The sequence below is a fragment of the Pelecanus crispus genome, chromosome 9 (assembly GCF_030463565.1).
Source record: "Pelecanus crispus isolate bPelCri1 chromosome 9, bPelCri1.pri, whole genome shotgun sequence".
Lineage (NCBI taxonomy): Eukaryota > Metazoa > Chordata > Aves > Pelecaniformes > Pelecanidae > Pelecanus > Pelecanus crispus.
In genome coordinates, this window is record NC_134651.1 from 40,721,049 (window position 1) to 40,791,484 (window position 70,436).

A 70,436-nucleotide genomic window follows, 5' to 3' on the forward strand; every position below is an offset into this window, starting at 1 on the left:
TTTCCCCCGCCTTAGTTGATGTCACATCCTGTTCCACAGCCATCCCCTTGCTAGTAGCCAGCCCTACCAATTCCTTTTTTTTTTTTTTTCCCAATCCCTGTCGTCTCCCCATCACACACACCCCTCCCCCCCCCTTTTCAAGGCAAACTTTTGGCAATAGCAGAGATAATCATTTCGTGCTCCGTTGAATTTCTCCTCGCAAATGTCTTTCGATCAAGGGAGCCATTAAAAAAAAAAAAAAAATTGCCAGAGAGCCAGCACCGAGAGCACAGGAGAGAAACTGGGATCCCAATAAATATGCAAAGTGAAGGCTCTGCTAAGCAGATTTCTTGCATTGCTTCCTGGGGGTGCTGAGAGCCGCTCGGAGAATCATTCTGATTTTTTTTTTTTTAAATTGCATTTTGTTGTCTCTTATCTTTTTTTTTTTTTAAATTAAAATAATAATAACAATAAAGGACTGAGGAGGCAGCGAGGCGCTCGGGGATCGGCACAGGGACTCGCCGGGGAGGTGATCTGCATGCAAGGTGCCTAGAACTGGGTGCGAGACATGCAACCGGCAAGCAAGCTCCTGACCCTCTGCTTCCTCATCCTGATGGGCACAGAACTCACTCAAGTAGGTTCCTCTCTTGCTTTTCCCACCGCCCCCCCCTCCTCTCCCTTTTCTCCCCAACGCCATTTTCTATTAAACCTCGAGAGCACAAAAAACTGGAGTAGGAGGCTGCACCTTCGTGCCCCCCCCCGCCCCTGGGCACCCTCCTTTTGCTCAGCCCGCGGTGCAGGTGGACCCTCCCGGGGGGGGGGGGGGAGCAGGTTGGGGGGGCTCAGGAGCCCGGCCCCCAGAGCTGGGGAGAGAAGGGGGCTGCCCTGGCATGCCCCCCCGCCGGGGGGGGGTGTTTTGGGGGGCTCCCCCCACCGGCGGGGAAAGTTGCCGTGTGGGGCGGGGGGGGCAGCGGGCCCCCCGCCGCCGGGTCGGGCTCGGCGAAGTTCGGGGCTGTGCCCGTCCCGGGTCCCCGCAGGGACGCGACTGAGTGCTCGGTGGCGGTCCCTCCTCGTCACCCCCCCAGCTCCTCATGTGGGGGTAGCTTTGCTGATTTTAGGTGACATTTAAATGTCCCTTGATGTTTCCATCTGTGCCAGGCTTGTGGGAGAGAGGAGCATCTTATTTATCTCCCTCTTCCCCCTCCACTTTTTTTTTTTTTTTTTTACTGTATTTTAATCCTTGCCTTTACCGTCCTGGCCCCTGGACTGAGTGAGTAGTGGGGCTGGGGGGAGGAAAGGAGGCACGCAAAAGCCATCTCTTGCAAGTGGAAATAAAACTCCATTTGACTTCTTAAAGATAATTGGGGAGAGGCAGGCAGGGAGGTTGTCTTTCGTTTTTGGTTTGTTTTTTTTTTTTCCCCAGTCACTGAGGAAAGGAAGAAAAGTAATTGCAAGAGGATGCTCTAGATTGTGGGGTTAATTGTGATGCTGCCTGGAAGCAAAAAAGAAAGAAAAAAAAGAAGCTATAAATAGGAAGGGAATGGAGGCTTCTTAGTGTAGGAGCAATTAGCAGCTGGGCTCTCATCCTGGGTGCTTTATGTAGATTACTTTTTTCCTTTCTCCTGCTGACAATGCTCTCTCCTCTCACTGCCCTATTGCTGAAGTTTCAGTAGCTGAAGCCTTTTGGCTTTGCACCCTCAGAGTATTTCTGCTGCCCGCAGGAAGAAATGGCTAAAGTAAGAGCTGCCTTAATTGCGCGGAGCCCTCCAGAGAAGGGAGGAGAAGGTAGTCATTTGAGGGGGAAGCAAAAAAAGCCAAGAGCTGGGTGGATGAGGAGGGGTGGGAAGGAACCAGAGCGGGAAGTGAGTGCCCAGGAGAAGCCCATTGTGTGCGAGAGGATGCACGGGGAGCACGCATGCGCCGCGCTGGACAAAGCAGCCAGCGACCGCCAGCATTGCTCGGGAATCAGCAAAAAGGGGCTCCTCGCTTCGCACCTGGCCCGGCCAAGGGCACGGCCAGCCCGGGGGCACGGCGGCAGCGTGGCGAAGCAGCGTAGTGGGGTTGCCCCTTGCCCCGCTGCCCCTCCGGGCTCCCCTCCTGCCCAGCCCCGGGGAGCGCATCGCGGCCTGGGCACCTGGGTGGTACCCCCTCGGCGGGGGCTGTCACCGTCCCTTATCGGCCTTGTCAGCCCCCATCCCTCTGCATTGGTGGTTTGTGGTTTTTTTTTTTCTCAAGGACACGGAGTTATCACCTCTTGTGCCAAGGATGCCGCTGCGCTTGGCTACTTTTTCCTTTTCTTGTTTTCTGTTGTGAATGCAGCACTCCAACTTTTTGCCCAACTTTAAATCGGGGTGGGGATGGGGAATGGAAGCGGCTCTGAACTGTGAGGCTGAGCGGTGCTGGCTGATTTTGGCAGAGTTACCTCCCGGCCCGGCCCTGCCCGCTGGCGGGAGGCTGGAAGCCCCTGCGAAAGCCCCGGCTTTGCTGAGCTGCCTTCACCTGGGGCTGGTTGCCGGTTTGCAGCGTCTACCTGGGCTTTGCTGCCTGCAGGTAGCCGAGTCCTGGCAGGCCCCGCGCGCCGGCCATGCAGAGCTCTCCCGCCAGCGTGCCTGCTGACTCGCTTGGCACTGCAGAGCCCTTTCAGAGTTTTAGCATCTCCTTTCTGTAGCACAGCTGCCAGATGCAATCCCCAAATATGCCTTTCAGCCCAGGCACCGCCCAGCTCAGTCTCTTCCACGTTTCAGTGCCGGATTCACATCTCCATCACGTGTGGAGTCTCTCCCATCCCCTACAGAGATCCTGTGCCGAGGGAGGAGGGATCGAGGTTCAGGGGAGAGAGGTTGCTGATTTAGGCAGCTTTCCGTGAGAATGCAGAAGCTACTGCTGTCCCCTCCTCTCCCTCCCTGCAGTGACATTGTCAGGCCAGCACACAAGAAGGGAAGAAATGGGGCGAGGGACGGCTGTTAAACGGGGCTGGAGGGGGTGAGCACATGGCTGTCCTTCCAGCTGGGCGCTAGGAAAGCTCTGCTCGTGGAGGGGAGGGAGTTGTCTTCAAGGTATTGGTACTGCAGCATCCTCTGATGGTCCCCCCGGGTGGGAGGAAGGGTGCCCGTGCCCGGCTGGGAGCACACGGGTGATGCACACGCTGCGGGCTGCACCCCCAGGTTTGGTAGGGGCTTTGAGACCTGCCTGAGGTGGATGGTAGCTTTACCTGTGTGAAACAAGGGGAGAGCTGCCCCTACGTGCCCCCCAACATCCCAGTCCTTTGCAGGAGCCCCTGCCTGCCCCTCGATCCCTCACATGTGCCCGGGGGGGGCTGTGGGAGCGCCGGCCCCAGAGCGAGACCCGCACGAGGCTCTGGGATTTCTTCTAGGTGCCGAAGGTCTCCTAATTTGTTTTGCACCTTGTCTTGGCTCTCCACAGGTCAGCAATCAAAACCTGAAATGACAAATGTTTCGGCTGAGTCGAATGGGCTGGCTTCAGGGCGCAGTGGCTGGGTACGGGTGCTGGGCAGCGGGGGCAGAGCTGCTGCTCTGGGCACCCTGGGGTGCAGCACCCTCGCTCTGGCTGGGCGTGCAGCTCTGGGCAGAGGGCTTCCCAGACAGAGCACATGGCTTTTTCTCCTTGTCTTCTTCTCGGTGAGACCCAGGGCGGCTGTCCTGGGGGCCATGAAGGAGCAGAGCCAGCTTACGCTCTCTAAGGATCTGCTTGTCACGTGCAGAAAGATGGTGCTGCCAAAAGGGCAGAGGATCTGGGCTGCTGTAGTAAAGCCAGGAGTATCGGCAGAGGGGGTTCAGGATGCCATCTGCTTGTCTGTCTGTCTGTCTGACCCGTCACTTTGTCACGCCTCATGCTTGCTGGTGAGCTGCTGGGATATTACCAGTGAAAACCTCTTTGCATTCCTCAAAGTTTCGCAGGTGCAGAGCAGGGCAGCCGGCGCTCTGACATCCACTTACCCGGTAATCAGTGAAACCACACAGGAAGAAATACCTTCCTGGAGCAGGCAGTTATTAAACATTTAGGGCTTCTGCAAGAAAAAAACTAAACAGAAGACCCCAATGATTTTTGCCATTGATTTTCCTAAAAACACATCAGTTTGGGGGCTGTGTTCGGCGGGGGGGGGGGGGGGGGGGAGCTGCCAGGGTTGCACGCTACCCTCCCCAAAGCTGCCTGTGCCCCAGCAGCACCCAGTCCGGCCGTGCTGGCTCCCCTCCATCCATGGGGATCTTCCCAGTGCCCCCAGTTTGGTGGCTGGGCTCTTCCCTCCCGTCAGGGAGACACATGGAAACCAGGAGGATTAAGCTGCAAATCTGCAGCCTGTAACAGGAGGCAGCTGCCTCATCTCATAAACCAATTTGTGTCTCATTTCACTAACTTCAGCTTTAACCAATAAAAAAGAAAGGTAATTTTCAGCCCTGGGTCCTATTTATTACTCAAGTTATCGTTCCTTGTAATCAGTATTAGCATCACCGCGTAAAGTAATACAAAACTAATTACTATCTGAGTGAATTAGATAGATGAAGGCTGTAGACTGCGTTGACGGTGGAAGAAGCTAATTCTCAGGTTATGAGTGATAAGCGTTGGCTTTGCTCTGCTGCGATGAAGCTGTGAACAAAAGGGAACAAGGCAGGGACAGGGACACCCAAGGAGCGTCCTTCTGGGGCTTGGTGCCGGTGGGTGCCTTGGCCAGGCTCTTTGGGAGACCCGGGCAGGCAGGGGCATACCTGAGAGGTTGAGTCAGTCAAGAAGTTCCCCAAAAAGGGGAAGATGCACTTGGGGAAACTGAGGCGTGGAGCCTGAGACGTGTCTTAGCACCAGCAAGTCCTGCTTGTGGGGGAAGAGCACCTCAAAAATCCTGATTTTTTTTCCTTCTTTTGTAGACTGTAGCCATTGCTTGCCACTGCCCTCCCAGAGCTGAGCCCAGGAGCCCTGGTCGCAGCCTCCGGGCCAGCTTTGTCCTGGGTTTTGGCCCTCGGAAGCTTTCTCCCTGTTCAGGACCCAGGTCCTGGCTCCCAGCCTCCCTCCCCACCCCAGCTGGGAGGCAGCATTCAAAACCAGCCCAAATGCGAAAGATCTCCTGGAAAGGTAGCAGCGGGGTGATAGCAGGAGTCAGCCCTTGGTCCAGGAGCACGCAGCAGCGAGCAACCCTGGAGCAGTGCCGCGTTTTCTAGCAAGCGATGCGCAGAACAAGTTTTCCGTGTAAAGGCGCTTTCTGACTGGAGGCGTGCAACTGACCCAGGGAAATATGCCCAAAAAAATCATCATCCCTAAGCAAAACATCCGAGTAACGGGAACCCACTGACGCGCCCGCAAAACCGGCGCTGACTTTAATGGGCTCTGATCTCGCCCCGAGGCTCTGACATGTGTTGGCACTCGCTGTTAGAGCATGAGTTTAATGTCAAGAGCAGCTTTAGCTAAACACAGATTTAGCAAAGTGAAGACCTGCAAAGGGGATTATTCTGTTCCAGCGTAACATAAGGAGCGTGTTCTTTCTGCTGCAGCGTTTCTACTCGCCGGCCGCGCGGATATCAAAAGGAAAGGTTGCAGAGCGTTTGGTGCGCGGAAGGAGTGGTCCCGGTGTCCATAGCTGGGGGTTAACTTTCCAGAGCACGTTGGGCTGCCTCATCCCGAAATGTGGCCGCTCCTGGAGCCAAGCTCAGCCCCAGGCACAGGCACTTTCATACAAAGTCCCACCGGGAGCTGGCAGCGATCTGCAGTGTTGTGGTCACTGTTTCCAAAGCACTTTGGGGTCTTTAATTGCCATTTTCTTTCCTTCCTTCGCTTTCCCTGTCTGTCCATCCATACCTTCCCCGGGAGGGGAGGAGATTGCTCTGCATTGGTACAGTGCCAAGGTGACAGGGTCCGCTTCCAGGACTGAGGCTTGTGTGAGTGATGGGTAGTGACAAAAAACAGGGAAAAAAAGCAAGGGCATTTGGAAGTCAGACCCAAAAAATCAGGGAAACCTGATTTATTGCTGTGGCAGTCGCGACCTGCCGAGGGACAGAGGCCCCACGGCAAATGCAACAGAAGATTGCCCCATGCTCCAAAGGTGATGGGGGTACAAAATGTTTGTTCCTTAATGAGGAGGAACTTGCCCACGTTGCCTCCCAGGGCAGGTGGGCTGCCTCTCCTGTCTGGCACTGTTCACAGCCCTCCCGCTGCCCGCAGGCTGCTGCGGAGGGATTTCGGATACCTCCTGCCACAAGCTCAGGCCATGGGGAGTGTGAGGGAAGAGGGTGAACGTTTAGTGAGTTGAGAGAGGGATGCGAAACGTCATCATCGTCGTTCACTCAGGAGCAGAGGCCAGGGCTCTGCCCCCCGTAACCCCGTGGTGGCAGGCGGGAAGCAGAGGGGCACAGTGACCGCCCAGCGCAGTGCTGGGGTGGGCTGGGAGCCCTGGCCTGAGCCTGCCGAGCAGGTAGGGCTGGGCTGTACCCGCAGCTCCTTACCCTCAGCCTTGAGCCCCGCTGCAGGGACCCCCACGCAGAGCTGCTCGGCGTCCCCACGGCCTTCGGCCGCCCCACGTGCTGCGCAGTGCCAGGGAGCACGGCACCTCGCGCTGGTTCTCGGGGTGCTGTCCCATCCGTGCGTGACGGATGTGGTCCTTTCCACCCTCGCCTGCCTCCCTGCAGTCCACGCTCCTTTGCAAGTGCAGCAGCACGTGGCAGTGTGGCAGCAATAGGGACTCTGGCAGCCCGGCATCCGTCAGGGCTCCAGGAGGGATGCAAAGAGTCAGCGGAGGCAGAGAGTCCTCCAAGGGGCTGGTTCAGAGCCCCTCCATCAGCTACAGGAGGGAGCTTTGGAGAACCATCATTTAGTCCAAGTATCTAAAGGGGATCCCTGAAGTTACATAGCAAGGTCCTTCTGGAAAGGACAAGACCTTTCCTGCAGCCCCTGGCCAGAGGGCACGGCACATCTCGTGGGTCTCCGGCGCAGAGAGGAGGAGTCGGAAAGAGCTGGAGTATGGGCTGTCCCACGCAGCACAGAGCAATCCCAGGGCAGGCCTGAGTGCCCTGCCAAATTACCGAGCCCTGTGCTCCCAGGACAGGAGCTGGCAGCCCTGGGAAGGTGCCGGGGGCACTGCCCTCCATTGAGCAACCAGCTCAGCTGGACATATCCTCCTCGCTGGAGACTTCAGGTGTTCGCTGAGATGCCTCCTGCATTTACTGAGCCAGCTGGGAGCACCAGCAAGATTTGAGGCTGGTAAAATACAGGGGTGTGGATTTTAAAGCAGATCCCACTGTCTCACTGTGCATTAAATAGGAGTTCTCTGACTGTGCTCTACAGACACCAACTTCACGTACGCTTGGGAGCAAGAGAAACTTCAGCACCTCTTCTCTGAACCAGCCAGGAGAGGGAGACAATGACCGCCGTGTCCTGCACACACACACACACACACACACACTGGCCTGTTTGCAAACCTTGACCCTTGTAGGGCTCGTTTAGGCAGACAGTCACATTTTGCATTATCACTTCCCAGCAGCGGAATTTTCCACGAAGTAGCTCTTTTGGAAGACCCTGTTCTTTGCTTTTATCATTCCTGCTCTTTCTCTGCTCAGAATATATGCATGCAAATATGATCTTTTGTTCCCTACCCGTTCATCTTTTCCTGCTGTCTACTCTCTGCTTGCAGCAGGAGAGGCACCAAGAGGGCAGCTCTGCACCCCCTGCTCGTGTGGGGAGGGCGGCTGTGGTGAGCACATCAGGACAAGAAAAAGTCAGTGATACCATGGTTGGGTTTTTTTTTTTTTCCCCCAAGGCAATGCCCCGTGCAAAAAAAACCCCAAAGTGATCAGGAGAAACGTGAACTCAACCAGTTCAGCAAAACTGGTGCTGAACGGATTTCTGCAGACGTTGCAATGGAAAAGTCGCTCTTTTAAGGACAGATTCCACTTTGCTCGGGAAAGGCCCATCAGTGAATGCTATCAGCTCAAAAAGTCATCTGACTCTCCTCCTTCTCGATTTCACTAGCGTTTCTTCTGGTTTGCTGTAGCGTAAGTAACAGCAATGTCAGGTCTCTCACATCAAGTTCATGTCCCTACTGGTTTTTTGCTGTCTGTGTTTCATTTTGTTGCCATGCTGGGCTTCTAAAAGCAGGGAAATCATTAGGGTAGGGAAGAGGTTTCCATGTTTGCACATCACCTCCTTCAGAGATGACAGAGGACATTTTCCTGCTTGATGCCCACGACCAAGCACAGCACGAGGTGACCGGCAGCATCTCATTGCACAGCAGCAACCACCGCCTCTTCCCTCTGAATAACCTTCATCCCGAAAAAAGGGGAAACAGCAGCATTTCTGGGAGCCTCTTTCTTGTCAGGTCTCCGCTTTGGACCCGCCGACGTGGGCTCAGGTTGCGTGGCCGTGCCGCGGGCAGCCTGACGGTGTTGGGGAAGGGCTGTGGCTCTCTGCCAGCGCGGGTTATACCCTACGGGCTCAGGGCCATCCTGCTCCCAGCACAGGTCATTAATGCATTAAATCACTGAACTTCCTGAAAAGGTGTGGAAGAACAGCCGATCTCTTGATGTCCCTACCTTAACTCCCTTTATCTTACCAGCAAAGAAAAAACTCCCCCCCCAAAAACACTGCTTTTGGCTATTTCATAAACACTGGAAGCAAGAGAAAGAAAGAAAACCAGCTGGCTTTCTCTCTCCCCCGTTATTACACGCACAGCCCCTCTTTCAGCTGATGTAAAGGGTTTTGCTCCGGGGAAGTGGGGCAGCGCTGCTGACTGCCGCTGCCGGAGCACGGCCCAGCCCGCCTGCATGCCCCCTCTGTGCCGGCTGCTGGGAAAAGATTCCCGGTAATGGGCCCCCTCCTTAGCAGGGACTTGTGGCTGCTGCTCCTCTCTCTGTGCCTCGCTGTCCCCGGCTGCAGAAGCTTTAATCATTGCAAAGCACTTGAAGGGCATACGAATGAAATCACCTGTGTGCCGTGGTAGAAAATGAGTCTTTCTTTAGTTCAGGTGGAATCCAGAGCAAGGCAAAGGAGTGCTTGTTACCCTGCTGAATGCCATTTTAAATAATAAAGTATCCGTAGGCCTAATTCCCTTTGTATGTGTTTGGAGTAGACAAATATAAGGGATAAACTTTACTTACAAACTCAGTTTCAAAATGAACGTGAGGATGATTTAAGTGTAGCACTCAAGTCTTTTATATGGTATGAAATCAGATAAGCAATCAGGGTCTCTGCTACTACAGCGCTGAGCACAGCATAAGCACCTGTTAGAGCAGAACAAGCTGAACTGGAACAGAGCAGGGAGCTGTGATTTATTCTAAAAGATGAAAGCCATCCGAGGCTTTTGCCTAATGAACCTGTTCCTACAACCGCAGCCTGAAACACCTCCTTGGTGCTGACCGCCTCAGGCACGAGGCTGCACGACCTGAGGGCAGTTTTGCCGTGGAAAGGATGCCTGGGCTGGGTGAAGCTGATTTCAGGGGGTGGAAGTAGTTTAGCTGCTTTGGGAGCCCTAAGCAGGACAGCCATTCAGAGGGCAGGAGTGTTTTCTCATTGATTTTAGCAGCAGGTTGACCTGTCAGCTGGCTGACTTACTCAGATCAGAGCTCGTCTGGCCTGGGCAGGGGGAAAGGGCAGGGGTGACGGTGTCTGAGGGTGCTGGGAAGTGAGGGAAGGGAATGGCATTTCAGCTGCTGCAGCCTGTGACATGCACCAGCTGCTGCCTCCCAGCTGCCAGCGTCTGATTCTGCTGCCGTGTTGTCGGAGCGACAGGATCCGACCTGGCGTCAGCACTCATACTCTAACTCATCTCTTTTTCTCCACCTGGTGGACTTGCTAAATGTGCTTTCATTTCAGTGCTTTACAGAAACTCCCCAGCGCTCTCTGCAGAAACAGCTCCACTTGGCCATCGCTGGTCCCCGCTCCCTTTTTGCCCAGACCAGCAGTGCTGGGGTGTGCTGGGATGATCCCACGCCAAGGGCCAGGTCCCCAGCTAGGGGCAAGGTCCCGTTAAGGTGTGACAAGCCAGCTCGGCAGCGACTGCGTTTCAGCGCACAGCTCCCTGCTTCCTTGGCTGGGGCTTGCTCCGCACGCCGGCCTGGATGCTGTAGGGCAAGGAAGTACTGGTGGGTCAAGGCCTTGGGGCACCCCTCAGCACCCTCTCAGCTGTAGCCCAGACAGCTCTTGGGGAGGTGGCTGTGAGACCCACGCCCCACGCGGCTCTGGAGGTGGCAGGTTTGGGGCTGGGCTGATCAGACTCCAGTAGGAATGTGGTGGCTCCTGCGGGCCGGCCAGGCTGGGGTGGTGGGGCCATGGGACAGCGCAGGGTCTCCTGGAGCAGGGAGGCTGAGGCCGGTGCTACACCAGCGGAGCGAGGGTTGTCACTTCTATCCTCTGGAGAGGGCCAGGGGATTAATTTCATAATTTGCTTTGCACGGCGTGTTTAAAGATTCTCTTGGGGAAGGATGTGCAAGGAACTGCAGATCTCTGTTGGTCGGAGACTTTGGTTCTGAAGTCACCAGGACAGTTCTGCAAACGCCTTCAGGAAACCTGAGTTGCGAACAAGCTCCGTCTCGTTGCAGACTCCATGCCAGGCCCGTACAGGCAGGCTGTGTGCTGTTTGCAGCGTAACAGCCCGTGGGGTTCCTCAGCAGGGTTTGCCTCAGAGCCACACCAGGCACAGAAAGGCAAGAGTTTTCTTCAGACTCTGTGGTGGGGTGTTCTGGCACTGTCTGACACTGGCCCACCTTTCCTGGCCATGCAGTTCTGTCTGCTGGGAATGGGGCGAGAGCAGCGTTGGGGCAGGAATGGGGCAAGAGCGTGGCTGCCAGCGTTGGGGCAAGAGCAGGGCTGCCGACTCGAGGGCAGGCAGAGTTGCCGGGGCATTTTGATTTAGCTGGAGTGTATTGGGTCCTGCGTGCTGATGGAGGGCTGAGGTTGCAGAGTGTGGTGAGGGGGCAAGCAGGGGTGTGGGGAATCCTCTGATGGCTCAACAGCCCGGGAAGACCACAGGCTCGGGGACCACCAGGTGCCCCTCCTGGGTCCCCCACCTCGTGGGTTTGCACCGGAGCGGCGCAGCCCCGGCGTGCACGGCAGCAGGGACTGCTGCTCCCCACCGCCCTCGCTGGCAGCACCTCCCCCTTTTGCCTCCTGGAGAAGCTGCGTCTCCGGTACGGCGCTGCTTCGCCGCGTCCCCCTCCGGCCGGGCGCCCACCGACCGGCCCCGGCCCCGCTCCCGGCCCCGCTCCCGCACCGCGCCCGCACCGCGCCGGCAGGGGGCGCCGCAGTGCCGCGCCGCAGCGGGGGAGCCGCCCCCGCGCCCCCCCCGCCCCGGCCCCTCTTCTCCTCCCTCCCCAAATCTCTTCCACCTCCCTCCCCAAATCTCTTCCACCTCCCTCCCCAAATCTTTTTCCCCACCACCACCCCAAATTTTTCCATCTCCCCAAATCTTTTTCCCTGTCCCCAAATCTTTTTCCCTTTCCCCGAATCTTTTTTTCCCTTTCCCCAATTTTTCCCCCCTCTTCCCAAATCTTTTCCCCTCTCTCCCCAAACCCTTCTCTCCCTTCCCCAAGCCTTTCCGCCTCTCCCCAAGTCCTTTTCCCCCCTCCCCAACTCTTTTCTCCTCTCCTTCCCTCCGCTCCCCCTTCCCCCCCCCAAAAAAAAAAAAAAATTCCCTCCCCCAAATCTCTCCTCCCCTCCCCAAATCCCTTCTCCCCTCCCTCTCCCTCACTCCCCTCTGCCTCCCACCCGCCCTCCGCAGTCGCTCCGGCTGGCTGGGCGCTCCGCGGCGCTCCCGCCCCCCCCCGCCCCTCCCTCCCGCCCCGGTCCCGTCCCGCCTCCTGCAGCCGGTGGCTCCGCTCCGCTCCGGCTGGGGCGCGCCCGGCGGCGGCGGGCGCAGGGAGGCAGCCCCGCTCCGGCACCGGCGACCGGCACCGGCGACCGGCACCGGCAGCACCATCGCCAGCGCCGGGCAGGGCCGCGGCGGGGCGGCGGCGGAGGATGGGCCGGCGGCGAGCGGCGGCGGCGGCCGGGCGGCTGGCGCAGCCCGTCCCCAGCGGCATGGAGCCCGGCGCCGGTGCAGAATGAAGGGTGCCTGCCGCCCCCCCCCGCAGACATGTCTGTGCCTTTACTCAAGATTGGAGTGGTCCTCAGCACCATGGCCATGATCACCAACTGGATGTCGCAGACGCTGCCCTCCCTCGTGGGGCTCAACACCACCAAACTCACGGCGGCCACGGGCGGCACCTTGGACCGCAGCACGGGAGTAAGTGCGGGGGACGGGGCGGGGGGGCCCGGCTGCCCGGGGCGTCCCTGCCTCCCGGGGCGGCTGTGCCCCGCCGCCCGCCCCGCTCCCTCCTCGCCTGGCTCTGCCCCGGGCTGCAAATCCCGCCTTGCCTGGTCGCCCCCCCCCCCCCCCCCCCCGTAGCCCCGGGACCCCCCCCCGCCGGCCGTCTGGGTCCCTCCCTCCCGCCGCCGGCCCTGCGGGAGCCCCCCCGGCTGCAGGGAGCAGCGCCCCGGGGAGAGGCGGGGGTGATGGGGGGGGGCATCGCTTGCAAAGTGCCCCCCCGGGGCCGTGCAGGTGCGGGGAGCGGGGTCGGGGCGGTGCGGGGCCGAGGGGGGGTGGCAGGAGACGGGGGACTGGGGTGGCGGTGCGGGGAGCACCTCTTCTCCTCCTCCTCCTCCTCCTGCTCTCGGGTTTGGCCATCCCTAGCCCTGGGCTTGGGGGGGGGGGTGACCCAGGTGGTGTCCCCCCCCACTCCGTGCCTTCACCCCCAGGGTTGCAGAGTTTCCCCCGTCGCCGCTTTGCTGTCGCTGGGTGAAGCAGCTTGGGACAGCAGGTGCGGGTCCCGCAAAATCTCATTCGCTTCCCTGCTTTTAATCGGTGGCCGTTAATGGGATGGAAAATGCGGTGGAGAAGTTGCGGTATATTTTGGTCGTGCCGTACGTTTCCCGTCCCTCTTTTGCTGGAGGGCTGGTACGGTGCCTGGTCTTGCCACTTTGGAAATGGCTGAGGAAAAACAATCCTTCTGTCTGTCTGTCTGTCTGCCCTTAGCAGGGAAAAATGGGCACCTTTCGCCTCCAGGCTGCATGCTTGTGCCTTGTGAAAGAGCTAACGTATTACAGCCTTGCTCTTTCGAGGCGAGTATTTCATGGAGTGGTTCTGCTGATTGTGAATGAAATGGGATTTTTTTTTTTTCCCCATGTTACCAGGGATCATGAGACCCAGTTATTATTTTTTTTTCCCCCAGTTGTTTTAGCTAGAGAATCAAATTGTTTGTCGGTCTGTCTCTCGGCGCGTGTCTGTCAACATGGGTTATTTGCAAGGTTATTTGTAATGTATTGCAATAGTAGAAAGAACATTTCCCTTCTGCTTGGCAAAACGGTGGTACCTTCAAAGTGATCAGAGGCTGAATTGTGATTAAATAATGTATTTTGCAAAGTACTGTGAGATCAAAGGAAAATTAAGATCAGAGGGGCTTGGAGAGCACAGGGGGCACGAGGGGGGCTGGGGAACTTGCTGTGTTTGTGGCTGGGCTCCCTTTCTGCGGTGTGTCCTGGAAGCTCAGACGGAGGCACTGATTCCTCCGGACCGCATCCCTCCTTTGCTGGCACGCTTCGCAGGGCACGGCACCGGGCTTCCACTGCCCGGGACCCGCAGACCATTTGCAGGGAAATGGTTGTCTGGTGAACCTCCTCATTCCCATGAGAGTCTGGCAGAGGAGCGGGGAAACGTAACTCCCGGAGTCCGTTTACTCAGGAGAGCTGATTTTCCTGCTGCCGGATCGGGGAGAGCTCTGCAGAGGCACATTGATCGCTGCTCAGCCCTCAGCCAGGACACCGTATCCTCACTGGCAGCTCGGGCACATCCTTCTCTCGGTGTCGAGGAGAAGTCGAGTGCTTTGTAACAGCAGCCGGGCAGCGGGTTCCCCACCCCGCTGCGCTCGGTGCCTTACAGCACGCTCCGACCCTGGCTGCTTCGTGGCTTTGCTCGTGTCTGTGCTTTCCCACTTGCATTGCTTTCTTGTTTCAGCTCTTGCTTTCCTTTTCAGACCCTTCTTTCATCTGTCCCCAATCCATATTTTTGCATTACAAGTGAATTTTGCCAGCTGGGCCCTCAGAGGAGCCTCCCTCCGCTTCCAGCGCAGCTCCAGTGTCTGCCACATCCATCCTGCTTCCTCCACTCAGCCCCCTTCACCTCCCACACCCCTGCCAGGCCTCCCCCCATTTCCTTAACCCATCTTTCCCTCTGTTAATTAGGTGTTGCCTACCAACCCAGAGGAAAGCTGGCAGGTCTACAGCTCTGCCCAAGATAGCGAGGGACGTTGTATATGCACAGTGGTGGCACCTCAACAGACGATGTGCTCGCGTGATGCCAGGACAAAGCAGCTGAGACAACTATTAGAAAAGGTAATGGCTGACCCCTTCTGGGACAGGTGGTTTGGTTTGGCATGACGTTGGGGGTGAAAACCCGAGCGAGCTGGGCTGAGCCTTGGTTTCCAGGGAACACAGACCCCTTGGGCCAGCCCTCCCGTGCCATAGCTGTCCCCATGCATGTAGTGGGGAATCATCAGCCGCAGTCAGGAGCTTAAATCTCCAAGTTTTCCGAGGCACGGAGGAAAAGGGACCGTGGCCTAAGGTCAGGTTAAAACTGCTAAGACCAAAGCAACAACATTGAACCACATTGCTAAAAAGAAAAAAAAAATGTAATTTACTCATTTTTTTCATTACATTAACACAAGCAGTTTCAAAGGATGAGCCTCAACAAGATGAGAGAAGATAGAATTAAAAACCCAAAGCCCATGCATTCCTAGCCAAGCTGATATTAAAAAGGTCAAATAAAACAGTACAAGCTGTTGACATCAAATAGCACAGAAATGACAGTTAGTGGTTTTCTTTCTAATGTTGACATCCACTTGATTAGTTTTTAATAGTCCGCTGTCCAAAGACATCAAAGAATCTCATTAGGGAAACATTCCCGGTAACAAGAAATTTTCCAGATAATAGATTTCATTGAAGAAATGCTGTTTCATGTGAAATGGTGCTCTTCTCTTTAAAATATAAGTGGACTCCTGCGCTGGATATGTAATTATCCCTCATGCCCTAATGCTATGTTGGCATGTATTGTGCATGACAAAGTAATTTTTATCCCGCTGCTTTCGGGAGGTTGATGTATTAGTCACTCATAACAATATTAAACCTACACTTAACTGAGTTTTCCTATATGATAAGGACAATAAAGCGAAGCAGGAAACATTTAGCCCTAAAACACTTCTTTGGTATGTCAGAGGCTTCTAAAAATAATCCCACTGAAGCTTTTATTTCTCTAAGCGATAAAGGCAATTGGTCCAACAGCACATTTGTCTAAGAGGCAGCAGGCGTTATATTAGCAGCTGACACCGGCGTCCGAGAGCCATCGTGTTCCTAGAACTGCTCATATGCATTAAACGAGCAGGATTTGACCCAATACCCTCTGCTAATGGACAGGCGAGTTGGGCGTACGAGACCGGGGATAACATCCATTCCCGTGCGGAGGGTGTAAGTGCTCGGTGATTTTTCCCTTATGCAGCTCTCCGGCTGCCAATGAATAAAGTGAGGGAGGAGCGGTATTTCAAGACATGTGTTCTGGGGATATGTTACCTGCCTGCTAATCTGTCTGCATCTCACTCCTACGCTAACCTATATGAAAACCCCAAAATAAAGAATAGGCTCTTAGTGCCAGACATCTGATCTCGACGAAGGCTGAAATGATAATCCCTATGGGAAAATGCAACTGCAGAGGAGAGCTTCCAGCTTCCCAGGAAGGATTTCAAACCTGAAAACTCCTTCCCTCATCTGACATTTTAACTCTAGCTTTGTGATGGAAAAAACTTGCATCCCCTGATTTCTCTCTGCCAGCAGATGAAGAAGCGTAATGTGTCAAAGAGGTAATTGTGTTTGGATTTTCAAAGGAGGAGACCTGGCAGTCACCTATGGAAATAATAAGGCATTGCTTTTACAGGCGAGAAATAAGCTGCATTTGTGTGTGTGTTTGTGTGTGTACACAAACCAATTATAGCATCTTCGGTGAAAATCTCTGCACAGAGGCTTCAGAATCTGAATGTACTTTGAGGTTCAAAGCTGCCAAGACCCCATCTACCCTCAACACATGGGCACGGGCGTATGCGTAGAAACTGCAGTTCATGCTGCTTGCAAGTGAATCCTGGGCACCCCGTCAGTTTAAAGAGCAGGCGTTAAGTGAGGTAAGGTGAGCCAGGTCTGCTCGCCACCGCACAAACTGTTCAGCCCGTGTTTTGACACCGAGGTGTCTGAGCTCATCTTTGGCTGGAGTACACGGAGTCCTTCCAGCCTTATATGTGTCAGGTGCCGTCGAGATCTTGGACTGCATCCAAACCAAGACATCACCTAAATCCTGTTCATAAACAGATTATGTTTTATCTTCAAACGGATTTTTTTTTTTTTTTTTTTTTTCTTTGGCCCTGTTAGCTGGGAGGACTTCCTCCTCTGATGGTTAAACCATTTTTGGTTTCCTGCCAATTCTTATTCTTTGCCAGCACTGATTTCCAGATTAAACAGTTCTTTTTGTTCCCTTGATATTCACCCGGAGATGTATATAGGGAGGACAATGACATCTGTTCTTGGCCTTCACTTTGCCTTCTTGCAGACCTTGTTAAGATGAACTTTTCATGTTCTGGTCCATCAGCTGAGCCCATCTCTCTGCTAATTCTTCCTGTAGACCACAAAAATCTCCCTCAGGATGCCCCATGCTATTGCTCCACCAGTTCGTCTGGCTACCCAAAGCTAAAGATTCCTCCCAGTTAAACCCCCAAAGATGGGCTTAGAACAGCTCTTTTGAGCTGGCATGAAAGACTGATCCACAGGGAAGCTAGAGCAGGGTTTAAAAAGTTGCTTTGACCATATAAATCTCACTAGGGTCATCAAGCCAATATTGACTCTCAGTTACTCTGGTTTGATTCTGAAACAACTCGGTGTCAAGCAACGAAAGTCAAGAAGACAACAAGAACAGTTCAACAAGAACAGTTTTGTTTGTATCAATTTTCTATTTCCAATGCTAAAATTTAACTCTTTTCCCCCAAGACAATCACAGGTGTATCTCTCCCATTAGCTTGATGGAAAATGAGGTTTCAATTTGACAGTGAGTGTTCCACCAATGGAAATGGAAAAAAAGCATTTTAGCTGGTGTTTGAGGATAGCGGTTAATGGATGAACCTGAGGGAATTTGAGAAATGGTATTCTTCAGTCTCAGTTCATTAGAGCACTTATGTACATGCTTAAGTTTAAGCTATGAACAGTCTCATTGAAATCTAATCATGTGCCAAAGTACTTTGCTGGATCAAGGGCTTAATATGCTAATGAAGGAAAACAAGTAGATCTTCAGCTGATGAAGCATGCATCACTGTCAGAGGTCAGGGATGGTGGAGACTGACTTCTTACACATCTGGCCAGAATCTTGCCTGGTTGAAAACAATGTGGGCAACAAATAGCAAGAGTCTGGACTTGTAAAACACATCCCCGAAACAGCACAGCGGCTAATTTTAGGCATCTCAGTTTAGAGACGTGTGAGGAGGCTATTTTCCTCTGCAGTCAGGGGAGAGGCAGACTCATCCAGAGGTGATTCAGAGCACAAGCCTGAGCGAGATGCTCTGATTCATTTCCTAGCGGAGTCTGTCTCTCCCTCCCTGCCGTCCAAGAGGCAGCGTTAAGGAGCTCCTTGTAGCCTCGTTCAGCCCCTGCGGGGTCACATACCAGCGTATCATTACAGAAATGCTCTTTTCTGATTACTTGCAGCTTGGCCTTTAGTTGGAGGTAGGCATTAGTGGAATAAATGAGATCAATTTTGTACAATCCCTACAAGTAGGCATGGTGGTGTTGGGTTGATGGTTGGACTGATGATCTTAGAGGTCCTTTCCAACCTTACTGATTCCTAGTTTTTACTTTCATTAAAAAATAATCCAGCCACCAAGCCAGGAAACATGAAATTATTACTCTACCCTTAATTGGTTGAGTGGTGGACTTGGTAGTGTTAGGTTAATGGTTGGACTGGATGATCTTAAAGGTCTTTTCCAACCTAAACAATTCTATGATTCTAAGTCATTCCTATTCCAACCCATTGGAACACTTCTGCTATACAGCTGGACTCAAAGGAGGATAGACTGGATTACCAGGATAAAAATATCTGCAGACTGGTCATGCTTGTCTTAAGACTTCCCTTCTCCTGCCTCAGGGTAGACAGAGGTCTTCAAACTCCTCCACATCCAGCCCAGGTAATTTAGCACCCAGCCGTGTTCGCTGAGAGCTCACATACCCGGGGGGAGGCACGGCTAAACGGGAGACACATGAGCTCGGGCTGAGCTCAGGTTTGGTCTTTTCCTCTTCAAACCAAGAGAGTCTTGTTCTGCTCTTCCCTGCTCCTCACACCTCCCTGAGCAGGTCCTTGGTGGTAGTCAGGATGGGTGCTGGTTTGTCTCTGGGTGATGTGTTGGGACTCAGAGACTGAAAATAGCTTCACCGTTGCTGAGGAAGACCATTAGACCACCGGAGCAGTTGTACTGGTTGTACAAAATGTTTCCTCACTGTTGGCCTTTGAAATATAGGTTGTCCATACATTTTTAATAGTTCCCTGTAATAGCTTTCTTGTCATCGTGCATGAGCAATGGGCATTTTGATCCCTTCAGAGATGCAGACGCCAAAGTTGGCATTTGACCTATGCTGGTTTCAGCAAGTAGTCTCCGAGACCTGGCTGCGTGCGGGTGTCCCGCCGTCCCCTCGCTCTGTCACTCGAGGTAAGTCACAGCAGCCCAGTGTGATTTGCTGGAGGCGATATTGCACTTGCACCATTCTTTCTGCGTCTCAGCCTGTCTGCGCTTGGCTTTGGCGAGGACGGAGATGAGAGCAGATGTGGCAGCATGGGCTCTGGGAAGTGTCTCGGAGCGGATCCGCAGAGACAGCGCTGGCTCACATTTGGGTTTTGGTCAGGCACCCACAGATGAAGAGACTTGAACCAGAATGCCTTTAGTTAGGGCCGTGACGCAGCAGCATGCTTGGATGCCCGATTCATTTTCAACACAGGCGTCATCCCTACCAATGCCGACAGTCGTATTTCTGTGGGTAACACGGCAGTGGCAGGAGCACCAGTCGTGGGCTGAGCCCCGTAACGTACAAACACGACCGTCCTTGGTGCAAAGACCTCAAATTACACCCGTAGCTTAATGCTAAATAGGTGCTTAGGTGCCTGCCTAAGTCAGAGCTTCATTTACCCTCTGCGAGCCTGAAAAAGAGAGAAGGGAATATCTTAATAAATCACGTGGCAGCCAACCTTCAAAATCAGGTCAGCCTAGCTATCGTTCCCCTCCCCTCCTTACACCTTCAGCTCTTTTTCTCACAAGGAGCCCAGCCAACCTTCTTGCATCATTCCTTCGGCAGGGCCAGATGGGCGCTGCACGGGGAGCTGCGGGGATGCGGCATCGGTCGGCTAGAAAAGATGCCGACGCGGCACAACCGCCCGAGTGGGCAGGCACCAGTGGGGCCAGCCGGAGCGGGAGCTCCCGCGGTACTTCCCAGCTTCAGGATGCCCTCACCCGCAGCTGGATTTGTTGTGGCAGATGCTGTATAAACAGTAGGGCTGTTTGGATAATGAAGTTTTCACTAGCTGGGAGTAAAGTTTGCACTTAGGCAATCAGGAAGCGTCACTTGCGTACGCGAAGAAATGGTAATGCGCACCTCCGCGGAGGCGTTTCTCGCAGGCAGATGTGCTTCTGCTCAACTAAGAGCCTCTCCTCGCGCGCCGGCGGGGGCCGTCCCAGCCTCTCAAAGAGGCCATCATGAGTGACACGTTTTAGCTTTGACTACAACCTTTATTTGCATGTGTGATTGCGTGAAGTTATTCTCCGCGGCGCGGCAGAATAAATGTTTATGAAACCAATTTGCTCTATTTTAGAGCATGGGGGTCATAATACTGTGAGGTGCTGTTGATTAACTAGTAAATAATGCATAGGCTGATTGCCCTGTAGCTTTGTTGACGGTGTAGGAAAAGGTCAGCTTTCAGCATTGGGATGCAAGCGGGACTGCCTTGCTCTTGGGGAAGCGAAACCTTGTTAATGAACCCCTTTTCGTTTGACAGGTGCAAAACATGTCCCAGTCGATAGAGGTGTTGGACAGGCGGACTCAGAGAGACCTACAGTACGTTGAGAAGATGGAAAACCAGATGAGGGGACTGGAGTCAAAATTTAAACAAGTGGAAGAAAGCCACAAGCAGCACCTGGCAAGGCAGTTTAAGGTATGTCTGCTTTCCAAACTGCTAACGAAGCTGCGGCCAGGGATTTAGCGGGGTGCGCACGGGCCTGTGGCCCCGGTCCCCATCAGCTCACGTAGCCGTTGGTCCGGTCGTACACAGCGCCGGCACCCGTGCACCCGTGCAGCTCCCTCCTATCCAAAGCATGGCCACATCCAGGTTGCGGCATCGCATCCTCAGCCGCGGTGCGTTTTTCTATAGGGTAAAAGCATAAATCTCCGCATTCCCGTACCCACGAAGCACCCGGGTGCCTCAGACAGGGCAGCATAGGATTGCTCCGTGAGAGAGGGTCTGCAGGGAGACCCCGGGGCAGCTGAGGTCAGGGCAAGGTGGGTTCCCCTCCATGGCCAGGCAGCCCTTCCCCGTGCTGTGCCTGGGACCCAGTTATCTTGGGAAAAGCCAGGAGCTGGGGCTCTGTTCCCATTTCTGCAGCACGTGGCAGACCGCACCGGGCTGTCACCAAATCGCTTCCCTCCTTAGGGCGGTTGTAGCAACGGGGCAATCAATCAAACAAATCAACCCCCCCGCCAAAAAAAAAAAAACAAACCCTAAAGGTATGACTATTGCAGCTGTCCTTGGGCTGGCAAACCGCACATCTCAAGGATGCGCAAATGTCCAATTTTGAAGCAATGGTGTTGGCAGCAGAGCCAGCACCTTCTGATGGATTATATGCGTTTCGTCGTGGTGTCGTACAAATGAGAAGATATCAGCCTTTTAAGTGAAGCTGTCGTGGCGAGCAATGGTTGAGCTTTCAAGAACTTGCTTGAGAACAAATGAAATGGCCAAAAAGAGGCTGTCAGCAATATTTGGAATGTTAAGTTTTAGTGATGTTGTGGATTAATAGATAGAAAAAACAAATTGAAAAGATTTCTAGTGAAACTTGGGGACGTTTCTGATCAGCCACCCAACGGATGCCCATCCTTGTTTCCAGGCAGCTGCCCAGCTGGCTGGTGTTTTAAAGCAGAATTTTTTTAATTAATATGTTAAATACTGAAATGCCAAGATTACATCATAAAAAGCTGGGAAGAAAGTTCTTAAAACTTTTCACCAACTCCACCTCCTCCACTCCCTATCTCCAGTTACCGCAGGACCCTAAACTTAGCTCTGCAGTCTGGATATAAGGAGCGTCTTTCTGATTTAAGCATGAGTTTGGTTGGTTTTTTTTTTTTTTTCCTCCCCCCCTCCTGCTTCTGATGAGTTTAATCCTCCCCATCACCTACCTTGGAGCTTGCACCAGGAAGTGCAAGTAAATAAGAAAATAAATGCATTCCCCACACGCAAACCACAGGAGGGAAAGCGTCTGGACTGAAGTAGGAGGGGATGGGAAGGAAAGAAATGAGGCTGAGAACCAATTCCTGATCCCGTTCACCTCCGAGCTGCTTCAGCAGGCAGCCAGATGCAACAGCCCTGAGCGCTGTGAACTTGGCCACTGCGCGATAGTTTAAGCAGCACCAGGTATACTGTGTATACTGACATGCTTCATTAACGGGTAGGTGCATGCATATTTATGTCTACTCATTAGCTGCTGGAGCAAAGCATCTTTAACAAAATGCTGCATACCGTGCCTTTAAATGAGGCCTTCATTTAATTTTAAAAAAAAAAAAAAGTCTTCATTTCTGCAAAATAAATTTGATAATGACTTTGATTTTTATGTTCTTTATAGCATGCCTAAAAACAGTAAGGAATTTTTGTCTAATTTGCTGCCAAAGCACCATTTTAAATAACAGCCACAGCATTTTGTTTCTGCTAATGCCAGCATTAAAATGTGAGTGGTTTGGAGCTCTTGTGTTTTGGTTTTTGTTTTTTTTCTCTTTAGTTCCGTAAGAGTATTTGTCTATGAATGGCTATCTATATAAGGCAGGTTAGTGAGCTAGATCCTCAACAGTATTTCATTTTCTTGCTTACAGGGCTAACTTAAAAGCAAGTTTTTTCAATGCTGCAGTGACTGAAGAAGCAGTTCACTCCCATGTAACCATGAAAAGAGGGCCACAGAGCATTTTGCACCATGCATTTATTTTTTTGATTATTTTCCAAATTAGCACCATATCTCACTAAGGAACCTTGAACCACACAACCGAGATCTTCCTTTGCATGCAATTGTAGATGCATTTCATGAATAGTTTGAAACCCTTGTCAATGCATATATATATTATTTTATTTTATTTTTTGGAAAGAAAAAAAAAAAAAAGAACTCTTTGTGTATGTGATCTGAAGCATGTAACCCTAAGATGTTGCATTCTAAAAATGACAAATAAAGGCCTTTCCCAAATATTTTGGTGTTCTGCAGCCTTTTTAATATGTTCTTTCCAATACATCATTTGGACCAAAATAATAATTAAAGTAATTTTAATGATAATAATTGTGGGATATGAACATTGCACTCACGTAGGAAGCAACCAGGTCAAGGCAGAGTGTTGCAGATTTTTGCACGCATAGCACTGAACCAAGCTTATTTTAACCTTGCAGGCGATAAAAGCGAAAATGGAGGAACTTAGGCCTTTGATACCAGTGTTGGAAGAGTACAAAGCCGATGCCAAATTGGTATTGCAGTTTAAAGAGGAGGTCCAGAATCTGACGTCAGTTCTAAACGAACTCCAGGAAGAGATTGGCGCCTATGACTACGAAGAGCTTCAGAACAGAGTGTCAAATCTTGAAGAAAGGCTTCGTGCATGCATGCAAAAATTAGGTAGGCTCAGAACAACATGGTGGCACTGGCTAAACACCATCGATGTTAAACCACGCATCCCGTCTGGAGGCAGAGATGCTAGACTGGACATCTCCTTGTGCCTGGCCTGGCTGTAAGAGATGAGCTCGCACAGCCAGGTTTGATCCTGTAAATATTTATGCTATAAGTAACATTCATCTTGGGAGTAGTCCTGCTGAGGATTACTTGCAGGAGCAATGTTGCTCATGGCGTAAGTGCTTCAGGATCGGGCCCTTACCCTAGGCATGTGACTTTTTGCAGCGTTTGCATAAGTGGACGGCGAAATGCGGGAAACGCGTGGCCTGTTGCGAATAACGCTTATGCAAAGCAAACACATGCACCCGTTTTGCTTATGCATCAATGTCCGATCTTTTTTGCTAACCGGACCTGGCACATCAGCAAAGGTCTCTGCGCACCGCTTGAAGTAGCGCGCGTGTGTGTGTGTGCGCGCGCGCGCAGGCCGTGACTCGGTTTCCCTTTTTCCTTTCCTTTTGCATCTTGCAAATCCCTGTTGAGAAGAGCATGACGTGGCCGGCGCGGGTTCGCGGTTTGGTCTGGACTATGCCATGTGCAGGATATAAACCCCACCCATCTCTCCCGTTCCCTGAGGGAGCAGGGAGTCCCGTCCATCAGGCCAAGTAACCAGCGATGCTAAAACGCGAGAGATTCATCCGTAATCTCATTCAGAGAGTATGAATTGACTGAAGCCTGTGGGTCTGCTGTGGGGAGACACAGCCGTAGCTAAACCCAGCGTCTGACCCCAAACAGGGGGTGGAGAAGGGGGGAAGGAGGGCACTGCCTTCTGCAGCTGCAAGAAATCTCCCCACCGTTTGTTGGCCTGGCTCTGACTTGATTTAATTTCTACTTACGCTATTGACTTTCTTGTTAAGCAATTTAGATAATCTAAACACATTAACTGCTCTGCAGTCTATTTTGGTAGCACATATGAAATTACACTCTCAGGTAACTTCATGGAAGATCAGATCTCTTCTGAGCACTTTATATCCTTGGCAAGGTAATGCTTTCTTTCTCTCTTGTCTCTGCTGGTGGGATTGCTTTTGCTTGTTTCTAGATGCCTCCACGCTTCTGCAAGCAGCCGCCTCCCCTGTATTTCCCCCTGCATTTCCATCCTGTCCTCTGTTACCTTGGACGTCCTTTATGAGCTACTTCTCACTCGAAATCTCGGGAAGCGAATTTCCACGTAAATCGGGGTGCTCAGCGGTGTTTGAGCTACGAGCGTGCAGCGAGTCATGCGCTGAGCTACCCCCGGGGAGCTGCGCGGGCAGCAGGTATAACCCCCCCGGCTGGGTGAGAGGGCAGAGCCTGATTCCCCGTTTATTAACGAGGGAGTTAATAAAGTGCCCAGGTTTGGTTCGGGGGCAGAACAGGCTGAGGCGAGTCGTGCCGTCGCTTTCTGCGGTCCCGCTCCTCGCCCTGTCATGGCCACGGGGAAGGCAGCAGGGTTGGGGGATGCAGGGAAGTCCTGACCTTGTCCTTACCCTCTTGAATTTCACCCTGAAAGCTTAATGGGGGCAGAAATGATCGAGGTTATAATGACTTGGTGCTTTCTGTGTTAGCAGTACCTAATACCTGGAGCTTTATCGCACGGGGACCATACAAACATCTCGGGAATGCCAGTCCTGCGGTGGGTAAGATAAGAAAGGCTGGGTGCGAGGCACAGGGGTGTCTGGTTGACCACGGTCACGTAGCAAACCCCCCGGCAGCCCCACACCGCCAGCACAGGCAGCTCTGCCCTGCAAACGGCTTTTCTCGTTCCTCCCCTGGCAAAGGCAGAGGTGGGTGTGATGAGAGGAGGTGGTGCCCAAGGAGGGGTCCGCTGGCTGCATCCCCAGCCTTCAGCCCACGTCTTGAAGATGAGGAGGAGTTGTGGGTGATAGGGAGAGGGAACAGCAGCGGGACCAGGGATTTGAGTCTGGCCTGTAGAAGTACTTTCCCAGGGATAGTTCTTTAAACAAAACCATCCGGGACCCCACAGCCCCGCTCCAGCCGGCCTCGGTGGAGCTGCCCAGCCCAGGCTGACTCCACCAGAGCCAGGGAAGCTGTGATGATCCTCCCGCAGACCCCGAGCAGACTTTAAGAAGTAGCTCCCAAACCATTCAGGGCTCCAAAAAAACCAGAGTTTGCTCTTGGACCATTAGCCCCTTCTGCTCTGGGCCATGTCCTGGCTCATTGCATCCCCCCCATGCTCAGGTCCTCCAGCTGGGACACCCACCCAAGGTGGTAGCCCAGGTAAGACTGACTGAGGCAGCTAGGATGGCGAGCTCTTGCAGGCAACTTTTTCTAGAAACTTTTGGGGTTTTTGGGGGGGATCTTTTTGAGGGTTTATTTGGGCTTTTTGGCTGTGCCTCTTCTTTCTCCTCTTGCTCTCTCTGTGATCGTGGGGTCAGGGCAGCTTTTCCGCCTTGGGGCATTGCAGCACCCCTGGGTGCTCGTGGAGATGGATGCTGAGTCTCGCAAGGGTTCACCCGAGAGGGTTTGCTGCTTGCCCGGGAGGGTGATTTTATTTGGCCACTTAACAGCAAAGAGCACGGATTGAATTTCCAATGTTGTTTATCGCTCCGGAGTGTAAACCAGTGAAAATGGTAGTTAATTGAGTTAAATTCGGATAACAACTTTACAGACACTTTTACTGCCGCATGTTGAGGCTCTGTTTGCTGAGGATTGCTGTTTGCTGCAAATTATCTGCTCGGAGGGATTCACTGATGTTTCAAGTAGCACGTTTCAGTTTAGATTTGCTCCTGCATGGGCCAGCAATGCTGCTCACTTGGTGTTTATTCACCTGCTAGAGCTCACAATACAGCTCCGAGTGCTCAGAGCAGGATCAGGGAGCTGCTGCAACAAGCCCGGGACAAGAGAAGTTGGGGGATATGCTGTGTTCCTGTCCAGTTTGCCTCTCCCCATCCTCCGGGAAGCACTGATGCTCAACAGTGTAGCAGCATTTTCCTGAGGCAAGGTCCTGTTTTGCATTTTGGGCTTCCTAAGCATTATTGATGGATCAATAGTGAAAACACTTCCTGACCCTGGCATGTGTGTGAAGGAAAAAAAAATCAATAATGGCACGTTCAATCTGTTACTCTGTTTACACTCTTAAAGATCACTATTTATACAGGGATTTTAACATTTCCGTTAATGTTCCTAAGAGGAGCGTTGGAGGAGTGGAGAGATTGTCACTCCTTGATTCGAGGGGGAATTTAACTCGGCTGCGCTCTGCAGGCTCACGTTTGCTTCATAGGACGAGCTTTCCCTGACTCTTGCAAGAAATCCCAGCCCACAATCCTAGTGCAGAGATGGGGACAGAGCCCTGCCAGCCTGTCCCAGGTATTTTTGGGATGGGGGGCTCCCAGCTAGGCAACAGAGGTGAGGGCAGGACACCACCCAACCACCACAGCCCCATCCCTGCTGCGGAGGGCTGGGACCGGGATGTCCGGGGGGATCAGACCTTGCCTTCGTGGGAAGCCCAAGCTGGGAAGGTGCTCGGCTGTCGCAGCAGCAGCCCAAGCAGAGCTGCAGAGTCCAGAAGGAGACGGTGCTGGTGTCGGCGCGGTGGCTGTGTTGGCGGATAAATTGCTGCTGAGCTGCTAAACGTCGCTTGTGGGCTGGATCTTAGGAGAAATATGGAGCGGAGGTGTTAGTACCCTGGGAGGATGGTAGCGCTCGTCGTAACTGGCGGGAGGAAAGGGTGTCTGCTCCTGCTGGAAAATTCCTCGTGAGGCTAGAGGCAGGGGCTGTGTGCGTGGAGGTGGTGTTTTGTGCGCTGCTGAGCTGCAGAAGGGCAGGTCGGAGGCGGCTGGCTGGGGCAGCCTGGAGGGTCACTCGGGAGGAGGCTGATTTGCGCTGTTTTCCAGGAACAGGGACGTGCGGGCTCCCATCGGCCACAGGTCCAGGGACCTGAATGGTGCTGGGGAAACTGGAGTGAAAACAGATCCTCTGTGCCTGCCCTGAAAGCTGCCGTTCACAGGCTTCCCCTGTGTCCTGGACTCGTGGATGAGCACCAGCTCATGCTTTCCTGTTGTACATTGACCCCTGCATGACTTGAAATGCCCGTAGCAGCCCAGCCTCCTGCCATCCCAGTGGGAGAACAGGTTTGCTGCAAAAGGCTCAGCACCCATGGGTGCTGGGCTGCCCGGGGCAGGAGGGCTTTGCTGGGCAGTCAAGCAGCAGCTTTAGGGCAATCACAGCCAGGGCTTAAGAACTCCCCTGTGCGAGTCAGTAGAGTCTGACAGAAGGAGGACTTGGATGTTGGGGTGTCTCGGGCTTTTGCCCCAGCTCTGCTCCTAACCCGTGCTCAGCCCCTCACCCGCAGAGGAGAGCACTGCTGAGACTGGCTGCTGGGTGCTTCGAGGCTGCGCAGGCTGCTGCCTCGTGCTGGAGCATAGGGAGACACAAGAATCCTGTCTTGTGAGCTACTGCTCTGATTCATGCTGCGACATGGCCAAGGGAAGCAGTAGAAGAGAGAGTCCCCTCTGCCCGCAGTAAAGTAATCTTCCTGCTTTTAATGATTGCTGGCCCCATAGAAGGGGGGGAAAAAGCTGATGGTGTTAGGAGCGTGGTGTGCATTTCAGCAGGAGCGGATGGGTGGATGAGGATCGCAGAGGCTGTAGTTGTCCATCCCTGGGCAGTAAGCCCAGGAGAGCTGCAGGAACGTAGCTAACTAGGGGACTTAAAGCCTTTGGTTCCAGGATCCATTTGAAACCTTTCCCCTAGCATCTGAGTGCCTATGATAGATTTACACCAAGAAAGAAAATACCTTGCCCTGTGTAAAAGCAACCCTCTTGCATTGCTGAAGAGGTGTTGTGAATGTGTCTCCAGCTAAATGTGTATGAGATGTAGCCTCACTACTTGCAGACAACACTAGTTTATCCTTATCAGCTGCTTCTGTGGGTTTTTTTAACTTTTTTTTTTTTTTTTTTAATCAATGGGCTTTTATACAGCCTTTCTCTCCAGGGAAATGGAAGGAAAGAGATAAAGTGACAGCAATGTAAGGCTGCGATAATGGAAGGCAGCGTTGAGCAGATCTGTGATTAGAGTAAGGCTGGTCCTCTGCAAGAGGAATTTGCAAGACATTAAGCATTTATTATTTTAACCCGTTGCATCCCTTTGTCAATACCTCGCTCTCCTCCTGAGCGGAGAGGTTTTGAATGCATCAGGCAGGAGGACAAATTCCCGTACATTGTGTCTCAGTGAGGTCAAGACAGCTCTCTGCTTTTTGGTGGGATCTCTCTTTATCTGCCTGGTGTTTGAAGGCTGTGGGAAGACTGATGGTCCCCTTGGCCATGTCATGCTGGTGCATATCAAGAATATCTTCATCTGTTTTATGCCCTGGGTTGAGGTAGGTGGATGTGTCCCATGGCCGTAATCAAGAATATAAAGGGGCAGATTAGAACAGGCTAAGGAGAGAGGCAGCTAAGAGAGATTGCAGAGTGCACATACTGGAAACATTGAAGGTCAGGTTGGACGGGGCTTTGGGCAAACCTGATCTAGTTGAAGATGTCCCTGCTTATTGCAGAGGGGTTGGACTAGATGACCTTTAATGGTCCCTTCTAACCCAAACCATTCTATGATTGATTCTACTTGGTAATTTTGAGCAGAAGGACCTTGTTCTGAGCTAGCAGAGCTCCACACATGTTTCAGCAGCACCTTCACAGGCTCCCACCTGCGGGCCTTGGGTACCCCGCGCTGAGCAACGGAGCCATTCGTACTGCAGTGCAGCTGCAGCTCTGCCTGCAAACCCAGCACCCATCCATCCCAGCACCGCCACCTTCCCCTTCCCCAGCCTTCCCAAGGCTTCCACGTCAAAAAGAAGTCAGGAAACACCTTCTGAACTTCAGGTTGCAGCTGTCCCCCTGGTGCCACTGACCATAGCTTGCCTTGCTCAGGAGATGCTGCTGCGGGTCCAGTGACTGCGTTCAGGTTTTAAATGAGTGCTCCCGTAGCGACAGACCATCCAACACCAGCCCCCAGTCCCTCCCGCGACATCTTCGTCTCTTCACCTCTCGTTCCTTAGTGCACGTACGCTAAAATGCTGGCATTGCGGGAGACCAGAATGGCAGGTTTGCTGAAATTTGGGGATATCGTTGGAAACAGGAACTCAGCGTGTGGCTGCACCTTCGATGCTGAGGCTGTAGCATTGCGGGCATCTGTTCACAGGGGTCCCCGGAGGGCTGCTGGGTGCAGCGTCAAGGGGCGGAACCATGGAAGGGAAACAAGCTGCCAGCGCAGGGAGTTGGAGGGAGAGTTACCGCTGCTTCACCTCATGTTTAGGGCTTAAAAACACAGCCAGGCACTTAGCTGGGCTTACAAACATGCTGACAAGCCCACTGAATTCAGTGGCATGAAATCAACAGTGTGGAGCACCTAAGTACGCTTCAAAACCTGGCTCACGCTTCAAAACCTGGCTCATGGCACTGCGCGGGTGCACGGCCCTGTTGTGGTGATGCTGAGTCTGGGCAGGATTCCTGGGGCAGCTCCTGAGAGGCTGTTGGGACACCCCACCTCCTGCCTTCCATCCTGCTGCGTTTGGGTTCCTTTCCCGGAGCTGGCGAAGGAGACGGGAGGAGGTTGGTGATTTCATTACTGTCTCCTAAGTGTGCAGACGTGACAGGGAGCAGAGAAGGTGGCTGGTAGAAGCTGGTAAATGGTCTTTGCAGGGAAGAGATTGATATTGCATATAATTTTCCACCTTTTTTTTTTTTTTTTTTCTTTTTTAAATCCTTTGCATAACCTGTAACAAATGCATGTTTCCAGCAGGGCTGGAATAGACATGTCTGTCTTTTTATCTTGGCTGCACCCACTCTATTATAGCAGAAATGAGCAGAGCTATTCAGCTAATTTCTCCACCTGGCTGCTCGACCCTGGCTAACTCATCTCATTTTCTATTCTGCGACATTAGCAGCACGGCTAGTTCAGGAACGCTTGTTTTCGTAGGGGTAGTGGGATAAGGACAATTGTTATTCAGAGGCATGAAACAAACAAAAGCATCCGACAGTTGTTCTTGGCCTAATTACCTCTAATTAAATAAAACCAGAGCTGCCTATCAGCGGGGGAGAGCAACGGGCAGAGCAGTGTGGGTGGTGGCCGGTGCTGATGCCCCTCATCGGGGCTTCGGGGCTGGCTGGCAAAGACCCACCGCCAAACGAGCCGCAGCGGTGGTCTGACGCGGTGCTCACCAGCCTTGCACTCTTTTTCAGCTTGTGGCAAGCTGACGGGAATAAGTGACCCAATCACAATTAAAACCTCGGGGTCCAGGTTCGGATCGTGGATGACAGACCCTCTCGCTCCCGAGGGAGAGAACAAGGTAAGACTGCGACAGCTTCATCCCTGTGTTCCCACCTCCACCGATGCAGCTGAGATCGTTGAAAACTCATTACACCCAAGCCCCGAAGCCCAGCTTGTGCCCTGTGAAACCTGTGGAAGGTCCTAATTCGTCTCCCGGGGCTCTGCTGACCTCCTCTGCAGCGGGAGGGGGCTGAGGATCCCGCAGGGAGGATGAGGAGGGGGCTGAGCAGCCCCGCGCAGTGGTCCCTTCCCAGGGCAGGTGAAATTCACTGCAGTGATGGGCGCGCACGGTCTCGGAAACGTCACCATGAGGTCTGTGCCCCCACGGGAGGGGAAAATTCAAATATTGGGTGTCTCGTCTGGGTTTGGCAGCCAGGAGGGACCTGTAGTCCTGGTCCCTGCTGCTCTTCTGCTGCCAGCGCCTCTGATAATGTCATCTGACTGCATTTGTCCTCTGTCCTCCACCTTCATTGTTGTGAGGAATTAACTGACTGCAGCCAGAGAGAGATTTGTTTTGCTTTGTTTTGGTCTTTTTTTTTTTTTTTTTTTTTTCTCCATTCAGACCATTCAATTTTGATCCCAAGGAGGTAGGAGGCCAATAACTGGCTGAAAATCAATCCAGGCTTCCCATGACTGATGGAATGGAAAATATCTCAAGTGTTTGCTGAGGATTTGCAGGCAGCAATACAAAACAAAAAAGAGCTTGGCTGCATGGTAATTCCCTCCTGCGTGCAGCATCCTTCATCAAAGAATGAAGGCAGCAGCAAGGGCTGTGTCGGGGCAGCTATTTTGAGAGCTCTGCCCTGTGCTCAGCTTTCTGTAGCTAAGAGAGGACGAGGGGTGCTCTGGAGAAGCCACCCCGGGGGTGGCTCCGTTTGCCCGTGGATGTGCAGCAATGAAGCAGCAGTGACCTGAGAGGTCAGGCTCTTTCCCTCCAGCAGCCAACTGGTTGGCGCTGGTTCCCCGATACGACACCTCCATATTTTCCAGTTATTAAACAAAATTTCACCTATAGCTGCAATCAGATCCTAATTATGAAGGGAGACGGGAAAACTTTAGCCACATCACATCTTGTTTTGCTCGGAGAGGGGACAGATTGGTCCCCTTCAGGCTGTGTTTGCTGCACCCCTCAGCACTGACGTGATTTATACATCTGTGAAGGAAGAGTCAGGCGTGTTGCAGCTGAAGCTGGTTGATCAAATCCTAAAGATCTTCCCAAGTCTTCAGAGTGTTTTGTCTCAAACGGGTATTTTTTAATATTTTCTTTACCCATGCCTTTTTCTGCAGTGCATTTTTGTCGCGAGAGTAGAAAAGCAGTTTTCTCTGGACCGTAGCTCAAGCTTCACAAGCATATATGTGTATATAATATATAAATCTACAGTGAATTTTATTAGAAACACACGATTAAGTGAACTTCATTGGCTGCCCGGCAGAGTGGGAAACTGGGGATGAGATGGCCAGTTTATCATATCATCTTACGTCGCCAAGCCCCAGGAGGTATTTGGTGGTTCGTGTGGTCATTTGTTCCTGTCATGAAATCATTGAACGCAACTGGGGACAATTGCGAGTCCTGCAGGAGCAGCCCAGCGGCGAGGCAGCAGATGGATGCTGAGCACCAGGATTGATGTTTATTGGCAGGAGAAGGTTGCTCAAAGCCAGCCGGTGCGATGAGATGTTGCTATCCATCAATCTCTGCTTCTCCAAAGCATGAAATGCTGTTGGGTCCTGCCACCTTGCAGCCCCAGTGTGATGACATGGGGTTCTTGCTCTTCTGGGTTTCTCTTTGTCTCTCTAAAAACTGAGCACAATGCATTGGCATGCGTAATTTTTTAATACCAAATAATGAAACGGGAGCAGCAGAGAGACAATCAGTTTTCTGGGGGTTTTTTTTGGTAATTCCCCAAGCTGATTTAGTTGAACGCAGGCATTTCATTAAGTGAGGAATGCTCTCCAGCGCCATGTCTGACAGCAGAAGGTCTCCCAGGCTGCAGGCACTTCTCTGCCACGGGCTCAGGGACACGCATGGTTTTTCTCTGGTGCTTTTGCAGCCATCCTCAAGCCCACAGCAGAGGTGTGAAGATCAGAGCCATTTGCCCACACGTTCATTCCCTACCTCTGCAATGTTTCCAGGAAGGTAACGATGGAGAGCTGAAGTTCCCTACAAAGTTTTTGCAGATCCCACTTGGCCTTTTGAATGCAGCGGCCAAAAGCAGTTTACATGCACACACCGTGTGTAAATGTTTGTCTGCTCTTCCAAGGGACCCTGGAGAGAGCCATATTGCAGAGACGATACCATCGGATTTTGCAAGGCGTTTGCAAAAGAAGTTTGCACTACAACATTACCCGAATCTGCATCCTTAAAGGCTTCCCTCTTGCTATTTAATTTACTTTTTCTCCTTCCTAAAAGGTTTGTACAGAAAGCAGCTATCTTACTTTTAGGCAGCAACTGCATACAGAATGTCACTCACTGTCTGGATATTTCTTCTTGATATTAACTGCACAGCTTGTCATTTGCCTCAGAATTGGTTTCATATGACAAAAGCTTTTTTTTTTTTTTGAGGAGTCTAGACAGTGTCCCTAGTGAACCGGTGCTTAAATGATGATCTAAAATCTCTCCCCCATCTACTGACAGCAAGATTTTGATGTCTTTGTCTCTCATATTTTAGTGGCCTTGGTTCCAGCTTTTGATGCAGAAGTGTATGGTTTTTAAACCAATATGGACTTTGCCTGAATTTCCTTGACAATGAGCGATTGCATCCATCGCTTCTGCTTGCCAAATTAATGGAGTTCTGCACAGCAGCTGGTATCATTTACTGAGTGCTACCATGATGGGGCTTTACGGGAAGCAAAAGCGGCATCAACATAATATGCTGGGTTTAGCCAGAGAAAAAATGTTAATTGTCCTCTGGAAGGATGGTGTCCGTCACGCAGCACTCCCAGGGAACCGCTTAAGCTTCCATGTTCCTGGGGAGATACCAGGTTACCCCCCAGGAAAGCTTTGCTATTCAGTTGATTTCTTGGCTGCTTTTGGGTTCCAAAAATTGGGTTTATTTCTGGGTGTAGGTGGCAGGCATTGGACACATCGTTTTGCAGCGGGTTGGATTCCTTGCTCTGGATTTCTCTCCCAGCTCAGTTTCTAGGGTGATGTACAAAAGGGCTCAGCTGGGTCTGCGCTGTTTTCTAACCCCATGTGTTTCTGTTGCTCGCCCAGGTCTGGTACATGGACAGCTACCACAACAACCGCTTCGTCCGTGAATATAAATCCATGGCAGATTTCATGAATACTGACAATTTTACCTCTCACCGTCTCCCTCACCCGTGGTCGGGCACCGGTCAAGTGGTCTACAATGGCTCTATCTATTTCAATAAATACCAAAGCCACATAATTATCAGGTTTGACTTGAAAACAGAGACCATTCTCAAGACTCGCAGCCTGGATTATGCCGGCTACAACAACATGTACCACTACGCCTGGGGTGGCCACTCGGACATTGACCTCATGGTGGACGAGAACGGGCTGTGGGCCGTCTATGCCACCAACCAGAACGCGGGCAACATCGTCATCAGCAAGTTGGATCCCAACACCCTGCAGAGCCTCCAGACCTGGAACACCAGCTACCCGAAACGCAGCGCCGGGGAGGCCTTCATCATCTGCGGCACGCTCTACGTCACCAACGGCTACTCGGGAGGTACCAAGGTGCACTACGCCTACCAGACCAATGCCTCCACCTACGAGTACATCGACATCCCCTTCCAAAACAAGTACTCGCACATTTCCATGTTGGACTACAACCCCAAGGATCGGGCCCTCTATGCCTGGAACAACGGGCATCAAATACTTTACAATGTCACCCTCTTCCATGTCATCAGGTCTGATGAGTTGTAGTCCATCCTTGTTTAGAAACTGATTTAGAAAAAAAAATAAAAGGAAAAAAGGGAGAAATTGATTTAAAAACAAATACTAATATCAAGGAAACACACTTTAAATAAGCAAATATATAAACAGCTGCCAAAATTAAGACCAACGTCATGGAGGATTACTCAGCATAAACCTGACAGATCAGCATTACCTCTACATTTCTAGAAGTCTGGCCCGGTGTTATAGACTCACGAATAACCATGTACTTGCAGCTGGAACTGCACTTAAAGAACCACTACATTTTGGGTTTTGTTTTGTTTCTGTTCTGATAGCAAACCTATAGTACATACTAAAGAAGTAAGGCAATGACTGTTGAAAGTTTATCCTTGGGAGACTCGCTCTCTTCTGTGTGTGGGTTGCATGGACATTTTCCCGACATCACGGTCAGCTGTGATGGATGTGTGATTTGTATTTCTAAGCAGAAAAAGCTGACCCGTGAGGAGCTCTCGCTGTCTGAACAAGACCTATCACAGGTTAGTTTTCTTCGCCTTCCATTGCAGCTACTGTCTCTCAACTGTGTTCTTGTCACTTAGATTAACTGTGCTGAGACCCGAAGTAGCTCATGGATCTGTGTCTTAGTAACTATTAAACACGATGGTTTAAGTATGTATTATGAACAAGTTGTTGTACCCATATTGTTTGAACTTATGTATTCAGCAAATATATTGTATAATGTATGTCTGTTATTTACCAGAGGTGGCAAAACTTTGTATGTCCAGTTTATGCAATGAATGTTGTAAATGCAATGATGTAGTTTGGATTAATAAATGATGGTTTTGTTTCTAAAAAGAAAAAAAAAGATCAGTGTTCACCCTTATACACAGATAACCAATTTCATGTTGATAATTACAAGAATATTCTCTTACTGTTATACTATCTACATAGCATTATGGTGGTTGGAAATCGCTTCTGTGGAAATTCTGTGGCATCAGATTCCCATGGGAAGCCCTGTTTATGGAAGTGTGAAGGTAATTAATTTTTTTTTTTTAAGAGGAAAACTTTGTACTATCCACAGTTACCTAAGGAACAATAAAAATATTAGGAGACTTCCCCGCTTTATTGTCTTCTCTGTACAAGTGACCAAGTGGAGTGGAGGGGTAACAGGAATTATTGCGGGGTTTTTTTGGGGTAATCGCCGAGCAACCACCCTGACTTTCCTTACATCTTGAATCAAGCAGCACCTGATGGGTAGCTGCAGCTGGGAGCCGGAGGGGCCGGCAGCGAGGAGCCGGAGGCTGAGAGACTGGAGGGTTTGGCTCTCTGCTCTGTAGGGCTCACGCAGCGGGATTGCCTTCCCGTTTGCATTTGGAGCAGATCCTGCTTCAAGGAGATAAAATCCTCCCTCTGCCTCTCCGGCTGCTCTGCGCGGCGAGGGGAAGCGAAGGCGGCTGCAGCGAGGCTGCGTTGCTGCCTGCCAATGTGGGCAGGGGCTCGGGCTGCCCGCAGTGCTGTGCTCAGCCTCCTCTCCACCCCGGGGCTGACGGCGGAGCGGGGTCAGGGGATAACAGCATTTGATATCAGTGCTGCAACAAGAGAAAATTGTGGCGTCTGTCACGCTCGATAGAGGTGGAGACACGGTGCCTCAGACTGCCTGGTGCAATTGGATCATTTTCCTTCTCAGATGCTTAGAGTGCTTCTCATCCTGAATTTGCTATAGTCTTATGCTCGTAAAAATCTCCTTCCATTTAACGCAGCTAGCGCTGCGATGTTGCTTACAATAAGCAACTGTTACTGCCTGGGCCTGAGCACTCAACACAGTCATTCCTCTTGTTCTTCCCAAAGCAGGGGCCTCACAGCGTTACAGGATGCTGCAGTACCGCAGCACACACCTTGAAATGATCCGGGGCACTCTTCCAGCTGAACGCTCCTAAAGTTCTTGATATTTTGAAGCTTAAGATGCTGGATGCTACCATGCTCTTCTCAACCACCTTTAATAAATCCTGCACTTCTCCGCTCTCCCCTCTCACACTTCCACCATGTGCTTTCCCCATGGCAGGGCTCGTTTTCCCAGGAACCCAGCACCACCAGCAGCTTCATTCTGCCCCCAGCTGTCTGGTGGGAGATGTGGGGTCCCACCTCTCCCTCTGGTGTGAGATGTGGGCTCCCATCTTTCCCCTCTGCCCCAAGGAGAGCAGTATTCAGCAATTCCCACGCCACAGCCGGCCCCAGGTGAAGGGACAGGACCCGTCCTGCCTTCGCTGCCCACCCAAGGAGCCCGCTGAGCGGGATTTCGTGGGCAGCAGGGATGCCTGGTACCGCTGAAAGCTGCAAAGGGCTTGCCCCCGTGTCATTAGACCGTTGTTGCCTCCTTTCCAAATAGAGAAGTCGGTGACCATGTTTAGCACCACCAGGCATGAGGATTTGTCAGCCGAGTGGAATGTGAACAGCTATATTCGCTGATGAGGTTCAGCCTTCGAACTCGGCAGACAGATGCATTAAGGCCCTTGGAAGGAGCACGGATCACTGAGGTCAGGAAATTGAATATAAGCAATTGGTGACTGCTGCAAATTGCACATATGGATTTCAACCCCTCGGCCTTAGCAGCAGGTCCCTGCTGGGCTCCTCAGCAGGAGGATAGGGGAAAGAAAAAAATGGTGTCATGTGGTTTCCCAGAGCTGGATTAAACCACAAGCAATGGACGATCCTCCGCATATGGATGTTTGAGCCGGTCACAGAGGTTTGAGATACTGCCCTGTGTCAGCACTACTCCTCTTACCGAAATGCTGGCTGTATCCAGAATGGGGACAGCTCTCTGAAGACTCATTTCGGTGCTACACACCATATTTCCAGGGCTCTGGACTGCCAGGTTGGTGCAGATCTTTGATATTTAGCAGAGGTTTTCCCTCCAAGAAGCTAAAAAAGGGGGCTAGAGACCCGTGGTGTAATTGGCAGCAGTATTGATCTTCAATGCACAAGAGAAATCTGTTAAGCCAAAAAGCTGTAAGGCACCTGCAGTCATTTCTATTTAATTAATGTATTTCTTCAGTGCAAACTCATTTAAGGGGAGCGCACTGTTTTGATAAGATTTAGCGCGGGATCCAGCAACCGCTGCAATCAATGGGGTGGACGCCTGTGCCCACAACAGGGCCTTTGCAGCCAGCTGAACGTGCTTGCTGCACAGCTCCTCAGGTGCATCGGGCTGATGCTCTCGCACAGTCTTGCTGTAGTTTTGAATCATGGCTGTTGTCAGCTGTACTACACGCTGAATTGCTTTTCAGTGCAGATCATTGTTCCAGCTGCTGGGCTTTGCATGCTCTGTGTCCTACCCACCTGCACGCCACGGAGCTGTGCTCATCGCCCTGAGCACCAGAGGGTTCTTCTCCAAGACCTTTGTAGGTGTTCACGGAGATTGTCCCAGCCAATCTGTCCAGTTTTGGGGAGATGTTTCACATAGACTGGAGCGCATGGCAGGGCACCACCCAAATCTGCCAGCAACCTGGCCAGGCACACTGCCACACCAAAGCACTGCCATGTGCCAAATTACCCAAAGTCAGCTTTGTCATTAGGCAAGATTTGAGGACAAAAGAACACGTTTGCTTCAAAACATTGATCTGCAAAAATAAATTGAATTACAGAAAGTCAAAATAATGCTGTTTGCTTTAGGGCACAGCTACATTTAGATTCTAATTTTCCTAGTGCAATTTGTTTAAGACAAGACTCAACAGCACAAAATGTCCTTGAACACAACAAAGACAGAGAAGCTTTTCTGTAACGTGTACCCAAAGTTAATGAGATGAGAAAAGTGCTTTAAGGGGTGTACCTTTGTCCTATTTGCCTGTAGTGCAATATTCTATAAATGGATGCCATATGGTCATACACTTAATGGTATGTATTACTTTTCAAGTGGATGAGCCATTCAAAGACAAGTACGTCCCAGAGAATTGCTTTCTATAGCATATGACTTAATTATTTGGTGCACGAGGTTTCCCGGTCCAAATTTAGTCATGGGAGTCAGCGAGTTACTTCAGAGAAACATCTGACCGTACTTTTGTATGTGTGTTTGTGTGTTGTTAATATTTTACAAGGGATTAATTCGAAAGCACTATACTAGATATTTGTGAGGGTTTCGGTTTGATGCAGAACCCCAGTTCCGCTCCCAGCCCCATCAGCCATGCCAAGTCCCAGCTCCATAACCAAGCAAGTAACTGCACAGATTTAATTTTGCATGTCATGACATTGCTGTCCTTCAACCTTTGAGTCAGCTGAACCAATGCTCTCCAGCTGGTTCATACCTGCCTTGGGATGAACGGGGTATCTGGTGGGGTTTGCTATCATTCTTGCTGTTCACCAAGCCATGGTCCTTTTCTATCCTTTGCTCTGAGACAATCCCCTTCCCTGGAGCCCAAAGAGTGCCTGCCCAGATTTTGGGCACAGTAGGACACGAGCGCAGCTACATGCCTCCCGACAGCCCGGCTGTGTGTCTGGCCAGCTCAGACCACAGGCAAAGCAGCTCCCGGCACCCCGGCACCATGATATTGCTGTCATTCTCCAGGCCATGTCTAGCAACATGTAACTGGTTTTGTGTGCCAGGGGAGAGCCTGGTTTTCAGGACGTACAGAAATGAAGCTCATCCTTTCCCCACCGGTGGCAAAGCCCGTGGGGAGCTGCAGCGGGCTGTGAAATGCAGCTTAGAGCTGCAATAGCGCTTAGGCAGACTGTCCCGTTGAATTAAATGAAGCTCACTCAGCACCTGGCCTAAAACCCAGGCAGAAATACTGACTGTTGCTTAGCATCATCACAACACTGAGAGCTAAAAATTTTCCTTTCCTCCTTTGCTGTTACTTCTCTGACCTTCATTAGTTCTGCAAGCACTGAATACAGAGCCCACATGGAGACAGTTATCATAAAAAAATGAATCCTGGCCCCTTAATTAGCTCCTCATTATCTGAGAGCTCCATATTGAAGCATTAAGATGTTGCAAAGCAATTTGTTGAGTTTCCAATTAAAACTTTTCAGAATTGTTGAGCCTTTTAATACTTCGTGTTTACAAATTGCCTTGGACCTACACCAATACACACATTTTCTTCACTGGGGAAATATAGCTGAGGAGCTGATCGTTATTAATATAAAATCCTTGGGTTTAATAAAGTCATAAACTATGTCAATGAAGCTGCTCTTTTTATACCTGATACAATAGAGATGACTCTCTGAATGAATGCAGAAGAGTAAGAATCATTAAGAGGGCAATTATAGGCTGATTTCCTAATAACTCCACTTTTACAGCACTGTAAAAACAAACATACACATCCCTCTTTATATTAATTTACCCTGGATGTGTTCCTACCAGATGACGGTAGGTGCTGAGACCCTGTTTCTGCAGGGGGAAAAAGGAGTTAGCAAGGCTCAGCTCCTCCCAACAGCACATTGCAGGATCAGGCCCATCGTAAATAAATAAAAGCCAGATGGGCATGGATTATATTCACTGTCTTGCACAAGCTGTTAGCTGGAGGAGTGCAGCTACGAGATGCAAACACAGAAGAAAAATGGGTCTCTCCTATGAAGCATGGAGTTGCACAGACTTTGCCTGGGTTCCTCAGATGAGTCTATGGCCTGATCTCCTGCGGTGGCCAAAAAAATGGGGAGGTGGGCGGCCAATTGACAAGCCCAGGGCTGAGCTCTTCCTACGATCTGCAGAGCCAACGTAAAGCAGGGAGAGCAGCAATGGCTCTGCTGACCTGGAGAGGGATTAAGTGATTTGCTTAAAACCTCTTAAACCATGGTTCCCAAGCCATTTGGAAGGGATGACCATCTTCACGTCGCATCTGACAAGTGTAAAGGAAGGATGCATCTTGTCTGCAGCAGAACAGACACCAGCCCACAGAGCTTTAGGTAACCCCAAACGGCTTCTTCCTCCTGTAAAATAGTCCCCAGGTCCACCAGGCTGAATGGTTAATGGCCATTAAGTGTCCGTTGTATAATCCTCATAGGAGGACACGTATCTCTGAGGGGAGCCGACCAAGGGAAGCGACCAAGTAAAGAGGGATCTGTGCAAGCCATGACAAACAGCACCGTGCCAAAGCGACACGCGCTGGGCTTTTGTTCTCAGCCTGTGCCGAGGACTTGTGATAATATGGTACTTATGTTCTTTGGGATGTTGTAAAGCCGTGAGCTGATCTGTATTGAACATGTCGTTTGTATTCCCACGCTGTTTTTAAGCAAATCTGTCAAATAAAACCAAAAAAAGAATGAAAAGAGGAATGCAAAGGAGAGATTACATAAGGAATTCGCTGCGCAGGCAGCCGTGGCCACTCCAGGCACTGGTGGCTTCGTGGCTTTGCTGTCCTCCAAGAGGACGTAGAAATGACCCTGAAAAAGAGCTTTGGCCTGGAACAGAGCGCAGCACCCAGACCACCGGCTGGCACCCAGACAGGGGGTCAGGGCCGCCTCCAGCCACCGTGCGACTGCTTTTGTCCTTAGGCTGCTGCTTCCCTCCTGGCCCTCAGCATCCTCCGAGCTTTGGGGCTGCTTTGCAGTGAATCATCTCCCTCTCGACAGACAAGGGCTGAGCTCCTTCTCGCCCTCCCTCTGGCTTTTTGATCTGGCTTTTAAAGACCTCATCACTTTCAGGATGTTTTTTTCATGCCCTGCTCTGCATACGTTCCCAGTTTTGCACTTTCTGAGCACCCGGCTACCAAAAAAAGGTGTCTACAGGCAGATCAGCACCTGCAGCAGCAATGTGGGTCCTTCCTTGAGCACACATAGCAAGCCCCCAGCAACGCGGGCAAGGGACCTTGGGGAAAGGAAACATAAATCTGCCATCTGTGGCAATTTAGCATTTACCAGTCATATTGCACTAGGGCACTGTCACTTTGAATGAATGTTAAAGCGTTTCCTCTCTGTGGCCTGAGCCGTCTCCTTTTCCCATCAAATTGGCCATGGCGTGCCATAATAAAATAGACATACTGTGGCTGCGAAGGGTCACTCAGAGGGGCTGACATTAACTCGGGGAGGTCCCCTTTTGAAGGAGGCGTTCAATTAAAGTTTTATTGCAATTCTGCAATGTGAAGCCGCAAGGGTGAGTCTCAATAGCTGTGCTGGGATTTTAAATTAGCAGCTGAGTACGAATTTGCCAGTGATCCCGGCTGTGAGCACCGGGCAGTCAGCTGTGCTCAGCCGCAGGAGCAAGGTCCAGGGAAAATACACTGGTGGCACCACGCACTCGACTTTGCTTTCCATGACTAGCAGGGTGAGCAAGCACAAGCGTGGGATCACCTGGGAGCAGATGTGGTGCCTGGCTTGTATCAGGAATGATGTGGCCAGCAGGAGCAGGGAGGTGATTGTCCCCCTGTACTCGGCGCTGGTGAGGCCGCACCTGGAATGCTGTGTCCAGTTTTGGGCCCCTCACGACAAGAAGGACATTGGGGTGCTGGAGCGTGTCCAGAGAAGGGCAACGGAGCTGGGGAAGGGTCTGGAGCACAGGGCTGGTGGGGATCGGCTGAGGGAGCTGGGGGTGTTCAGCCTGGAGAAGAGGAGGCTGAGGGGAGACCTCATCGCTCTCTGCAGCTCCTGACAGGAGGGGGCAGGGAGGGGGGTGTTGGTCTCTTCTCCCACGGAGTTAGCGATAGGACAAGAGGAAATGGGCTCAAGCTGCGCCAGGGGAGGTTTAGGTTGGATATTAGGAGAAATTTCTTCACGGAAAGGGTAGTCAAGCATTGGAACAGGCTGCCCAGAGAGGAGGAGTTTGCATGAAGAAAAGGTGTTAGGTTGGGTCCCCTGGCTTTGAGCGCAAATATTTGTGCTCTCAAGCAAGTTTTCCTCCTGCAAACACCGCTCGAGAGCTGGCAGCCTTCAGCTGCTAACGCACAGGCCGCATGGCACATTGAAGAGCTTAGACAGGAGCTGAGAAATGTTTCCAAACTTCTGCATTTCTTCTTTCTTATCATTTCCCCTGAAACAGCAGGAAGAATCAGCCCAAATCACTGACGCAGCAGTGGCCAGATGCATTCAGGACTTGGGGTGAATGGAGCAAACCAGCGCTGCAATCCTCTGCTACAGCTGCGGTGACGGCAGTGGTGATGATGACGATGATATCGGGCCAGCTCTGAGCGCCTGTCTCCTTGATGGACACAGGGCTGGGCGCTGGTTTTCCTCTGTGGATTTTAGGTTCAAAACCCCACTCGTCCTTGGGAAGGAAACCAGCCTCTGGAAACGCAGGGCATTCTGCAGGAGGAGATGCTGAATCTCTGCCGAGCATCCTGAAATACTTAACACGTTACGGACACGTGCACCGCTCAAGTGCAGGTGCTTGGAGCACAGCCGCTGCTGCAGTAAAGACAGAGGAGGGTAAGCTGTTGCAGACGAACAGGGCTCTGTGCCCAGATTTTAGCCATAACACTTTCCTTCAAAAACTCAATAAACCGGTGTTTTGCACAGGAAAAACTGTCAGACTTTTAATTACCAGCTATCGTTACTGTGTTATCATAATGCGAGCGAATAGAAGCTGCTCTGCGACTGCCAGATGTTCACGCTCCCGCTCATTACAGCAGCGATGAGCGCAGCGCTGCCCGGCCCCGGCTGGGAGCCAGGGCGAGGAACCCCGGCCTCGCCGCCCCGGGCACGCACAAAGCTGGGATAAAGAGCTGTAAAATGTTCCAGCCTTCGGCATAAAAATAACCTCTGCAGTTAAACCAGCTGGGATAAAACCTGCGGAAGGGCAATCAACCCTCACGCACCAGAGCGCATGATGGTTGTCAGCTAAGGGTCAGGAAGAAATTTGTCCTAGGGGCGATGCTATCTAATGGACTGTGCTAGGAGTTGTAATGCTGGCTGCTGAAAGCGTGCAGCCGGAGCTGCTGCTGCTGCTGGAAACCGGCTCCCAGACCTGAGAGTCCACAGTGTTGCTGTAAGACGTTTTGCGTTTTAAATACCAAATGCGGTATTAATATTGTAATTCCCAGCTGTTAAATCTATATCGTAAGTACTCCGTTACGTCAAACACCCGCCCCGACCCTTGTAGGAGTCCTCGGGCACTGCGGAAAATGCCGGGGCTCTGCCTGCTCACCGCAGGGGCCCGGACAGCCCGGTGGTTTTGGATGGTTTTGGTTTCAGCCCAGTTGCAGCTGAAAATGCATGAGGGCATAAAACTGGTGGCAGCTAATTAATTCCCTGGAAGCACTAATGAAGGGAATGGAAGGGCAGGGTAGGGACACTCCACGGGACCGCACAGCCGGGCTACCGGTGCCTGGGGAGCGCACCCAAGGGTGTCCTTCAGCGAGGAACGGGAGCTGCGTGTAAGCAGAGGGGAGAAAAAGTACAAAACCGAGGAACTTGGACTACTTTATCCCATAGCAACAAGCCCGTTCAACAGGAGGAGCGTGTTCACAGCAGAGCCCTAAAAAAAGGAGCTGTTAAAATAAACATTGGCATATCTCACACCTCCCTCTTCCCTGAAGGATGCTCTCTGGAAGCACATGTGGACAAACCAGGGAAGGGACGAGAAGGAAAATAGTGATGAAGGGGAAGATTAGAGGTACTCTAATTAAGTGCTGAAATTAATCCTCTGTTGTCTTTCACTATCTAATATGCTTAATCATTACGGCTTCTCTGTTGTTCACTGATGAATCCAGCAGTCTCTTTCAGAGCATCTGGCCCTATTATTCCCTTGCTTAATGATAGCATAAGAAACCCCAAGCGTTTTCTGTGGAGCTTTTGCCCTCCATATCGAATGCCATCTTGTCGGCAGGTAACGAAGAGGCCCTGCAAGCAGAGGCTCGCAGCCTGCAGCGATGCTCAGCCCGTGCCCTTGGGTGTCGAGGCTGTGCACAGGGTAGAGAGCTTGCACCCCTCGCTGCACCCAGAGCACCCCCAGCCCAAGGAAGGAGATGCTGATGTTGGAAGGGAAAATCCTTCCAGGGCTAAGAGGCGCCAGAGGCATTACGGCAGCGTGCTATTAGCACGCTTATAAATGTGGGAATCCATCACTGGCGCAGATAAAAGGCCTCCCTGTGAGTGCCCTTCTAGCTTCGAGGTGGATGGCTGGCTTCAGGGTTTTTTCCCTGCTTTCTGTGTGTCGCCTTGCTATGCGGAGGGATAAAAAAAAAAAAAAATCCCATTTTTCTTCTGCAAACTGGAATAAGATTCCCAGAGCCTTTACAAGCCTGCGTTGCCCTTGTTCTCAGGACCTCCTGGGGTGGATGCTATGAGCAGTGGAGGTCTCTTCTGTGGGTAAGCAATCTCCCTTCATGCTGGGCACGCAGCCCCTAGCACGCAGAGCTGGGAGGGTGTCCGGGCTGTACCAGCCCAGCCTCTGCGATACCCGCAGGCAGCAAAGCCCCCGTTGCCTCCAGCAGCAGGATGCTCCGGGGCCGTGGTGAAGAGCCAGCTTGCAGCTCAGGCGATGGGTTGAACTGCAGCTCTCACCTCAGGCTCACACCCACAGCAGAGCTCGCTGCCCGGCTGCTGCGGATGAGCACGTGCTCCGGCTCCATGTGGTACGGCACATTCCACTCAGAAACCTCCACATTTCCTACGTGCATGCAGATAACATCACACGCTGCCATCACGTCACCTCCAGCGACACCGCAGACCTGAGCAGAGTCACGTATGTGTGTGCTGGTCTTCGAGGAAAGGCCAGGACAATGTTATTTTGGAGTTAGCGTCACACTTGTATTTGCTCCCCTTCCTCTTTTCCCTCTTTTTGTTTTTATCTTTGCATCAGAGCAGACCAGAACGCCAACATGTCACTGTCACTGCAAACAAACTGAAAATGTGACATGATTAGAGATCAGGGCAATAATGAGACAGTTTATCTTCCCTACACATACAGAACTGGATGAGCCACTGGGAAATAAAAAAAAGCTTCAATAAATCATATTGTCTCTGCCGCGGAAGTAATAATGCCAGCAACCCCAGGTACAGGGAGAAGTTTGCTCTGACACCAGCTCCCGATGCATCGCAGCTGCGAGCGAGGCGAGTCCCTGCCAAATCTTCCCAACCGCCTCCAGGCACGGCTGGAGCTGCTCCCGCGGGCAGCAAGGCTCAGTGGCTGGGCTCGGGGTGCAGGGGACATCCAGAGCCATGCAAAGGCCTGGGGAGCCCCATTCCTATTGGATTCGCTCCTGTGCTGGAGCGTGGACTGTTCTCTCATTATTTTAGGAGATTTTTGCCCTGGGGAGCCGTTTAACTCTTTGCAATGGTGTTCTTCGCTTGAGGAAGGCTGGTTCGTAAGGGAAATTCAGCAGGCAGCGTGTGCGATGCAAGGTTAGCCAGGCTTTTGTTCTTTGCTTTTCCTTGCTGAATCGCAGTTTCTCACTGAAAATACAAATGCAAAGAGGCTTTGTCCAGGCAATTGGAGGGGCAAAGTCTGGCAGCAAGCTGGGCGCGACAGGGAGACGGGAGCAGACTACAGCTCCCATGAAGCGCCGAGCAACGCAGGCTCCTGGCAGCGGGGCTGGGGGGAGCAGGGTGGTTTGTCACCTCCAGCCTCGGCCAGGACACCACGTCCCACCAGAAGCTGCTGGGGGGGCGGGTGGCACAGCTCTCCCTGCCCCTCTAACAGACCTGTCACTGCGGGACAGACCTCCAGCCGAACGCTGCAGGTCGGACGCTCCGTCTTCTCTTGCATAATCACTGGGCTGAAGAAAAGCGACACGTAACGACTTCCCACTCACATGTCCAACCCCCTGCAAATGGCTTCTTGCCCCGGTGGAACAGAATATTGTGAGACTGCCATAAATAGGTAGCAATCGAATAATGCTGCAACCCACTCCCATCTGCTAGCGAAAAATCCTGCCCAAGCGAAAGCAAGAGAGAGCTGGGAAGAATCGCTGTACCCTGCACCATACCCTGGCCACCAGCACCCTCTTCATGCTTTGCACCCATTGCGCTGTTGGTGCAGGAATTGGGTGTGCAGCACCTCTCCTGAGCCGGGAGGAACCCGCTGGTTGCAAACGAATGTGCTGGAGCGCAGGCATCTGGCTGACAGAGTCATGCGTTTTCTTTATAATACGATATTGGCAATGTTACATGAAAACATTGATGAAAAATGAAGCCAGATACTGGGGGAAATGTGTAAAACTTTGTAATTCAGACTTGCATCACTTTGAACATGACCGTGTGGGCTTAGCTTATAAAACAGCAAGAGGCCAGTTCTTCTGCTGGAAAAAAATCAGTTCAGCAAAAATCAGTGTAGAAGTCAGGGCCCCTTCACAGCAGCCGCACTGACACGTGCTGGGATGCTCTGCCCACACAGCGGGATGTGGCTGCTCCCGCTGGGTGACGGGCCACCCTCGGCCCTGCCGGGGGTGAGATGGGGCATCCACCTGTGCCCTGCAGCAGATCAGCATTTCTCAGGACCCAGATGTCCCCTGGCTCCATCTCATCCAGGTCCTTAGGGTGGCTTTGCAGGCTGTGACCTGCCCAGCTGGGCTGGCTTGGGGTGAGCAGGGTGCTGATACCCCCACCACACCCCTGCACTTGCAGGTGCTTCTCTGGGTTTGTTAATGGGGTATTGGATAAATTACCTCAGCTCTGCAAAGAGCAGATTCTCTACAGCAGTCTCAGAGGATGCATTGCTTGTGCTGAAAGGTGAGAGCTGATCCCCCAGCACCCAGGGCTTGGGAGTTGGGGCAGGATGGGGTGGGACGGCACTCTGTTCTGGGATAATCAGCAAAGGCAGAAAAAAAAAAAAAAACAAACAAAAAAGGTTAATCACAAGATGCCTTTTCATCTGCTTTCTCTGGCTTTTCTGCCTGACAAGTTGTAGCAACATAAGCTCTGGCTGATCTATGGTGAGGCCCTCAGATGAGAGGGGAGGGAGAGGCAGGACCAGCTCCGCTTGTGCCCCCCACCCTCTGCCGCTGAGCGAGCCCATCATCCCTGGGAAGATGTCAGGCTTGGGTTTCTTCAGCCTGAGATGCAACTGATAGCATGGGGATGCCCTTGCCTTTAACCGCTGGTGCTAGTGCTATCAAAGGCACATTGAGAAAATGCAGCACTGGAGGCTTTGGGCAGGGGTCCTGGGCAAGGGGTGAGAGCAGCCCCCCCTTCCCCTGCTGTGGCTTTTTGGAGGGATGGGGCGCCGGGAGCCGGTCCTGAGCGGAGACCTTGCATGCGTACAGAGAGTGCTGATTCATCTTGCTGCCACTTGAGACAAAAGAACATCTAATTAAGTCACCGGCATATAAATAAATGTACAAGATATAACCTCAGGAGCACAGAACAGCACTGGAAAATCTCAGAATTGCACAATATGCTTTTCCTCCTCTCCAGCAGGACCAGAGCTCACCTCTGGGACTACCCCTTTGTTTAGAAAATGTCAAAGAATGGGAGATTCAGGTGTTTTCTGTTGCAGTATTAGTTTTTACATTAAAATTAGGTAATTTTCTCTTTTCCTGCAGTTCAGCTGTGTCTCGGGTACAGCAGGTCTTTGATAACCCTTCAAATCTGCCTCAGAGTGGAGCCCAGTTTCCAGCTCGATCAAAGGGTATGTGGGGTCTGCATCCCTTCTCAGAAGAGAGTGAAAACCAACAGCAAGTCCAACAAAAACAGTAAACAGGTAATTGCCAGTGCTGTTTAATTGCCAGCACCCTCTGGTACTAATGGCAAAGCTGAGGTGCCTGCAGCTGCAGGACACAGCACGAGTCTCTATGTTTTAATTAAGCCTCATTAAGTGGACTTTGCAGTTTGCTCAGAAAGTGGTCAGATCCTGGCTTAGTCCTGCAGTGGCAGTGAGGAGTGTGCTAACAAAAGCCCAGACCTGGGGCTGGGAGTTATTTGGCTTTTTTTTCTGCAATGCCACAGCTTTGGGATGGGGCTGCGGAGGCTCCCCTGCCCTGTCCCCCAGCATCTTCCCAGGCTTTGCAAATCACTGGTGACTGCTCAGTGTTGTTTTCCCAGCCTGAGCAGGTGGCCAAGGCTGGTTCAAGTCTCCACGGCTGTTGGATGTGCACAAGCATCACCTCTTCCCATCAGTAGTCTCTCCTTACCATAAAACTGTGCATCATTATTTTTATGGCACTTTTCCTCTTTGAGTATTTACCATTAACATCCCAAAAGAGGCCTTTGCTGCATTTGCATAAAAGCTGTGATGCTCCACAGCACCCAGCCCATTTGTTTTGATGGCATAACGAGGTTTATAAATTACCACCTTGGCCAGGAGCTCTGGGTGTTTGTGAGAAAAGAAATCTCTTGGTGTCTCCCTTCTGCACACAGTGCTCATTAGAGCTTTATGGGTGCCACCTCTGTCCTGAGGCTAACACAAGCCAACTAAAATCATAGAATCATAGATGGTTTGGGTTGGAAGGGACCTTTAGAGGTCACCCAGCCCAACCCCCTGCAGTGAGCAGGGACAGCTTTAACCAGCCCACGGTGCTCAGAGCCCCGTCCAACCTGGCCTGGGATGTTTCTAGGGATGGGGCCTCGGCTACCTCTCTGGGCATCCTGTTCCAGTGCTTAAAATAAAGGGAAGAGTCCTCACCCATCCCTGCCCTCCCACGGTGGGGGGACCGGGCTGGTCCTGTCCTGGCACCCCAAGAAGCTGCTCTTCATGGCATGTGTGGCCATGCCCGGTGCCCAGGAGGAGGTGCCTGTCCCTTGCCGGAGGCAGCAAACCGATGCAGCCAGCTCCCGGGATGGACTTTCCTGCCAAGAACCATATTTTTGAGACAGCAAAGCACTAATCACCTCCAGCGGTTTGACTGATTAAAAAAAGAGACAATCTGAAAGTTCTTGCATTGAACGTGAGTAATAATAATGTATCCCTCTGACTGCTCCAAACAGGGGGCTGGGAGATTATAATTAAACCCCTAATCTACGCACACACCCCACTGCTTCCCATCACTTGACGCTTTTCGGAGGTGATGCTGCTCCAGCCCACGTCACGGGCCCATGCTGGCTGTGCAGGAGTTTTCACTGTCCCAGTCTCAGAGGCATCTGCCTAATTGCACCAGCAATATTTTTTTAATGTGCTTTCCTACATTGCCTACATCTGATAAGGTCAAAAGCACCTTGAGGACAGCTGCTCGGCTGTCTATTTTGGCTTTTCATCTTCTGGATGCAGGGAGGACGCAGCTGCTCTGACCTTTTACGTAAACCTAGTTAAAGGTGATCAAGAAACATACATAGACTTCCCAAAGCAGTTTGAAGGAAGTGTCTGGGATGTATTTTATTTGTCATACCAACTCTCTCAGAATCACTCACAGGGTGGCAGGGATCTTGACTGTTTTTCACAGGAACTTAAGATAAGTAGAGAAAGGCTACCTCGGAAAGAACATCCCTGTCTAAAATTGGAATTTTATGGCCAGAAAATGAAGGAGTGAAACAGCACCCAGCGTGCTCTGTGGCCTTCAGCAAAGCTGTTTTTTCTTCTACTTGTTTTTTTGAAAGTTGGAACCAACACTGCTGCTGATATGAAAAATTAAGCCAGATTTTCTAATGGGTCCTTGCAAGGTCTCAGTTCAGAATGCCCACATTGGTGCGACAGGGTGAAGACTCCTGTAGGCTTGGCCATGTTATGGATGTGAGACTGGGAACTACAAAATGCTGCTGAGTCCCCTGTGAGGTCCCTGCTCAGCACCGAGCCTGGCTGCTGGTGCAAACAGTGGCCACCTCCGCCAACGCGACGGGCTCGAATGCTGTTCTATGAGGGAGGAACCAGATCTGGGAACTGGTGACTGCAGAAAGCTACACTGACCCATTTTCCTCTGGATGATGGATACAGGGACTGGTAAAAGCTCCATAGCAACTGGATGTGCACAGTCTAATTATGAAATCCCCATGGTGCTCCCTTGCAAAGATAAATGGATCCAGGATATTTTCACCTCTTGCAGCCATTAAAACCCCTCTATATTTAGAAGGTCCTGTTCCACTTTGTGGCCCGCTAGGCAGTGGCGCAGCTTGAGGAAGGACAACGCTTTGGATGAGTATGTCTAGGACAAAGCATGGTGTGTCCTTCCAGGAAGGTTTGTAAGCCTGAGGAGTCTGGTTGTCACCACATGACACTTAGGGTTGTCACCTCCTCCCAAGCAAAGCTGGTGGTAGGCGTTCTTGATCATAGTGGTGGCATTTCACATCCATCTGGCTCTGGTGCAAATAATAATACTGGGTATAACGGAGAACCCAATAACCTCATCCCAGGCGTTAAGCACAAATGGGGAGACAAATCCAGCAGTGGTGTTGTGTCAGTATGTATCACCCATGAAAGATTTGAGAAAGACAAGGCAATAGCAGAAGAACTGTATTATTGAGACTATTTTTTAGTGTTTGGGTTCTTTCCTAGTTGATTTGTTTAAGCTCTCCACAACAGCTCAGGTCAACCCTTATTACATTCCAGATGTCCCTCCCATCACCTGGCACAGAGTATTGAGTCACAGACAGCAAGAACTTTTAGATGGCACAATAAATAAAATAGATGCTATTATTAAAGCACTGTCCTGTTTTCTGCTGCCATGGTATCTCTTGTCTTGTCTGGCTTATTGCTTATGTCTTCTGTCAGCCCAGCTTGCATTTCTTGGGTGTATGATTTATGGTCCAGGGAGACAGAGCAGAAACATGGGAAAACTGCAAATAAGAGTGCTGGGAGGAACACAGACAAGAAGACAAGAAGTGATTATGATGAGGATGTGCAAATGGGTCCTTCTCCCACTACCCTCTGACAGGGGACAGTGTCGAGACAGTGTGCTCAGACAACCAAGCAGATTGGCTCCAGGGCTCCAGCTTATAACATCCCAGCTGAGAGAAGTAAAACCTGGAGCAGAGACAGCAATCCCTGTTACTGTCCAAGGTGAGCTTTCCAAGCTATGTGTGAATGCCTCCAGCATGGGGTGACATCTGGTCCTAAAGATCCAGGCAACAGCCACCAGTGTCCAGATCCAGCAAGAGCACCAAACCCAGCAGCCAGATCCTCAACTGCTGCAAATGAGTCTTGTTCCTTCCGTTTCAAGGAGTTTGTCGTCTTTCGTATCTGTTCCTCTGCAGCCCAACACGGCTTGCGTGTAGGCAGGGTACGCAGCCACGCAGGAACAAAACCAGAGGCTGCTGCGTGCTTTAGGAAGCTGTCCTCGCTGGTAGCGATTGCAGCTCGGCAGGATGCTATTTTCATTACCATGTCTGAGGCTCGTGATAATTGAAAGCTGTTCCACTCGGTCCTGCAGCCTCCCTAAACTCCCGGTGCCTCTCACACATCCCTCCTCCTGCCAACCCAAAACCCAGGAGGAATGCTGAAGTGGCAAACAAACAGCCCCTGAGTTTTGGTGCCTTTCATTGCACCCTCCATGAGAGCAGGGCTGGGGAAGGGGGCTCGTGTCTCTGGGGTGCGTGGGACCCTGCCTGCCTGCCCACGCTGCAAAGCAAGCCCAGGCGTGCGAGTACGTGTGCTGGGGAGGGAGAGCACGTCCAGAAGATTCCCTGTAATCCCCCCCAAAATTCAGGGAGAAGGTGAGAAATAGGGATTTGGGTTAGTTTAAAACGAAAATTAAACCGGTGAGTCATTTCATTTCCTTGCACTGAATGGCACAGGAATTCTAAAGGCTGTTTTGGGGCAGATGCTGCTCCTTTAATCTGGTATTTTGGCCAGTTACACACACACGTACTAGTCCTGCTTGGATTACGCTTTTGCATCAAGGATTACAGTTCAAATCCAGAAGTGCTTTTAATGCCTGGACCCGGGCAAAGCAGCTGATGTTAATATATTTCAGGAGTGAAAACACAGCTAGAGGGTTAGTCATTATAAAGTATGATGTTGGATTATAATGCAAGTTGGAGAAATCAGCCATACTGGTACGTTTCCAGCTGTGTATTTTTCTTGGGCTATGTCACCCACTCGTTGATCAGGTCGGGATTCTAGATAATTATTCCAGAGAAAATTTGATGAGCGGAGCCACTCTGGAATACTAATGCAGGCTGCTGTGCTTGCCCAGCGGCTCAGCACACCCTGCCAGATTGCTCTGCCACGCAGGGAATCCCAATTAACGGCCTTGTGTTACCTGTTTGTGAACTAGTGGAAACTTCCGCACAGGAGTCACTGCATATGTACCAATAAACACCAATATCCAAAAGTTGTCAAGAGGAACCAGGGAATTCAGTTGCTTTGGGTTCTGGGTGCTCTGTTTAAAGGCAGTTTAGCATCCAGCTGAAGAGACAAAGGTGCTGTCTATAAAGGTATGTGTGTAAATGAGTATACAACTCACATAGAAAGATTAGATGATTCAGGGTGCCTAAAGCATCCCTATGAATGTGAATTGCAACAGTTGCATGGACAGCATTCCTTCCTCTTGGCAGTGCTCGAGATGTAGGTAGATGGTTGCAGGAGACTGAGTTATGGGGGCTTAATGAATTGCCATTTATCAGCAGCCACTATGCAGAATCTTAAACTGTTGGGGTCAAAATAAATGAAAGAAAACAATTCCTTTCTTTGTCCAGTCATCTCAGGTCTGGGTGATCGAGCAATTCCCCCAGCTCCTTCTCCTTGCTACACTGCAAATCCGACAAAGCAGGTAATTCCTCCTGTCGGCTAAACAGAGGGGTGAATCTAAGAAAATAAGCATTGCCTCGAGCAGTGAATGCCATTTGTGAAGTGCATCCACTCAAACTGCTCTGCAGCCGAGGAAGCTATCACCATGAGCAAGGAGGTGCACCCAGTGCCAAAACCACAGGACGCGGGGAGAGACCCACATTTGCCTGGCTGTGGTCTCACACCATCTTTTCTGGCTAGGGAAGGGTTAAATCTGTGCTGGCGAGGCTTGTTCCTCTGCCCTCACCCCCTGCAGAGAGGGTGTTAATTGAACGGGCTGAATGGCCAAGGGATTAGCAAGTGAAACAGGTGAAAATGAAATTGGTGAGCAAGAAGGCTAATTGGCTTCCACCTGCCCAAAGCCCTGAAACAGCCCCAGCTGAGGAGCCCAGCTCCCCTGGGGACGAGTTTGCCTTTGACCGGAGAGCTGGAGCTGTGCCTGGGACCAGGTTGAGGACAGTAATTGCTCAGCCAGATGGAGGAATCCTGCACCGGAGTGAGTACCAGGCATCCTTGCTGTCTGCGTGACCTTGATCCTATTGCTTTGCTTTCCTGCCTCAGTTTCCTTGAAGCAGCCGTGACTTCGTGTGCCACGCAGGAGGCTGGGCAGCCACCGGCGCAGAAATATGGGAGGCCCTTGTCTGAAGGGCACGGCCTCATCGGCATCCGCTCGCCGGAGCCTGGGTTTGGGGTTGGCTTGTGGAGGGAAGAAACAGGACTTTTTTGAAGTTGCCTCTGTCAACCCATCCTTCCCTCCGCTTTTGGTCACTGGCGATGATGTGACAAGGGAGAGGTAAATGTCACCTCCTCAGTGGAAAATTGGGCTGGTTTCTCTCCGGTTTGGGTGTGCGTTAGTCACTGGCGTGGTTAGAGGAGGAACTCACCAGGCGCTGAGCAGCGCTGGCGACGTGAGCAGCGAGGAAGGGTCGTACTTCTGCGCGGTGCCAGGCTTCGAGCCCACAAGTGACAGCCTGTGTTAAACACAACCCGGCTTCCCTTGGCAGCATTAAACTTGGCATGGCTATTAAACCCACTCTTACTTTAATGTGGCTAAATACACATATTTTAACTCTTGCTCAGGACATAGCATTAGGCATTAGCTGTAGTAGATTGCTTTCCCTAAGTGTTTCGGAGAAAAGGTTGCTATTTTCCCAGTGATTATCTAAGACACGCAAAAGCAGCTTGGAGTTTACTTGCAAGTGAGGTTGTACATCCTCCCTGGACCACTAGTTTCTTCTGATAGGCCATGGGATATCGCAAGAATCAGTTGTATGTTTGCACAGAGTAATATTTGGCAAAGCTTCAGCAGTCTCCATGGCTGGGGCCAGGCACCCCGCTGGCAGAGATCAACTGTGCTCAACTGAACCATCAGAGAGTGCAGCCTTTTTATTTTATCTCTACTTGCAAGTAAAAAGCTCAGAATGGCTTTACCATCGGAGAGTGAAATGAGTTCAGTTGAGGACTCTGTCTTAAGTCATCGTGGCTGAAAACCACTCTGGGTAAACTTTCCATTTCAGTAGATTTAGGAAAGCATAAATTAAACTGCTTGGCGATTTTAGGTGGTGGTAGTGGTTAATAAAATATTGACTAGGCATGCCACCTGTAACTCCTGGATGGATGGGGGAACAGAAATACAGCTGGGCAGCTTGCCTATACGCCAAGAGCAGGAGAGACTGCTGTCCTGTTGGGATGGACACCCATCCTACAGCACAGGAGATGTTCCCAGGAAAAGCACACATTTGATGGCCAGGATGACAGAGGATAACGGGGCAGATGGCAGAGCTTGCTAGGGATTTCCATTCCTTTTTTTCTTGTATTTGTGACTGCCATGATCAATAACATGCAGGTCGTTGATATCTAGGAGCCCTAGGAACACCCTGCGGTGGCTGCGTACTTGCACAGGCTGCCATGGAGCAGAGCTGTGTTCTCTTGCTGTAACTATTTAAATAGATTGTTGTTACACACATTCCATTAAAGCAAAGAACCGAAGGGAAGTGTTTCCCTATAGATTTGATGTTGGTGTGGGACAAAAGAAGAAAGTGTAATGAGACTTTACGTTTTGGGATGCTGTAATCCTGCATACCAGGACTGCTCAGGGCTGTGCCATGTAACTGATGACTTCCTGCTCAGATAGACCTTTCCTGGCAGAGGCTCCACCAGCCCTTGATAGCATAGGGCACATGACACTGAGAATGCTATTGGGTCCATCTAGTGGAATAATTAGGCCCAAGCAATCTGAGAAGTCATATAGAAATTAAGTCATTAATTGCAATTTCAGCCTTGGCAGTCGGGCGAAGAGATGCTTCTTCCCATTCTTGCCAAAGAAAGAACTAAAAGCTGAGCCTAGCGCTAGCAAAGCGCGAGGCACTCTCAGTTTTCACATAGGAGGTGGAGAATCCCTGGGAGAATTGGGCTCCTTGTTCCTGCTCAGCTTTAGCTATAGACAGAGTTAAAAGAGCAGCCCTATTTGCAACACAAAGACAGATTTCTTTCAGTTTGTGTGTTTGCTTGATATGGCCTATGGCTAAGAGATCCCGCTACAGCCAAAGGAGCTGCTCAGATCCTCCTGGAGAAGGCAACTATAAATAGGCTGCTTTGATGTATAAAGGTGCTAAATGGATAACAAAGGAAGGAAAACAACAAACATGCCGTTGAAAGCGTTCACAGCTTAGAGTTCCTAAATGCAGAGCTGAGCAGAAGTGAGGCTCCAGTGAAGCTGCATGCTGTGGGAGAGGGCACTGGGTGGGGACCCTGCCAGGGGCAGGGAGCAAATCCCTTCTGGTCCTCACCCAGCTCTGCTGGGATGGGGCTGAATGTGGGGCAGAGGGAAGATCAGCACTGACATGGGAATGAGGTAAGGAAACTTGCTTCTGGGTTGAAGTCTTCACATGAGCAATAAGGCAAGGCTTTAGCAAAAAAATTGGGTTTTCAAGTGCAATTTTTTAAATTTCTTTTTTTCTAAGATGGCTTCTTTCTGTGTAGAAAGCAAAGTTCTTCTCCTGATGTTCTACGTTGTTTTATGCACATGCAGATTTTGCTATGGCAGCGGAATCAAATCCAGGAGCCACAAGGGCTTGGGAGAGGCCAGCTGTCCCAGGAGAGATGAGAGCTGCTCTCCCAGCCTGTGCTGGTCCTCCTGTTGATTCTGGTGACAGTCTTGGCAGCATCCCTTCCAGCTCAGGTGCAATGAAATAATCTCATAGGGCAGGTTTCTGCAGGAAGGAGCTCAGAAGTAGTCTTTTAGCCAAGTTATAATCCAAAACTGCAGGTTGTATTTTATTCTTTTTTTGGTTTTGTCCCCATATTTCCAGTTTGGCAATTAAGACAAATGCCTTCTGCTTTGCTGGGACTCATGCACAGTCCCAGTCTTTCTCTGTCTAAAGTTAATCTGGGTCTAGAAGTAAGTCCAGCCCCAACTGATCAGTTTGGTGCATCCTTTCTTGCACTCTCTGTGAGAAAATCAGTTCAAATGCCATGATGTGTGCAGGCAACCTCCTGCCTGGGGAACTCAAACGTGAGACAATATCCCTTCGTGACTTGCGGAGTTGGTGTTGGCAGCTGCCACATCTGGGACCTTCCATCCTGCAAACATCTGGGGGCAGTGAGGGACTACAAAGCTATAAACCAAGGCCAAATCCTGCGTACAGTCCTCTCCTTCCCCTGAAAAACACGGTATTGAACTGGCTTTGCTGAATGCTCCCATGTCAAGCATGCCTTTTCTCTGCCTCCCTTCCAAGCAGGTGTCTATAACGCATCAAATCTTTGATACAAAATGAGCTTTGCTGTTCTTTTGCCCGAACCTTTTGTTTTCCTGCCGAGCCTGCTGCAGGTGAAAGAATGCATCTTCTCTGCTTGCTTCCAAAAACAAGTCTGGCAGGCTGCGGAGTCCAGGTGTTCTGGTTTCGCCTCTGAAATCGTGCATTTTCTTTCCCGTAGAAGTGGCCACGTGTTTCCCAAATAGCTTGTAGACTTCCTTTAACCTTTTCAAACTCCTCAATAGCGGGGCCTGCCTGTTATTTCCAGATCGGGTTGGCATTTTAACAGGAAAATAGCCTTTCCATAAAAATCATAATTTTCAGCAGCAAAAACAGATTTATTGAATAAAAGAATGGATCTTTCCATTGGGGGAATGGGAATGACAGCTCCCCGGTGCCTACTGGGATGGCTGCTGTCTGCTTTGTTTTCTGCTTGCAGAAGAACCAGCCAGGTGGGCAACTTGCAGCTGAAAACTGGCTCCCTCAAAAGAGATTTAATTTTTCTGGAATGATTTTCTGTAAAATATTCCACCTTTTTATTTTCTGTTCCAATTCAGAGCAAATAAATACAAATAAATCAACTCCAATTATTTCACCCTCTGTATTTCCCCTAGGGCTGTACTGCGATTATGCGCAGATAAATAAATTAGGTAAAACAATGGTAAATTGTCCTGAGCTGCCTTTTATTTTCAGCAAGTTGCGTTGGCAACTAGATAATTTGCTGATGTTATTTTACGTGATCTTAGTTCCTGCATCTATTCATGAGATTATTCCAAATGTTATACTGGTGCATTTAAATTAAGCATGAAAGTGTTTTAGGGCTTTTTGCAATGATTGCTTATTTATTTTATTATCAATAATAAATTTAAAACAAATCTAGGAGTCCCCACTTCTGAGGACAGTGAAACGCAGAGGAGAAGCTGGTGGCATATAAGAACTCCAAGGCTTTAGAAGCAGAGCTGAGTCTGTGGAAAGGCTAAAAAGAAACTGAGCTGGGACATCTGGGTTCTTCTGCTGATTATTTCTGTTTTGAAGCGAATTATTATCTTCTCTTGGCTTCACAGCCATTCATAATGAGAGGAGAAGGATGATCTTTCTCCTTGTTGTAATGCTGTTGCTGTGCTACATGGGGAAGTACTTAAAAGCCTTTGGTAGGACTGGTAGAAAATTTGACCCCGTGGTTAATTTCAATGACAAAATTTTGGTTTTCTGTAGAGAGCAACTTTTAAAGCCACTGCTCTCTTTTTCTCAGATATTTTTATAGTTTTAAAATAATTACGTTTGTGTGGGGGTATTGTTTTGATGTAATTGATTGGTTTCATTTTCCATCCAGGCTTCTCGGGGAAGGACTAGAGAGAAACCACACCTTCCACTTCAGCCCTACCTGTTTTAGAATTGTAAGATATTTTCTTCCCCAAATAAGCCAGCACCCTTGCAGCGCATCTGCCCTGAGAATCAAACAGTGGAGGTGGAGCAGTGGCGGGGCGAGGGCAGTTGATAAAGGGTTTCAGGTGGCCATGGGGAAGGGTTTCCAGCCCTTTCTTCCCTCCTACTTCAACCTAGAAACGCTTTGTCTGCATGCTCGTTTTCTTTGCGTTACAACTGAGCAGCTGGAAAACGTCCATAAAGATGCTCGTTGGGGAAGTCGTGGCTGCGTGAGGCAGCTGGGGAAAGCGGGGTCTGCTGGGTGGCTGGGGTCCGGCTCGCGTGGTGGACGGGTGATCGACTTGCTTAATGAACAAGTCTTGAGCTCATACTCGATCTCCCTGGACTGCCCAGCTCTCTGCCCACCCATCAATGTGCTATCTAATTGAGAAATTGATTAATTGACCAGGGAGATAACAGCCTTTCCTCCTCTACGTCTTAATTAGACTTGCACTGCTGCTTTGGTTCTGGCACAGAGTTTGCAGCACCATGAATCTTAGAGCTGCATTACAGCGGTGATGGCTTCAAAGGAAAGCATGTTCTAGTTTCCTCCATAAGATGGAATTAATGTCACGAGAGAAAAATCAATGCACAAAATTAACTCGGATATGGATGGTGCTGATGTGCATCAAGGATTTCACACCTTGTGAGCTGTGTGCAGCTGGGTGAGTGGTTTCCCAGACACCCAAAAAATGACCCTCAAGTTTCCAAGCAGGAGGTGAAGCCAGCCCTTCTGGCAGGCATTTCATTTGAGCAGGACAATATTGACACAACTTTATTTCCCTTGAAGTTGTTGGCCCTTTACATCTTCCCTTCCCGTGTGCTAGCTGGGTTACCATGCGTTTGCAGCTCCGGCAGGATGTGTAATGAAACACCTAATATATTATGACAAGTAAAGGGCTTTGCAGCACGGTCGTTAATGTTCTTTTTCTTTCACGTGTGCGGTTGATAGATCCTCTGCCAGTTTGTTTTTCAATTACTAGGTACAGTTTTAGTGACAAGGATGCCATTTCCAGTGTTTTGTGGTAGAATCCTTATTATAATAATTATTTAAAATTAGAGGGTGAATGGAAATGCTGCTGACAGTGAGGGATTATTAGTGCTGATTAAAGCCAATGGCAGTACAGGCAGGTATTTATAGACTGTTCCCTGCACATTTTTCTTCCAGCCTCTCTCTCCTGGCTTGCATACTTTGTCCTCTTAGTTGTGCTACTTTCCAGGACGTTTAATAGTAATGTCAGGACCCTTGCACTCCCAGCTGTGGGATTATTCCAGAGCAGAAGTCATCAATCTTGCCAAACTGGTCAATATGTCTCCTGCAAGCTACTGGGCTATACTGGTCTTCTGGTACAGTCCCATCAGCTGCAGAAGCTGATGCTCTGAAGAACCATGGGGCAGCTTCACTGCGCTGGCTGCAGCAGCAGCAATCACTGTCCTGTGCTCCTTGCATTTGTGGGTAAACGCTGATCTGGACTGGAGCACTGCGGTGCTTCGGTTCAGGGTTGTTTGGGGTTTTTTGCAAGACTTCCCCAAGATCCCATAGACCCATCACACATCCTTGTCCCATGCAACCACTACCTCCCGCTGTTGCCAGATTTGAAAATGCAATTGCTGAATTAGTGGTTCTGAACATACACTTGCAAGTGTAACTTGCCGATTTGTTCACCTTTTTAATCTAGCTCCTGGGTTTGCTTTCTCTAACTTGAACTAGAGGCATGTCTTAAGTAGTGCTATGTATTGTGGATTGATCTGATGTAGTGACACCTTTTCTGTTATTTTCTCAGGGCAGGAAAGCAGACTCCTTTATTGCATGAAAGGAAAGGCTATAGCCCTGTCAGAGAAGACAGCAGAGCTATAGCCCTCTGGAAGCAGGGGGAAATGTATAATACAGTCACTGCCATAACTGGCTCCTAAATAAAGATCAGGGGACCAAATCATCTTGGTGCAACGTAGAAGAATGTGTCTGAAAATGTGCCTGGTGCGCTGCAGTGCCGGAGGATCAAATGGTGTGTGCAGACAGGGAGGGCTCAGGTGAAAGCTCCTAGTCAATCGTGAGCACAGGTACCCGTCAGACCTGGGGAGCTGGGTGGAGGAGGACAGCAAAAAGCCATTTCACTGATCACGGCGGATTTAATTTACTCTGTGCTGGAAGGACTATGAGAGGTGGGGGATGGCAGGGCCTGGGGCAGTGATGTGGCAGGCACGTGGGAGCCTTTCGGAGAGAACAAAGTGGGCAGGATGGGAGGGGGAATGCTCTTGGGAAATGAAGCAGCTCTTCTGCTGCAAGAAATGGCAATCTTCATGCACTGCTGGGCACAGGAACTTTTTGCCAGTATGATGGGCCGTCAGAGTCAGGGCAAATTTTTGCTTTTAGTATTGACTTCTGCCAAGCAGGCTTGCATTTCCATGCAATCAGGGGAAGAGCTATAGCTTTGTGCCTGCTCTGGGAATCTAGCCTGCATCAGAACTGCAGGTTAGGAAGGACTCCCATCTACCTGGCCATTTCTTGGTCTTGGAGCTGAATGAAAATTTGACACAGAACCAAACTGATAACAAGATGTTCTGATGGCAGTGATGCTTAAGGCAAGCCCTGGGATCTCTCAAGCACCAGGAGCTGCTTCTCAAGAACTTCAGGGCTTTGCCTTAGAGATAAACTCTGTGTGTGTATATGGCATTGTGTAAAAGTCAGGGGATGGGTGAGGAATCGTAGCTGTTGGAGCCTGTAATAGTGACTGAACAAGAGTCCTTGAGTAGTACAATCACACAAGGCTGTATCATTTGAACTGTCCTGCTCTCTATCACTTTAACAAGTCTATAAGCCAAACATCTTGCTTGTATTTGGACAGGGATTTGTTCTAAGCACAGGTGCTGCCTGGTGAGAAGAAACTCAAAAGTGTGGTTAATGAATAACAGAAGATCCTTTTCTTAATTTTCTTTTTTCCTACCCTCTGCCCCCTCAGCCTGTGACCTTGAGGGTCAGCATGAGGGATGGCACCATGCCCTTCCCAACCCAATGAGCATTGCTTTTAAACCAGCTTTCATTTTACAATTTCAGTCTCGTGGAGCTGAGACATGGTTCAGGATGTGTCTCTTTCCTGCCACAGATAGTATGGGCATGCAGGTGTGGAAATGTGCTCTTATTTCTGCAAACTTCTGAAAAAGGGCCATTCTGTGTGTTCCTCACAAGCTATTTACAAGCACAACTTTATCTCTCATGCTGCTGCCTGGGTAATTCAGGGCTTTGGCTGGCTGGGGTCCAGTTGTTTGCTGCTCAATAAGATCCCAGATTTCTGGTGTTTGGTGGCTTTGGTGTACATTGGCAGGGGAGCGCTGCCACTGCTGGAGATCACAAAATAAAGGTGAGATATTGGTTATTGGGAAGAAGTTATTAAGCCTAGATTAAATGGTCATTGTATGGGAAAGCCTCAATGCAGCAAAAACCTATTATGTATCAGTGCAATGAGTTACAGCATTATGAAAACTCAAACTGGTTAATCATAGGAAGTTACTGAAAGTAAAAAAAAGAGTTGATCTCCCAGAAAGGCAAACTAAATCTTACAGCCCACAGCAGTCCTATAAAGAGGAGCATGCTCTGCTGCCTCCATCGTGCAGGAGGTGCGAGGGGGAGAGCAATGGGGAGGAGCAGGAGGGAAGGGGCAGCTCCCCTCCTTCGGGAAGGGATGGGCAGATGCCTGCTGGTGCCTTGTCTTTGGTGGCTTACAGAGTAGGAAAGCAGCCTCTCTGCTTCTGGGTGTTGCTGCCATGGGAAATGCAAGTTTCCATGACTGAGAAAAGCTGATATGATGCTCCTGGAATGAGGGTGACATTTCTCAAAGGTAGGATGCCTCCTCTCCCTAGTGTCAGACTGATTTGTGCTCCTTGGAGACAAACCAGGTCTGAGTGCTCTTTCCATGAAATGTACGTGGGCTTGCCCGTCCTAAGCTGCCTGCCAACCCCTTCACCTTGCAGTGGGTCTGTCCTCCTGCCATGCCCTCAGGGCTTTCCTAAATCTCCTTGGCTTGTCTAGTAGCTTAAAAAAAAAAAAAAAAAGCAGAGCTGACATCAAAGATCTTCCTTAAAGGCTTCCTGAAATCCAAATTAATGATGTCATCTGTGATCATCGAGAGCCTGACCTCCAACATCTGTGGAAAAGAAAACATTAAAAAAGAAAGCCTAAAAATAAACACAGAAGTTAGACTATATGTCTCCAGCCTTCACCTCTCCACTGCTGTTAATGTTTCTGATAATCCCTAAATCCTTCCCTTTTGACTAGTAGTTCTGCACTTAGAATTTCTTGTGGAGGTTCTGGGGTGCCTTGGCTGCCCTAAAACAAATAATTGGCAGGGTGGTGAAGTTTGGTTGAAGCTCACATGCCCAAATCGGGCACCGTGATCCCTGTTGGGGAACGGTGGGCTGAGCAGCCTCTGGGGATGAAACCTCCCTTCTTGACCACACGCTGTGACCCTGTGGACAGCGCAGAGATTCTAGCAGTTCTTTTCATCCTAAAACTCCCCAAACTGGCTTGAATTCTGCAGTTCTGCTTTGGCTGAGTATTTGCTGTCCTAGGAATCGGGTTTCTCCACAAGCTAGGATTAAAAATAAATTATTAAGCAAACAACAAACTTCCCCTTTCTGTCAGTTCCACCTACCAGTGTATATAATGCAAAAGGAATTTTACACATATGTCCTACCACAGTCAATCCACACCACCCTGCACCTTCCTGCTGACCTGCAAACATACCCACAAGAAACCCTCCAGGGCAGCAAGAGCCTCAAGGCTGCAGAAGGCTTAAACAGAAATGTGTCTCTCTCTTCCTCCTCTCAGCACTTTCTGTATGAAAGGAGGAACAGCTTTCCCTTCCCCCAGCCTGGGATATTAATAAAAACCTGGATTCTGGCCAAAAGTCTGCCTCCATATCTTGCTGGAGTAGATTACTTCTAGCTCATCCTTCTGTGCAGAAACGGCCCAGCACTGCCTTCGGATGAGTGCAGCCCTCAGGGAAAGGCTTTGCTGGGCAAGGGAGCCTCCCTGCTGGGGCCAGAGGTGATACAGGAGAGAAGGCAAAGGGATGGCTTGGATGAAAAAGCACAACAAGTGGGTCAGGTCACTGCTTGAGCACCGGCAAGGACATTGCTCTCCCTGCTCAGCCCTGAGCCTTTGAGTCAGTGGTTTACAGTGCTTTGCAGTTTTATTTGTATTGTTCCTGCAGCACCATCTTTTTTCCTCCCAGAGTAAAACATATTGCGCATCTCAAGTTGTCAGTGCTAATGTTTCCCATCTGCAAGAGCAAAAGTAGCAGAAGTCAGCTCCTTCGCCCTTTGAGACTCACCAGTTATTTGCCACTAGGAATGGCAGAGACATTACAAGCCATTAACAGGAGGATTTTTGCCTTGTAAGGGGAAAACCATGTAGGAGAAATTCAGCTCTTGTATATTTTTAGCCACTGAAATGAAGCTTTAGATGGACGCTCTCTACAGCTCTGCTCCAAGTCTGTAGTCCTTCTTTTGGGGTGCAGTCAATTAATAGACTGTAGAGCTGCAGCCAGTGATGCCATGGAGCTGCTGCTCACGTCCTGCTCCTGACTTCCCTCTCCCCACCAATCCATGTGCAACATCTACTGCACAGGGACTTTTCTATATTCAGGAGCAAGAAAGGCCAAACTTTCAACAGCTGGGTGAATGCATTTTACCAATCTAACGTAGGCAGGCTGCAGGGGTTGTCTGAGATGAGATCAAGACCAATTGATTCAGGTCAAAGGTTTCCTCCCTAAGAGACTGGCTGGGCAGGCAGCTGGCGCATGTGGGGTCAGGGATTTGTGATCAAGGACTGGCCTTGCCACAGAGCAGGGTGAGATGGTGGAAGAGGAAACATTTGTCTTTAGTCCTCACCCCAAAGACAGACAGACCCTGGAATGGTGGTGTGGATTGACTGTGGTAGGACATATGTGTAAAATTCCTTTTGCTTTTAGAAAGGCCCATACATCCCACCTGACGCTAGAAGGTGGTTTCCCCACACACATACACTCAGCACCAGGGCTCCTAAATCAGCTTAACATAAGTTTAGCAACTGCGTGTTGTTCATTTCATTGCAAGATGGATTGCATCCTTCCCCAGAGCTGGAAGCTTGCAATTCAAAACTGGCTGTCCTGGCCCTGCACAGCCTGACTTATGAGATGCACCATGGTCTTATCCTCAGATATCATTCCTCCCCACCCGCTTTATCATTACCATCTGGAGATGTTGCGGACAAAAATGTTGACAAGTCCATCTCTCATGATCGTTACAAAGAAACTTTGAGTTTGAACATCCTGAGCCACGTGTTGGGTCAGGAAGAGTTAGGTGTTTCAAGGAGTTTTTCCTGCATCTTTGGAGGAAGTGATGAAGTGGTGGTTATTGCCTGGAGAGGGAGGGCATAAATTGGAAACTGTAGGGTTGACCACTCCTTACAGCAGTGAACAAATTCACAGTAGAATGAGACTTAGATGATGGCAGAGGAGCTTAATGAGAAACATGCTGCAAGAGGAGAGGTTGGGAGAGTGCCATTTACCTTCAGGTTTCTGCTTCGTGTGGTGCATGTTTTCTTTTGGTAATTGATGGGTGGATCTGTTATGAGAGACTGGAGTTAGCAACCCTTACCTGAGGCCAGACATTTTGAAAAGCTTTCCTTTAAAGGTGCTGTCTCAGTTTCCTCTTGGATGATAAGATCAGAGTGAAATCCCACATGAATTCTTCTGCAGCCCTTGCACATCTTGCCAAGAACCACTTGAAGCAAAACCAACACTTCTTTTCTGACCTCCCTCCTAGTTGGATGAGACACTGAGAAATTTCAGATAATTCTTGAAGGAGTCTTGTTACTATGTCTTGTTTTAGGACTCTCGTTTAAACGTGCATGGTTGGAAGGAAGAGCAAGAAAAATGGGCACCTCCCAACAATAAGTCAAGAGCACCTAAGGTGGACAGCAGACAGTAGGAATGGGTGAAAGAAAGCAGCAAGTAGGGCGAGGGGTCCAGAGATCACCTCGACAGAAGAAAACAACAGGATTTGTTTGCTCTGTAGAAGAAAAGGCTGAAGGGAAAGATAGTTCACCAAGTATGTTCAAGTTTTCCACAGAAAGGAAGAGGCTTCAATTGTGGTTTGGTTTTTGGGTTTTGTTTTTAACAAGTTCACTGCTCTCACAAAAAGAAGTGATGGGCTTAAAATAGCAGCAGCAGAAATTGTGGAGGAGAGATCAGACAAACATCTGTCAGGAGTGGTTTTGGTCGAGCTGATCTTGCCTGGAGGCAGGGAAATGGACTCAATAATTTTTCAAGGTCCTTCCACCATGTCCCCTGTGACTAAGAATAGCCCTCTGGAGCCATTTACTCCTCTCTTACCCTACTGTTCTCTGTCTTTAGATGGATACGGTCTTCACACTGAGCCTTTTTAGTTAGATGTTTGCAGTTAGGCAGTATGAAAGGTCCCCAAAAGGCTTTACAACTTCATTTTCCCCATCATGAAAGACCATAGGCCTTGGAGTAAGGTGAAGTCCTGCCTTTCACTCAAAGCATAGGAGGTAGTTTGATTTTATAACCATATATAGGGAGAGAGACATACAGATATTGTATATGTTGGATCTCTGCCTTTCTCCAGGGTTAGATTTGTGACGAGTGAACATACAGGATAGAGACTGGACCACTTCAAAACTCAGGGCGCAGGTCAATTAAAGTGCAGCTGAACTGAAACTTCAGGCAAAGTGGCACATTGTTCATTTGTTTCACTCTTTCATAAGCAAAATGCCCTGAAAGGTTAATGAAAGTGCTAGGCAAACTCAGCCAGAATGAGTGTTGTGAGGCCAGATGACAAAAACAGGAGCTGACACTTCCCAACAAGCTCAACAGCGAGAATTTGTTTAAATGTAATTAGTTGGTATAAAAAAGAACAAAAAATCCCTCTGGAGCTAAGGCCCTGCGACTATTTGCTGTGCCTTTAGATTGAACCAATACATCTTTCTGCATTCAGCTGCAAGGGAGGGGGGGAAAAAAAAAAAAAATCACTCTCATTTCCTCTGAGAGGTGGATGAAGAAGTGTGAGCTGGTAGCTAACGTGAAGGGTCACACCATGATCAACCACTGTCCTACTCTCTGACCTCAAGCAAGTCCTCAAACTCTCAGCATCTGAGGTTGCTCAAGTGTCAAGTGTACAGCGTTAATATTCACAAGGCAAGTTGTGACGTTTCAGTATCGTTTACTGAAGAGCACTTGGGCCCCAAGTACAAATTGCTGTTGTCACCAAGCCCAGTTCTGTGGGGACCTGCAGCTCTACTGGCAAGCCTTGCTCCAGCCTCGCTCCATGGGGGCTTGACATGCTTACAACCACTCTTTCCAACTGAATCTCAACCTGAGTTTTCCAGCCAGATCCTTCTTTCTTCCTTTTTTTTTTATCTCCTCTATTGATTCCCAGCCAACCCACTCAGAAAACAAAATCCTGGTGACTATTCTCAAGCCATTCTCTTCCTTCCCCTTACCTTCTGTTCACCCTGTTTTGTTCATCCTCTCTTTTGGGCAGTAAAATGTCCACATCCTTCTCTGGACACTCCTGTGATATCATTAATGGCACCACGCTGAATGACTGGCATGGTTTTTGGGGTATGCAGCACCCCAATTGGTCTCAGCTTGACTCCAAGCCATGAAGCAGTTTTGAACCAGAGTTAGCCTCGTCTCCAGCTCAGAACCAAATTCTCCACCCCTTGCTCTGTCCCTCCAAGTGAAGGGATGCATGTTGATGTTTCTTTTTCAAGTTGCAAACCTCTTGCAGAGCTCCCTGCACCAGGAAAAGCCCATATGGGATAGAAAAGGCACACAGATTGCTGGGCTTGCCTGCTGCTGCCCAGGACATGGTGTCTGATGGAGTCAAGGAAACAAATTGCCTTGCCAGTGCAGGTGGAAAAGCTTGGAGAGTAGACGGCACAATCATTCTTCTCATTACTTGTATTGACTTCAGAATGGGAGAAAAGTGAGTGCTTCAGGGGCTGAAGCAATCACAGGCTGACGAAGAGGAGTTGGACCCTCCCCAGCACCTTGGCTGATGCTGTAGCTTGGGGAGAAGGGACTGGGGGTGGCACAACACAGAAGGATGGGGTGAGTTGCATCATCAGCTGGTGTCCCCTTGGACATGAAGGGTGAGAGGGGCTTTTGCTTGGAGACCAGGAGGACAGCTCAGAGGGTGCTGTAAGCCAGGGAGGACAGTGGGGTGTGTTAGGAATGACACCCACCAAAGGCTTTGAGGGAAGGCTTGCTGGCTGCATCTGTTGTGAATTTAGAGGGGGTTGAGGAAAGCGCTGTACATCCCCTACAGCATCACTGAACCAGAAGTAGAGTGCTTTTCAGCAATGCTGTTAAACCACGTTTTGTTAAATGTTGAAATATAACCTCCTCTCTCTGTTCCTTGTACTCTCCTCCCCTCCCCTCCCCTCCCTCCCCCACCAAGCAATGGCCTGAAAATTGCGTGTTATGGCCAGAAATTAAAACAATCTCTTTCTGGAGCCTTTCATCATTAACTGTTCATCGCTTTGGAGTGCCTCCTAAGGTCAAGAGCATTTTGTCAGAGCCATTCATCAGCCAAGCGTTTGGTGCATTATCTAGGGCTGTCTCTCAGGGAAGCCAAGGTCAAGCAGTAATACACCAGTGAGGTGACCTGCTCATTACTTTTGGAAACATTTTTTGTCAATGAATGGCCCTTAGTGAGCATTTAATTTAGATTTAATAAGGCATCTAATGTTTGTTTAAAAGGACACTATACCTTCAAGGTATTTGTCATAATTGGAAGGAGGATATTTACCAGCACTGTTTATTAATAAACCCCTTAGAAGAAGGAAATTGAAATTTGCTCCTTTAATGTCTTCTCTGGTACCCAGAGGGATGGTCCTTGCAATTACAAGAATCCCCACTCCCAGCCTGCACCCAGAACTGGGAAAGCTGGAGTCGGACCAGAGCACTGGGTCCAAGTCAGATCCGCTTCACCAGCTGTCCTTGGCGCAGGGAGATGCACAGGCATCGGTACCTGCGAGGGTATCTACATCCCCGGGGTGTGAATGCATTTCCCCTGCTTTAGCCTGAGCCCTCTGTGTGCTGTGGGTTTGCCCTGCCAGGAGGAGAGGGAAAGCCCCGAATTTATTCTGAGTCCCTCTCCCTCCACGCCTTTTTCTAGGCATCTGCGCCAGGGAGCCAAGCTGCCTCTCCCCCCCAGTTCGAACGGCAGGCGGAATATCGTGAGCTGGGTGGTGACACCGCGAAGAAACTAAGTGATCTTTGCACGAGATGTGCCATGGAATATTAAAGACTTGTTGTCTTTTTATTTCTCTTTGGATATGTAAAACTCTAAGACTCGAGCAAATGGAGAAGAAAAAATGCTTTTATGTACTCTCTCAGCCGGTGCCCTTGACAGATTTGTACACCGAAGAAACAGAGTGGTGTCAAGGCTGCAGTTAAAACCGGGACACGATCGTCAATTGAGAGCGCAGGCTGCAATACACAGGAATATAAATTTGGGAATGGCGCAGCCCGCCCGAGCCAGCAGCCCTGCTTGCCTCTGCCTGCTCTGCCGCCCCGGGCCAAACGCTTACCCTCTGTGAGGGGAGATACAGGATGATCTCCCAAATGGGAGCTTCATTTTCCATTGAGCCCCCGACAACCCGTACAAGGCCAGGCTCTGCCCTGCACCTGGGAGCAGAGCGAGGGGCTGCTCACCCCTCTTTGCTAAGAGAGCAATGAAAGCACCAATTCCCCCCCAAGAATTCACTTTGTTTTATTCCGCAAGGCACTGTTGCTAAGCGAATAACCCATCCTGTGTTATCTGTACGTTAAAAAAAAAAAAAAAAATTAGCTCATATTTAACTCTAAAATTATGTTGCCAAATAGCAGGAATTCATTCAGAAGATCATTAGGAAGAGTCTCAAAATGAGATGGGCTAATTTCAGGCTGTGTCTTCGTGTTCTGTTGTTTGGGAAGCCCTGACAGAGAGATAGATGCTGGTGGGAAGCTATTAGAAATGGCAATTCATTTTTAATCCCATTACCTTGACACACATCAGTTTTTAAATCAAGGGATATACCTTTTCAGATCATCCTGCTGTTATTAGGTGCTGTCTATTGCTTGGGGGGGAGAATAGGTAGAATTAATTCTAAATATGTGCTATAATGTTAGATTGATTTCTTTATTAGCACCTTTTATAGTCAGTTCTCTTCGTCGAAGAACCCCATCATGTCTCCTGCTGACATAAAAAGATAGCCATGATGTTTTAAAATGAAGCCAATAAATGTAGAAATTTGTGAATGTGGGCTGTTTAATGGCAAATCGTTATAGATGGTCCACCAAATTGGGGAAGCAGAGACAGAATTAAGCCTCCTGAGATCTGACATCTTATTTGCAAGATAAAAAGCACAAGCAGAGGCCTGGGTTGGGGACTGATGAATAATTTGGAGGTTTTACACTACCCTTCCTGGGTTCATAATAGTTCCTTCAGTCGTGGTCTGCATTGTTCTAAGTTGATGAATCAGCACCGGGTTTCGTGGTGTCTTCCCAGAACAGGCAGCGTCGCCGATTTTAACCTTTCTCCTCCACCAGTTTCCAGCAAAATGCAACAAAAATTGTCTCGCAGATCAGCTGGTATCTGTCCAATATCCCAACGGTGAAAAAAGCAGCTACAATTTATTAGCAGCGTCAGTGTGTTTTACTGCTCATCTAAGAATGTCATTAATATTCTTTCATCACCTTCTCTACAGCTTTAAAACCTGCTTCATAATATTGAACTCACGGCTAACTGGGAATAAGCAAAATTTAAAAATTTTATCGCTCAGAAAATCGCCATGTTTCCACATTTTGGCATTGTGTCATAACATCTCAAAGGATGGTGTGCAAAAAACAAAGCCGGATTTCAGATGGTTTTGGAACATTTCATTTGATATTCTTCCACTAGCACATTTTCTCACTCCAAAGGTGAAATGTTTTGGAGCAGTTGATTAAATTGCCCCGCTGTCACTGGATTCTGAATCAGTTTGAGATTGGTTTAATATTGAAAAATAACATTTCCCTCCATCAGCAGGTTCCTGCTGAGGGTGGTGCCTGGGACCCCGAGGCATTTGTCATCCTTCTGCTCAGCTTAAATTCCCTTTCTCTCTCTTTTGCATTTATGAAAATGGTGACTTCCATGGGAATATTGTTCCAGTGCAGCATTGCCAGCCATGGCTGCTGCTTTCTATGGACTTGTTCCAGCAATGGGAGCACATCAGCAGGTTTCTCCCATGGCTCGGGATGGTCCATGGGGGAGATACCAGTCCCTCTTTTCTTTCCTGCAAGCAGCTCTTTGACTCTGGATCTCATGGCCACCCCTGATTTGTTCTCTGATGAACAAATCCTTTCCCTGCTCTGATCACTGATACTCCCTGGGGCTCCCCCACATCCAACCCCTTCCCTTGGCCTGTGCAGATGGGGCAATGCAGTGACTCTTCAGAGAGGAAGGGGATAAAGACGTGCTCTAGCATCGCTCGTGGTCCATCATGTGCCATGGGGGATGTGGGGTCCTTTGGTGGGATTCCTATATGGTGGAGGCTGGACAGGGGCAGTTCTTCAATGGCCAGACCAACTCTGCAATCCAAAATACCATGTTTTGTA

General features: G+C 50.2%; 1 protein-coding gene across 3 annotated transcripts; it reads left to right on the forward strand.

The window, feature by feature from the left end:
• The first annotated feature begins 547 nt into the window (after positions 1–547).
• On the forward strand, positions 548–34,128 carry OLFM1 (olfactomedin 1). 3 transcript variants are annotated; one of them, XM_075716469.1, is made up of 7 exons: positions 12,047–12,160; positions 13,643–13,654; positions 14,191–14,340; positions 20,072–20,227; positions 22,709–22,928; positions 30,155–30,261; positions 33,454–34,128. In XM_075716469.1, the coding sequence occupies exons 1-7, from the start codon at positions 12,047–12,049 to the stop codon at positions 34,126–34,128; spliced, it is 1,434 nt and encodes a 477-aa protein (XP_075572584.1). The 3 variants fall into 3 exon arrangements, with proteins under 3 accessions (XP_075572585.1, XP_075572584.1, XP_075572583.1); XM_075716470.1 differs by lacking the exons at positions 12,047–12,160; positions 13,643–13,654 and adding an exon at positions 548–613; XM_075716468.1 differs by lacking the exon at positions 13,643–13,654 and having other exon boundaries at positions 12,047–12,196.
• The last annotated feature ends 36,308 nt before the right edge of the window (positions 34,129–70,436 follow it).

What these genes read in the sequence shown, in the direction of transcription:
- OLFM1 (XM_075716468.1), top strand. Translation starts at nt 12,047, where the DNA reads ATGTCTGTGCCTTTACTCAAGATTGGAGTGGTCCTCAGCACCATGGCC. An exon ending in CCTTGGACCGCAGCACGGGA is followed by an intron (nt 12,197 to 14,190) that starts GTAAGTGCGGGG and finishes TCTGTTAATTAG; the next exon opens with GTGTTGCCTACCAACCCAGA. An exon ending in ACCTGGCAAGGCAGTTTAAG is followed by an intron (nt 20,228 to 22,708) that starts GTATGTCTGCTT and finishes TTAACCTTGCAG; the next exon opens with GCGATAAAAGCGAAAATGGA.